Source organism: Taurulus bubalis, assembly GCF_910589615.1.
Source record: "Taurulus bubalis genome assembly, chromosome: 10".
NCBI classification, from domain to species: Eukaryota; Metazoa; Chordata; class Actinopteri; order Perciformes; family Cottidae; genus Taurulus; species Taurulus bubalis.
In genome coordinates, this window is record NC_136598.1 from 13,812,974 (window position 1) to 13,884,414 (window position 71,441).

Below are 71,441 nucleotides of genomic sequence, written 5' to 3' on the forward strand. Positions count from 1 at the left end.
CCGCAAACAGGTAAAGGATTTTTAAATCAAGAATGAACCAGCAGAAACAAGCAGGGAAACCTCGCTCTGATTTATATCCAGCTGCAGCTGCAGTTGAATATAAATCCCTTTCTAGGCTGAGTTGCACCAAAGGCTGCCTGAAATGTAAACTAGTAGAGAATAAGTCTATTCAAAACAGACTCATAAAAACCAAGCAAACACTGCCAAACCAAATACTTACACGAAAGACTAATTGGATGACATTTCTTCCTGAGCTCTTCTTGTGAAACAAGCCAATACTGACCAAGGTGTCCGTCTCAGGGAAACTTAACCCTTTCAGTGTATTGTCTGTGTTTTGTTACTTTCAGTCTCTATGCCAGTGGTTCGCAACCTTGTTTCAGTGATGTACCCCCTGTAAAATATTTTTTCAGCCAAGAACCTCTTAATCAGCGCAAAGCATTATTGAAAAATATACATAATACACAGAGTTTATGAATTTACACTTATATTTTAATGAATATTTATTAAATAATAATTTTCAATGGATGTTACTTTTACGTATACATTCTTTTAATCTCACGTACCCCCAGGGTACACATTCACCCATTTGAGAACCACTAAACTAGTTAACTTGAGGGGAAACAATTGATGTGGGCTATTACGAGTGCTCATGTAATGCACGAGCACAACACCTTGAAACAAGAAAGGAAATAACAGTTCATTCTGATTGATCAGCATAAAGAAGTTAATTCTTTAAGATTTTCAACTTTATTTATCTTCAATGTCCTTTTGAATAATGTCTGTCAGCGTCTTTCTGCGCACCGGCTCAGTGGGTGGGACTTCACATCGATCCGAAACAGATTGGGAGGCGCGGAGAGAGACAGAAGGAGAAAGTAAGAGGAGGAACAGCGGATCTTATTTAGTCTTACCCTCTGTGCTGTGAGTTCAGGACCGCCAACATGTTACCGCCAGCGGCACTTTTAAACTCCGGATCTGCTAAACATTGTACAAAGTAGGAGCCTGAGAAGAAGAAGAAGAAGGAAGAGGAGGCTAGTTACTTTGAAACGCTTTTGTATTGCTTCTCTCCGCCAGAGCAGGTGAAAGGTAAGTGATCCGTTTTCTCTAAAACTATGATAAGAACATTGTTAAGAAGAATTCAGCTGTAAAATAATAATAAAAAAGATGTTAACATGTTGCCACCCTGGTGGATTGAAAGAAAGCACTAAGCCACTTTCTTTTCTTGTGTTATTTGTTTCACAGAACGATTGCAAAACTGTGCAATAAAAGACAGAGACAGACAGAGAACCACGTCTTTAGTCAACGCATCATTATGGGACTTACCATACACCCCTGCCTTCTGTGTTGCCAAATGATGGTGTCAAGGGGTCAAGATCTCCATTTGTTGTGTGGGAATTCCTTATTTATTCCACACTGAGCAGGCATATTTCTTTGCTGTGAGTTAAACATGAACACAAGCATGATTTCAAACGAATCATGTCACAATGCCACCTGCAATGACACTCTCATGGTGAATGGAGATGGCAAGCCAGCAACAAGCATCATCATGTTTTTGGCTGGCGTGGTTGGAAACCTGCTGGCTCTCTTCATCCTCGGGGTGCACCAGAAGGAGCATCGCGCCCAGTCTTCAATCTTCTGCATCCTGGTGACTGGACTGGCCCTCACCGACCTGCTGGGCACTTGCCTCCTCAGCCCGCCCGTGTTCATCTGCTACGCCCACAACATATCCCTGATAAGTCTGGGCGACGAGACCCTGTGCAACCTCTTTGGCTTTGCCATGAGCTTCTTCGGCCTGGCGCCCACGCTCATCCTGTGTGCCATGGCCGTGGAGCGCTGCCTGGCCATCAGCCACCCTTACTTTTACTCTGTACACATCCGCCGCAGGTTTGCCAAATTAACTCTTTTCTTTATTTACCTCTTTTCTTTGGCCTTCTGTCTACTGCCATACGTCGGCTACGGCAAATTCAGACAGTACTGTCCTGGCACGTGGTGCTTCATCGACATGGATGCAGCAGGGGATGAACATGCCAGTTTGGTGCTGGCCTTCTCTCTCTCCTACTCCTCCCTCATGGCACTGCTGATCTTCGCTGTGTTTGTGTGCAACGGCTCAGTGATTGTCAGCTTGTGCCAGATGCACCGGAGCCAGTTGATGCGGCGTGGCTCGGGTGTGTCGATGGGAAGGAGAAGGAGGCTGAGCCTGGCCTGGTTCGCACAGGGAGAAGAAGAGATGGACCACCTCGTGCTGCTGGCGCTCATCACTGTCATCTTTGTGGTCTGCTCGCTGCCACTAACCGTGAGTTTCCATTTGACCTTCTCTTAGTGTGTATTTGTGTGTCACAATGATTGATACCCACTCCCTCTCACTCAGAACACATTTTGGGCTTCGTTGAAAAGGAAGAAAGAGCTGACCGCTTGATGTATCATTTATGCAGTTTTCAAAACATGAATCAAAACTCCTCAGCGAAATAAAAAAGAAGAAAGTTTGAATAGAAATGGAAACTGAGAAAGGGAGTTTTCATTATTGTTTACATTAACACTTTTCCCTGACTGGATGTACACACTGACAGTAAAGGATTTCCAGTATAAAGAGTTTCTCCTAAAATATATTCCCTCATACTGTAATCTGTATGTCCATTGAAAGCTCAGCAGGCATATCCTTAATGTTTTTGTTGCAGTGGTATGGGTTTGCCTGCCCTGTTGGTGTCTCCCAAACAGTTGTGCTTTGCTGTGCTAGCTGGTCCCACTCGTAAAAGGTGTGCCTGAGAGTGCCGCCTTTGCCACACAAGGCATGTGTGTCTACTTAGCTCCATATCTGTCGCTGTTTGAGAGGAGTGTGCCAAACCTGACAACCCTGGAGGACTGGTCTGGCCTTGCCTTTCCCAGAGGCCTTTTCCTCTGGGAGGAGCCCGATGTTAACCAGCCTCCCCTCTGTGTGTGTGCCCACGAGCGTGAGGCAGAGGTACTGAGGAAAGTCAAGTTTGGGAGATAAAAACCAGCTGGAGGAAGTGATTAATGGGGGTTTTATTATAAAGGTATCCCTGCTTTCATGTTAGCCTGGTACCAGCGGTGGTCTGATGATCAGGTAGTTTACAGGAAGCAGTAAAATGTGTTCACCAACTACTCACCGTCTGCATCTGGATGGTTTGTGGCAACACTTGGCCTGAAGGTTTGACTAACCCACGGTTCATGCTGTGGCATTCGCCCAGAGTTGTGGAAAAGAGGGCCCTGAGGAATGAACAGTATGACGGAACACACTTGTCAACACTTTGAGTCAGACTTCAAGAAACTGAAACCTTGACTTTACCCCTTGCAAAGTGTACTGTATGTTTTCACCATGCAGGACCTGTGTTTCCTCAATACTCCTCCTTTGTCCCACTGTTCTCTTCTAAAATTAACCTTTTGTTCTCTAAATTGATTCGATTACTTTACAACTCTAATTTTAGATTTACTCATCAATATTCAAACGTCAAACGTCTCGACCAAAATAATCTGGAGTCACAAGCATGATCAGTAGTATGTCATTCTGAGTAATACAATACACTGTTATTAAGTAATTAGTGATTCATGCGTCATCTCAGCAGACCTGCGTGTGTGCTTGTGTGCCCTTGTGCATGTACATCGTGTGGTGGAAACCGAAACAGCTGGGATGGTGGTGACGATGTATGTGCAGCTCTGCACGCTGGTAGATGTGGGTGAGATGGAAAACAGCTGCTTGAAAATGAATGCTTCCTTTTCATAATGCATGTTTGGCAGAGGAGGGGAAATATGGTAGAATCAGAGAACTTAATCATGTTGCAGACTTTGCATTTACAGATCAAGTTGCGAGATCTTAAATTTGCTGAGTTGGACAAAAAAACAGCAAGGTTATTAATAATTCAATAGGGAAGAGTTCATATGCTGTAGTTGTGATTAGGGAAGTTGCGATGAGCAGATGTTTGTTTCTCAGAAAAGAGAAAATTATTTTTTTGGATGTGGTGTGGTGGGCTGACATCATTCTCAGGAGTTGTTGTAAATGTTTGTCCTGTTCACTGTTACCTGTATCTCACCAGCTTCCCAGGCTTGTCAGTCCACAGCACAGTCTGGCCTTAAGTCATATCACTTCCCACTAATTTAAAGCACACACTGGGCAATTGCAGTAGACAGCAGAAGCAGACAAGGTGCCATTAACCAATGAAACGTGATGTGATGAATGTTATCGCTGCTGCTGTGAAAGAACGTTTGATTTGTTTGATGTAGCGTGAAACATGAGGTCCTCCATGGTTGGTTCTAAGGACTATTGACACATTGTGAGTGAGATGTACTGCCATAAAGAAAATCCATCTCCAGCTGTAGGCTGGGATTCAAAGCCTCCGCTCCCAGTGTAGTTAAATACTGTTAGAGCTACACTGTGTAAGGTGACACCACCAAATTGACAATCAACATCACTTAAAGCAAGAATATAACACAGTTTATGACATTCACCTCTATTATTAAAATCCCATGGCACGTCCATCACTACTTACGTCAGTGCACCTGCATAGTTTTGTGCGTTGATATAGACGTAACTGATTGTGTTAAATGGGCACAAGATATTGTCTTTTGTCTTTCAGTCGCAGGCCTCTGAATGGAATCAAATCAAGCCGATGAAAATGTCTAATTGAAACCCCTAGTAAATAGTGCTGGAGGCGTATATTGATTAAAAATAAAGTTAGTCATTTATTTGTCAAGCACAAATACAAATCCTTTGATAATTTCAGCTTTTCAAATATGAGAATTTGCTGCTGATTGTAGTAAATTAAATATATTTGTGTTTTGGACTGCACTAAGTGGTTGTGATGGAAATCTTTCACAATTTTCTGAAAATGTATTGACTAAGACAATCAATCCATCAAACAATCAATAAAATATAAGATAATAAAAAATGGATTAGCGTTAAAGCTGATCATGCTGTCATGCATGATTCAAGTGATTCCTGTGTACTTCAGAAAGTCTTGACAGAAGCTTTTCCTCTGAAAGGGAAATCAACTCTCCTCCAATTGGCATTTCTTCCCTCTTTGTCTTGTCATCTTTAGTTTATAAATGATCAAAGCTGTGTCCTGCAGGCGACAGGTACAGACTAATAGCTTGACAATCACCAATACCCCCCTGCTGTTCCCATGGGAACCATACAGGCTTCCTGGGGTCCATATGCTGTAGTCAATAACTGGATCAATAGAGTGCTGCTCTCGTATTACAAACTATTTGCCAGTAGTTTGAGCTGAAAATGTTGCTATGGTGATGTCGGGTGAGTCTGCCTGTGCAACAAACAGCACAACATGTGGAAATAATGGGGGAACTATTTGTGACGGCAGCATAATGTACACCATGACCTTTGCATAATTTTACAGTCGGAGATGTAGAGACACACATGGAGATACGAGCCAGCTTTGTGCTCCAGGTGCTGCTGGGAGATACATCTCATTGTGAGCTATCCTATAATGAAAGATGATGCTCTGCAATCAGCAGCTGCCTTTGTGGGCTAAACAATGAGGATTCCCTTTCTTAGTAGATGTACGCTTAAACCTCCATTTAGCATGAACACAACATACGCCCACTTCATATACGAGCACACATGGGCTCCTATTACAGTAGTCACAAGGCTGCAGGCTTGCTAATCCGGCCTGTTTTATCCTGGTTTGTTGTCATGTTTTTTACGGGTTTGAGCCACACAGGAGAAAGTGGCCAACAAATATAATAAAGATCCCAGAGGTAAATAGGTTGAACCCCTTTTAATGTGTCAAAATGTGTGTTTAATGAAGAACATGGCCTGAAGAACATGACCTTAGGTTTCAGTCGGACAATGAGAGGTGGGAGCAGGTGCTGAAGAGATTTGTAATGGCTGAGGCACACTGATGAAAAGAGAGGAAAGACAGATGTGGAGAGGAGATCGGAGTGTCACGGTTTGGGTTTTCTATGTTCTTGTTTCATTCTGAAGTCCTGTCTCGTGTGTCCTCTGTTCCTCTGCACTTCCTGTCTGTTGATTGTCTGCTGATTGTTTCCTCCTGTGTCTAATCACCCACACCTTCCCCTTGTACTTAAGCTCTGTGTGTCTTCTGTTCCCTTGTCTGATTGTACTGTGTAAAACTGTGCGTGTGCCGCTGTTCCTGCTTTTTGTTCCGTTCTGCCAGAACCCTGTTGGTGTTTTTGAGAATCCTGTCGGTTTTTGGAAGGAATAAAATTACTTTTCTTTCACTGCACATCTGCATTTGGGTCCTCTCTCCAAGTCCCCCGTGACACGGAGATAGACAACAGAACAGTAGAGGTGCTATATAGTTTATAGTTATGAAAACATATTCATGAGTTACTGGCCTAGTTATGTGCTTGACTGAACCTGGCAGAATCATTTGCATTTTAATATCTTTAGTGGATATTTTGACTTAAACTTGTGTTAAGTGATTCATTTTCTTCACTTTGTTGTCAGTAAAAAAACAGCTGTAAGTACTTACACATCAGCTTTACTGTTCAGACTTCAGACAGTAACTCAACAGAATGTGGAAATAAACACTTTCACCGCAACTATGAACCATATCCTGTTTGGGGCTTCATGTGTTTTTGCATAATGCCGTCTTACTCTGTGTCCCTTGAATGATCTCAGTCTTCCAGTCAGACTGCTTGCCACATATGTTCATCACGACTAAAAGCGAGAGAATATAGAGCGAGAAAATACCATGAAATGCTTATTATTCCCTCGGAATGCTTAACTCTCAATATCCCTTTAAATAACAGGCCCTTGAAAGAAAATATCAATATTGGGCATATTGCATGTAGTCTGATTTTTTTTTTTTAAATGGAAAATAGAAAAACTGGCCTCAAATATTTCTTTGATGTGCATTCACACTTTGACAAACATCTTTAAACAAGAGACAAGAAGTGTTGGCAACAAATGTGCAATTTGCAACATGTGTGGAAACATGTTTTCATAATTTGTGCTATTCAGAAGTGTACAGACATTCTGCTTAACTATTGCATCAACAAATGAAAAAAAAAATGTTGTGTAAATTAGTAAATACCCATTTTCACCAGTCATGACCGCTTCTTAATGAACAGAACAATGATTTTAACAGGGATCTGAAACACGGAAAGAAAATACACATTTTCACTAAGCTGTGTGCATATGTGCAATCTGGTTTTAGGGAATTAAAGAGTACTGATATAAACACATCTACTTAAGGCAAACGGAGAATCTGCTCACATTTGGCTGAAGACAGTGTCATTGTGCCGTGGACACGTGTTTCTGATTGTCCCTTTTTGTTAAGTTTTTCATTGTGTGTTTCTTGAAGCTTTCTGTGCCTGATAAAAATCCGTGGTCGGTCCCGGTCGGAGCAACAGATGGTTTAAGTTGATATAGGAGCATGAAACACATGAATACATTCTACCTGTAGGATCTACTTCTCCAATCTTTTTAGTGCCCTCATCTAACCTTGTATTACATTGACCAAATAATAAAATGTGTTGATCTTAGCAAATGTTATTAGTTGTGGGCCCAATTTGCTTCTTCAGGAGATGAAGAGTGGTCAGGCCAGAGTAAATCTTCTCCAATCGTTAGCTGTCTCCAGACTCAATGTTTAGTTACTCACGCTCTAACTGAATAGTGGGCAAGCAACCGTGGTTGAGGAGTCACTGTTATTGGAGATAGGTCTCCCTTTTGCATATGGCTATTTCAGTTATTTACCTGACCCAGCACTTCTTTATGACCTGATTGAGATCGTGGTTTTTATACCACATTTCAATCAAAACTAATTTAATATTTGGATCGTTTTGTAAGCATGAGAGGGAACATTATAGTTCCCGGTTTTCACTCTGATGACACATGCTATCACTGAGGATGCGAGTAGTTGTGCGGTTGATGACTGCTGTCAATATTACTGAGTTAAAATGTTGAGTGAACACTGAGATGAGATAACGATGGATAAAAGTACATAAACTCGGTCTCAGAACAAGGTATATTTGTCATCATCAGCATCATCATTGTTTATGTTTTTTTAATTGTATGTTTATATGCAATATAGACCGTCAAAACCAGGATTTTGTATCATGTCACGAGCATCCCAGAAATGCTCCTCTTCTGATTTCCTCTTTCCCTGCTGGCTCTGGTTGAGGAAGACCGAGCTAGAAATGTGTTTTCCTACAGATCTGCTTTTGTTTTGATTTTTGTGCATCAGAAACTTCAATGGATGTTTTCTGTCTTTGCAAGCAAGGCATACCTAAGCGTTTACTCGGTGGTGTTTGAGAGAGATGGCAACAGAGGGATGATTTCCCTTTGATGCACTGGTGTGCAAAGTAGTAGTTTGGCAGCTTAGCAGGTTGCATGCATCTTCTCAATAGGTTAATTAGACAGAAATTAGATTAGGTTGAAATATTCAAAGATGTTGCCAAGACATACAGAAATTATCAGTAGATTTTCACACAGCCGTTTACCGTATTTACAAAGACATTATTTAGTGTTCTCCATATTTTCCTTTTTAGGTTATCGCCATGCCATGTGTGGCCACAGTTATTTGTCCATCCATCCCTACACCTTCATTGTTACCCCAGCATCGCGTGCAGTGAGCTCCACACCCAAGTGTAGAGTTTCTCAATCTTAGGGTTGGGATCTCTTGTGGGGTCATTTGATATGCAGAGACTTACAGTAAATTGATATTTGTTTCTTCCCAGCATACTCCCAGTATACATTTTTATGATTACAATAATTCATGTTTTAACAAGTTTTAAAAACAGTTATGGACTCTAAAATATATTTGGAGCTCCTGTCATGCTTTTGAAAATATAATATAAAAGTAAACATACTAAAATGTAACACGCCAGCTTCAGAGATAAATCATCACCAGAGGGCCGGGTTGATGTGAGGTGGGCAGATAGATAATTTCTCTAAAGAAGAGTCACCACTCTGTCGGTCCCTGTTGAACCACAAAAGATCCAGTCCACCAGTGGCCACACAGTGTGAGATGTCCTTCCACCCACAAATCATCTTTGGCCTTAACCTAATTAGTGTTAATTTGGTACAGCTGATCTAATCTGTTTGACAAAATGAAAGCTGACTGTCATATGTTAGTTTTTTTTTTTTTTTTTTTTTACAAATGCTGCTCTTTCCAAATAAAATAAGTGGAGAGAGATTAAGGGGTTGATGTGGAATGTGTTAATGTCCAAACAAATCCAGGTATGTTGTCAACTGCAAACCGGATCGAAAATATAACCGGCTAAACCTGGTGTTAACTTATTAATTACATCTTTAAAAAAAATGTTGGTACACAGAGAACAAAACAATTCTTGTTTCATGCTCCACCCTGCCTGCAGTCTCACGAGATATATGGCCTAATAAAACTTGGGTGAGCAGTGAAATACAACACCCTCACATCAAATAAACCCTAAGTGAGACGGAATGCTGTGATCTTCTGTTGTTGTGCTGAGGGACGTGTGAATTTGAACCAAAATGGCAAATATCCAGATTAAAGCCTGATGTAACAAAACACTGGAGAATCAGCTTGATTAAGATGACACGTTTCAGTTCATGTCAAGAGAGAAAACACACAACATAGGAATTCACCCATGTGATTTCATGCAAACAATTAAATCTTTTAGCGCAAAGAGGTCACCGATATAAAGGAAGTACAGATGTTATTGGGGGTACAGTCCAGTCATCCAATATATCAGTCAGTCATTTCTGGGAACAGGCGCCATTAGCTTTTGTGCCGTCTGCCCAAAATGTTTTTGTGCTGCCCATAAAACAATTCCTCCCTTCCCTATGAGCACTTGGACAATTGTGACTAAACAAATTCAACAAGATAATTGAAACCAGGCAGCCAGTGCAGACTTTGGTCGGGATATTAGTCCCTAGTGAACATGAAATATACTGTGTATGATGGGAATCAATTCTCCCCACTTGTGCAAAAGCTTGATCATTGGCAGATGATTGGATGATAATACAATGATGCTGAGAAAGGGTTAAGTCCCCAGATGAGTTATTTTAAGTCAATTTATATTTGTTTATATTTAAAGTTCTGTTATGGAATATGATGTGGAAGAAAGCAGGCTGAGTAGAAATGTGTTTATTTGGGGAAAAACAAACCAATTGGTAAAGTATGTGCTTGGTGAGATATTCTGGCTTGGTGAAAATGAAAAGATAATTTTTCAGAAAGAGAAACAGTGTTTGCCGATTTTAAAGAACACTTGTATATTGAAACTGGATGCATCTGTGCAATAAAAAAAAAACGTTTTTTATCGTATTTCTTTACTGGGAGCTAGTTTTTGTTAAGTAAGATCACATCTGAAGTTAACCGAGACAGCTGTGTGTGAGTCGTCTACTTGATGTTGTGTCTTGTAATCTGATGTGAGAATAGGTAAATGTTTGGAAGGACGACGCCATACCACTGTTCCTGCAGTCCATTATTATGAAAAATGTCCCATTGGACCCAAGGCCTGTAAGTGACCAAATGCCGGTGACATCATTATGCAGAAGGATGTCACCAGACCTTCCAGGGTCACAACATTTACGCCTTCAGGGGGGTATATTTTAACCCAAACCATGATATTTTCTAAAACTTAAAAAAAGAAGATTTCTGGTGTGCTTGTGTTTGATGCAGAGAGAGTTTCTATTTTCGGAGCAAAGCGCCTTCGGAAAAATGAGTGCTGGTTTTTGGAATAGTATGCCGTCAGATTAATTAGCACTCAATAATGATCTTTGAGCGCTCATATTGAGTATTTGGGGATGGCGAGGGGGGAGCATCAATGAGCCAGGCAGAGCAGATAACCACCTGAATTAGAATGCGAATGAAGATAATGGCTCTCTGCTGTTTAGGCCCCAGCCACTTCATGATGTCATCCCCTGGCCTGGTGGCACTGAAAGCAGCCAACACCACCAGGGTCTCAGAATAATGTGCTGTCTGAACAATAGGCAGTCCCTGAAAAGACATGGAAATAAAACACATTGTATTTTCATGGAAGTGCTTTTGGGGTTGTCCTTAATTCACATTAGCAGCATGAAGAGGAAAATCCTTTGTAGTTGTCCGGTTACAGTCTGTATTCAGTTAGCTTTGCTTAAATGCCAAAGAAAATGATCTGAAGTACAATTAAACTAAATAGTAAACAGCGAGTAGAGCCACAGTAAAAGTGCCAGTTTTATTATATAACACTCCACCCCTGAGACGACATGAAATTACCCTGTTTCAACCCAAAGAGCTAAATGTTTTTTTAATATATGTTAGAGTACATTCACCTTTGTTTTCACTTCTCTTATCATATATTGACACATATAATCAGCCCACCTCATATTTTATTTCACTAAATGTTGAGTTGGGTTTTCACAGTTGCTTCCACTTCCTCTTTGGTGTTGCTACATTTAAAAAAAAAAAAAAATGGTCAGTTTTTTTTTCAGTTGTCAAGCAGTACCGCAACTAAATTCTTCCTCTTATATTACTCAAGAGAAAGTAAGGGTGATACTTGTAGACTCTGAAGACATAAAGGCTGTATAATATATTTATTATACTTTCTTTTCCCAAACTGAAGAAGAGAAAGATGCATAGAACAACATGCATGATTTATGGCAGAATGCAACTCTATGTGTGCACGTAAACATTTGTATATCTTGCACTGTGGTCACTTTTCTCTTAGATATTTGACTGGTTTGAGTGTCAGAGTACCAGCTAGATATAGTTGGGCTCACCTCCATGGGCTCTGGAACCAAGCTCCTGGAGAAGGGTTGGACTTTGTCCTTTTCTGGAGTTGCCCAGGGTGAGAGGCGCCGGGCGGGAGTGGGGATACTCACGAGCCCTCGGCTGAGCGCCGCTATGTTGGCGTTTTCCCCGGAGAACGAGAGGGTTGCCTCCCTGCGCCTACGGGTTGCAGGGAGTAAAGCTCTGACTGTTGTTTGTGCTTATGCACCGAACAGCAGTTCGGAGTATCCGGCCTTCTTGGAGTCGGTGGGAGGGGTCCTGGAAAGGGCGCCGCCTGCCGACTCCATAGTTCTCCTGGGAGACTTCAACGCTCATGTGGGCAATGACAGAGAAACCTGGCGGGGCGTGATTGGGAGGAACGGCTTGCCCGATCTGAACCCGAATGGTGTTTTGTTGTTGGACTTCTGTGCTAGCCACAGTTTGTCCATAACGAACACCATGTTCGAGCATAAGGTGGCTCATAAGTGTACCTGGTACCAGAACACCTTAGGTCGGAGATCAATGATCGACTTTGTAGTCGTATCATCTGATCTGCGGCCGTATGTCTTGGACACTCGGGTGAAGAGAGGAGCAGAGCTGTCAACTGATCACCACCTGGTAGTGAGTTGGATCAGATGGCGGGGGAGTCGGCTAGAAAGACCTGGCAAGCCCAAACGTGTAGTGAGGGTGAACTGGGAACGTCTGGCGGAGGATCCTGTCCGGGAGGTCTTCAACTCCCACCTCCGGAAGAACTTCTCACAAATCCCGAGGGAGGCTGGGGACATGGAACCCGAGTGGACCATGTTCAAAGCCTCTATTGTGGACGCGGCTGCTCGGAGCTGTGGCCGGAAGGTCATCGGTGCCTGTCGTGGCGGCAACCCGAGAACCCGGTGGTGGACACGGGGGGTGAGGGAAGCCGTCAAACTGAAGAAGGAGGCCTTTCAGGCCTGGCTGGCCCAAGGGTCTCCTGAAGCAGCTGACGGGTACCGGCAGGCCAGAAGGGCTGCAGCTGCGATGGTCGCGGATGCTAAAACTCGGGCATGGGAGGAGTTCGGGGAGGCCATGGAGAAGGACTTTCGGTTGGCCTCAAGGAAGTTCTGGCAAACCATCCGACGGCTCAGGAAGGGAAAGCAGGGCCTACCCCAGGCTGTTCTCAGCAGGGGGGGACTGCTGACCCGGACTGGGGACATCGTCGGGCGGTGGAAAGAGCACTTTGAGGAACTCCTAAACCCGGCCAACATGTCCCCCGGAGAAGGGGCAGCGCCGGATGTCTTTGGGGTGGTTTCTCCCATATCCCTGGCAGAGGTCGCTAAGGTAGTCAAAAAGCTCCTTGGTGGCAAGGCGCCAGGGGTGGATGAGATCCGCCCTGAGATACTGAAAGTGCTGGACATTGTTGGGCTGTCTTGGTTGACACGCCTTTTCAGTGTCGCATGGGGGTCAGGAACAGTGCCCATGGACTGGCAGACCGGGGTGGTGGTTCCCATCTTCAAGAAGGGGGACCAGAGAGTGTGCTCAAACTATCGTGGCATCACACTGCTCAGCCTCCCGGGAAAAGCTTATGCCAGGGTGCTGGAAAGGAGGCTCCAACCGCTTGTCGAACCTCAGATTCAAGACGAGCAGTGCGGATTCCGTCCCGGTCGTGGAACAGTGGACCAGCTCTTTATCCTTGCAAGACTACTGGAGGGGTCCTGGGAGTTTGCCCAACCAGTCTACATGTGCTTTGTGGACTTGGAGAAGGCTTTCGACCGGGTCCCTCGGGGGTTTTTGTGGGGGGTGCTGCGGGAGTATGGGGTGCCGGACCCGTTTGCACGAGCTATCTGGTCTTTGTACGCCTGCAGTAGGAGCTGTGTTCGTATCCTCGGTAATAAGTCAGACACGTTCCCGGTGTGTGTTGGCCTCCGCCAGGGCTGCCCTTTATCACCGGTCCTGTTCGTGACCTTCATAGACAGGATATCTAGGCGCAGCCAGGGGGCGGAGAGGATCCGGTTCGGGAGTCTCGGGATCGCCTCTCTGCTGTTCGCGGATGATGTGGTCCTGTTTGCCTCCTCGGACTGCGACCTCCAGCATTCACTGGGGCGTTTTGCAGCCGAGTGTGAAGCGGCAGGGATGAGAGTTAGCACCTCCAAATCTGAGGCCATGGTGCTCTGCCGGAAACCGGTGGATTGCTCCCTCCAGGTGGGAACAAACTGCCTACCCCAAGCGAAGGAGTTCAAGTATCTCGGGGTCTTGTTCATGAGTGAGGGTTAGGTGGAGCGGGAGATCGACAGACGGATCGGTGCGGCTGCAGTAATAAAACAGGCGCTGTACCGGTCCGTCCTGGTGAAGAGGGAGCTGAGCCGGAAGGCGAAGCTCTCCATTTACTGGTCGGTCTATGTTCCAACCCTCACCTATGGTCACGAACTCTGGGTCGTGACCGAAAGAACGAGATCTCGAATACAAGCGGCCGAAATGAGCTTCCTCCGCAGGGTAGCCGGGCTCACCCTTAGAGATAGGGTAAGGAGCTCGGACATCAGGAGGGAGCTTGGAGTCGAGTCGCTGCTTCTTCGTGTCGAAAGGAGTCAGCTGAGGTGGTTCGGGCATCTAGTCAGGATGCCTCCTGGACGCCTACCATTAGAGGTTTTCCAGGCACGTCCAACTGGTAGGAGACCCCGGGGAAGACCGAGGATACGCTGGAGGGATTATATCTCCCGGCTGGCCTTGGAACGCCTCGGGATCCCCCAGAATGAGCTGGAAAGTGTTGCGGGTGAGAGGGAAGCCTGGGTCGGCCTGCTGAACCTGCTGCCACCGCGACCCGACCCCGGATAAGCGGCTGATAATGGATGGATGGATGGAGTGTCAGTGCTGGTGAAAGGCCTAATGGCTCCATGTAACTCGATGCAGCCTCGGGCACTTTTTCAAGAGGAAACTCATGAATGGAGGTTCAAACTAAATTATTGCCCGGATGAAACTGCTCTGAAGACCAACAGAAGCTGACTTTCATTAACATTTGATTTGATTTCTTGCTCCTGAAACAGAACACATGTATATGACTCCTGTGATGTGTCCTAGGTGAACACCGTAATACTGAAAAACGTCAATGTGTTGGAGTTAGAGATTTGTTTCTGTGTTGTAAAAGTAACTACACAAAGCGACAATGAGGAAAAAAAATGAGGAGACATTGACATCATGGACAAATTGTTTATTTACACTTTTTTTCTTCCTCTCTGTATCTTTTTTCTGTGTCTTAGGCGACACAAGCCACTTCCTCACAGTAGATTGTGGAGCAGTGAAATCCCCCTTCAGTGTAGAAACACCAGTGCTGCAATCCAGACAACAAACCAAATTGCCAACTTCTGATCTCCAATCGTTCCTGGTGCACAACGTCAAACGTAAACAAAAAACATGGCTGACCGTGACAAATGATGTTCCTTTGGCAAGTGCACATACTGTTGAACTATCAGCAATGTCGTCTCCACATTTCTGGGTGACTGCGCACAAATGACTTGAGATTTTTTTACCGTGACCAGCTCGAACACTGGTGACATATTTAATAAATGTCAATGCAGAACAGGTTTTATTTTATGATTTTATGTATTATTTTAATTAAATACAGATACATATACTTACAATGTAGTGATGGATTTGCACCGAGTTGACAAGTAGTAACTCAGACTTTGAGTGGTGCCCATTGTACTTTTTCTCCAATCAACTCCAGTGCACTGTATTAGACAACTGTGTCAAGCAGGAACAAAATGCCAAACAGATATGTGTTCAAAGATTTTTGAATCTGTGTGGACTTTCTCTGATCTGTACCGTCTGTAACTTTGAATGAACTTTGCTGAGGTTTGAAATGAGGAGTGAGAACTCTGTCTGTCACCTCACTGATCGCCAGGCTCAAAACTGAAATACTAGTTGGTTTCACACACCTTTGGTAAACTGTGCTGCTGTCTCATACTTATTTGCCTTTTTCCCAAGAATTAAATGAAAACATTGATGTGAATCTCATGCCTTTTAAATTAAGAAGAGGATGTGTGAAACCTTCTTAAGGCTTTCAGCAAGAGGAAACAGTTCCTCCAACCACTGTTCAAGCTTAATAGTTAATATGCTGTACGTTGTTTGTTTAACCCACACATAAAACAGAACTCTAACTAATGATGTGGTTTTAGGACAAATTACATACTGTAACTATTTCCTCCAGCTGTGTGCAGCGAATGTACGCACCTCTTGAAGTCTTGTGATGGCAAGGGCGTAGATTTAGTTTTAGAAGACAAATTATGCCTTATGAATGCCCTAACCCTATAATCACCTATATGTCCTCGAAAGGTACAGCAAAGACAAAAATGTTTGTGACTGAATCCACCTGAAACAGTGAGGAGGACACATGTAAGTGGTAAAGAGTCGACACATTGTGTTTACAGAATGTTTCCACTGGCTCCTGGTGGACAATCAATCTTCTCCTCTTACTCTCGGACGGATCAAGCATGTTTTCCAAAATGTACTACTCCTTTAAAGACTAGCGCTGTAGCATTTCTCTCTCTCCCTTCTGGCTCACTGCTGTAAACAGTCCGCTCTGGAAGGCCTGTAATCTCTGTGCTGCCTCCTCTCATCCCAGTGTAATGATCCTGCAGTGAAACAGGATCAGGAAGAAGGAGTTGGGAAGAGTCCTCCAGGACCATGAGTCCATTATGTGGTTTCGTGAAAGACAAATCAATCGTTAACCCCAACTAACATCATATGATGTGACTCTCCCAGGATGTACCCATTTACACCAACTGGGTCAAGGAGCTTGAAAATCCTCCGTCATCTGAACATCCCAGTACGAAGTAAAACGAGATATCTTCAGGACCAAAATAGCATTCCATCTTTGACATAGATGATCTTTGACATTGAGATATAGGTTGAGGTACAAATTGCAGATCAGTGGATGGTGGTGATAAATTAATGTGTTTGCGTGTGTACAAAACCCAGTGCACATGCAGCTGTCTGCAAATGTAGTGTATGCATCTGTAGACATGTAAATATTCAAGGGAATTTGCTTTTGCATGATTTATATGTCTATGAGCACGCTCACGGTATGTTCCGTTCTGTATTGTCATGGTTCTCTGTTCTCCTAAATAATTACCCTGGCCCTGGGCAGCTGTATACCGTTTCTTGGCCGCTTTTTAACCAGAGACTGATGCATTAATGTGCTCCTGTTTAAGGAGAGCATGACATCTCATCAGTTTTGGGCCCCACATCTTGCAGTGCATGGAGAGGACAGTTTGTGATTTGTGGCTTTGATGTGTGGTTTGTCGGGAGGACCATAAGAGGCAGGGTGTCATGCAGCAATGGAAGCAAGGGTGAGGGTGGTCATGCGGAGCGAGAGGGCAAGGAAAATGGCAGAGTGTATGAGGATGCATGTCTGTTTGAAATATTTCTGGCAACACCGCATGATGAAGTAAGTGTACGATAACGGCGCGTTGAGCACAAGAGGCATTTGTCATCGTGTTTGTTAGTGTGTTTTATGCCAGTAGGCCTAAGAATAATATTTACTTCAACTATTAATTCAAATAACAAATTGTTGCCAGCATTAAGTCTCCGTCTTGGTGCATGACCAAAACAGTTAATGGTGTGATTCTAATTGTAAAAGAGGTTAAGGTCCAATATGGACATATTTCACTATTATTTCTGATACTTTTAAAACATGTATTTGTATCCACTGCCTCCTATATTGTGCTGATATCCTGGCAAATACATCTGTTCTAAGAACTGAACTCACAAACTTAATGAAGTAATGGATTTATTGAATAGATGGTGCCACCCAAACCTGGAGATATTCATTACATAGCTTGATCATGAGTGATTTTCAATTTACTGCCAATCATTAATTAGATGAATACAGTAACTGAGGAAAAACTGATTAACCGTCTGATTGTGAAATGTTTTTTTTGGTCTCCAGGAAACATTATCCTGTGAAAGGAAACTGAGGCCATACTGTCTTAATCTTTGTCTGTTTGAGTACTAATATAATACATACATACTTTTTCCTTAACGTAATGAGCCTAATCAATCACTGAGAATCTGACAGTATTCGTGACTACATCAGTTGTGCAACTGCAAAAGACATTTCGCGGTGGAACCTCAAAGACTTCCTAAAAAAGTCAAGAACAGCTGGTCGTTATGTTACATTTACCCATTCTGACACATCCAAGTGGACAACCCTTTTCCAGGGTGTTGGTTTGAAATGATTATGCCTTTTTAAGCTCAACATCTTCTGAGAGGTATCGTGAGATGATTGCTGTTGTTTTGCGTTTTCAGTCACACAGTCAGCCTCTTAGGGCCTCTCTCCCTATCGGTTAGATCAATATGTGAGCGACCACATCCGTGTGAGTGCAGCCCATAAATGAGCGTGGGGATGGCATAGTCAGCCCAGGGTCTGGCCCCTCTGGTAGTCTGGTTTGGCCTCTGCTCCCTTTGGGCCCTCTCACTCTGTCTCTAGCTTATTAGTTTTCCGTCCAGGCCTTAGCAACAGGGAAACATTAAAACCAATGCATAAAATCACTCAATCAGCACAGGCCATTAATTAGGCCACTGTTTGTTGGGTATCTCATGGAGGAAATTGAGAATTGTTGATCGAGAAGAGGAGTGGGGTGACAAACCAGCTTCCTAGGCCAGCTCCTGCTTCTCCCTCAGCCCAGGATGAGAGAGAAGCAGATAAGCAGCCAGCTGCTGTCGTCTGGGCGGCCTTAAAGGTCTGTACAGTTATGGTTTTGTCACGTAACTTGTTCTGCATCTATATTCAGGACACTTCTGAAAATGAAAGGTTTGCTCACTCAAACAGTTCGTGTTCTATTGGTATAAAGAGAGCAACGTTGAAGTTTGGTAAATCCCAGCATGACAAGATGAACCACACCCCCAACTGACACCGATACTAAACACACAGTCATGGGCTCTCATCTGGTTTTAAAACTAAAGTGCCGACAACTCCATTGTGTAATTACGTATTGTCTTGGTGATCCTGTAATGGCAGCAGTATAAAGAAACACACCCAAGACACCAAAGAACACCGGCTCCAAGTGTGACAACACCAAGATGTAATGTCATCTTGTAGCGTAATATGCAAATCCTATTTCACTCATTACCTTTTTATTTTTTTTACTATTACCTATTCTGAGTAATACATCACCAACATTTTAAAAGTGTCAAAGCCAGACAATATTCCTGAGAACACAAATGGATAGTTAACTTGAAAAACACACCAGCAAAATCTTTTGCTTTTAAAGAAAGCAGAAGGGTGGTGTTTAGAAGAAATTAAGATCTCCCCTTCCCCTCATAGATGGTAAGGAGAGAGAGCAAGAATGTTGAGATTGTGGATGAAATTGCATGCTTCTAGACAGGTAATTCGAAGCAGGTCCCTGCATGTAGCCTACATTCACCAGAGCTGAACAAGGCTGCAACATGATTGACCGATAGCCCTACTGGTTGTCATACAAGACTGTTTCTAACTTGTCTCTTTCTTCAGATTGCAGGCTTTATCAACGCCATTCAGCCATTTTGTGGCGACACAGAGAACCTGACGGCCTTCCGCTTCTACGCACTGAACCCCATCGTGGATCCCTGGGTCTTCATCATCTGCCGCAAGTCTGTGTTTAACCACCTTTGCTCTCTGCTGAGCTGCCGTTTCAGCAGAAAAGCTGTGAAGACGACAGCACACTGTGCTCTGTCTTTACCTCTTGACAATCACATGCAGCGCAACAACCCGGACGTGACCGTTCCACAGACTAACATGTTCTCCAGTATTCCTCTGTGACACAACAGGAGCCCTCGGTTGCACGGGGTGATAGGAACCTAGGAGGAGTCTATGTCTGATCAAACAATTATGAAATGACATTTTAACATTTGCATACCGGATACATGCACTCATTATCTTAAGGTACAAAGACTTTTGAAATTTTGGGGGGAAAACAACAATTGCACTCGGTCTTAAACTTCCAATAACTAATAGAAACTGTTTCAAAGTTGCAGGAAGCTTTGTGCCATAAAACAAACAGCACTGTAACTTAGCGCTAAGGAACACATCAAATCATGTCATGCCTATGAATAATATACTGTAGGATCTGAATATGTGCACTCGGGTAAAAGCTTTATGGGTCAACAATATGCATGTGTATATACTCTCTTCTTTTTCTCTCGGCCTTTTCTATAAAACACAGCCAGGTAACTCTACTAATGGATGGATCATAGCTAGATCTATAACGTGTCGTTACAGGCCACACTAAACATGAAAATGATGGTTTATTTCCAAGTCGTTGCTGGACGACATGTTAATCCATTTCCCCTAACCACAATTATAATGTATCTGTCATCAGTGACAGGTTGAGTGTGATCCAAAAAAGACATATTTTATTCAAGCAAGGAGACATCATTTGGTTTCCCAGGTCAGGTCCCATATGAATATGAACCATTAGCAGGCTTTAATCTTAAGTAGTCTATCATGTCACAAGAGTTAAAGGCGACAGCAATGCTTTTAAAGCTTCACTTTGGCACACAGGTTGCTTTGAGCTAAATGCATGTTGATGTTTAGCAGGTATCATGTTCAACATCTTAGTTTAGCATGTTTCCTTGTTAACATTAGCTAATTTGAACAAAACACAAAGTACAGCTTGGGTTGACGGTAATGCCATTAGTTTTGCGGGTATTTTGTCATGAACCAAAGTATTGAACACATTAAAATGTTGACTTGATTATGGCGCTAATTGTAAAGTTAAAGAGCGACCAAATGTATCACAACGATAGTCTGCATATATAGTGCATACTCTGTGGTCCATCTTTGTTACATTGTACCGGTGATGGTCTTGGAAATGTGTCTTGCACAGACTACTATGAATATGACCTTGTGATATATGTATTAATATTACAGAATAGGTCCGGTTATTGTGAGGAAGAATCATTCCTAAAATGCAATCAACTAAATAATATGATATGTCACTTTATTGCATGAACGTGTGCTTCCCTCCTTAACATTCTCACTGATTTCCAAACTACCTATGATGCTCGTCTGTAAATGATAAACTCTGCTGCTGCAAGAAAGCTCTGTGAGATTTAGCTTTATGTTGTTGTGACTTTAACTGCATGTATGATGTTGTGGTTACAGTTGTGCTAGTTTGGTTTATGCAGTAAATTGCAGAAATTTAGGGACACCAATTCTATAGTTCATTTATATTTTGATTTTTTTGCTGTGTTGTACAGTACCTTTTTGCTGTGGTCTTTAAATACTCATGCATGACCCGAGGTAGGACACATTACCACTTGGTCTTTTAGGATATTTACATTGTACGTCCATCAAAATGAATGAAAAAATACATAAAAGAAATAGTGTTTGTTATAGTGTACACATTTTGTTCATGTGAAATCAAATATTAATATAAGATAAAAACAGTTACACAACTTATGTCTGTTCCCAAAGAGAAATGTTTATGCTGATTTGATGTTTAACAGTCCTAGTTTTTGTCTTGTTATCACCCCTAACATTAACATTGAAGACAGGGGAACATTTATTGGACATGCAGAGCTCCGTTTAAGACTGTTGTCATTTAGAGAGATTTTACTGTATGAAACCATTCTAAACGAAGCATCGTTAAGTTACATGACAATGAAATGTTCCAGATTATCAAGGTCAGATGGAAGTAAAAGCGGTCAGAATGAAAGAAAGTCAGGTCATGTCATTGATTGCCGACTTTACATTGTACTCGTAAATGTGAAAGTGATATTCAGATTGTTGAAGAACATTTAGCATGACATTTGAGGGCATAGTCTGAAAGATCTTGTTTTGTGGGCACATTGGTGTTTTGAATAAATGTGAGGTTTTAAATTTAAATCTGGTTTTGATTGCATCAAATTGTAAAATGATGCATAACTTCTTAGGTTTTTCTTTAAAAGTAAAAGAGTGTACATTTCTAAAATGTGACCATTTCACAGACATGAAAGTCAGTGTAAAATAAAGCTTAAGTGTTAATATTTTCATTTGGAACTGCTGGTTTGAGTGGGAAATAAAGATAGCTCATACCGTTAACAATACTACAAGAACTGAATGATGACTTATGTAAACACTCATTTTTATGTATCAATATAGATGTTCCATATAGTGTCTTTAGAAATAAAAAACGATTTAGTTAACCACTGACCTGAAAGTCTCATGCAACATTTATAGTTGGAAGAGCAGTGGCTGGTGCTGCAGCGCCACTGTGTGGTTATCGAGTACACATTTCCAGAACTGGATGTGCATTGCTAATCATTACTCCTCAGGCAACTACTCATTAGTGACAAAAAGGATTAAGTCAGTAAGTCAATCAAAGCAGTTGCAAACCTTAATTTGCTTCGTTACTATACTCGAGTGGCTCAAAAGAGCACATGTGGGTTTGAGAGAATAATCGACATACAAGAGTAATTACGATGCAGCTCACAATGTGGTTTGTTTCATCAGTTCAGACAATTGTCTTCATAACGAACGCCAATTAAAAATAAACCATGCCATGTCAAATGATTTATTTGATGTAAAAGAATAAATCTGTCTGTTTTCAATACTATTGGGGAAGAAGTAAACTCTTGAGTTCATTTTGGTCTTCGTTTAAACAGTCCTTGACCCACACGCATATGTTCAGTGACTAGAGTACATCACACCATTAAAAATAAACAATTGTCAGACATTTTTCCCTGAGAGGAAAACAAATCCAGATAGCCAAATCTCTTCACAATTGACCGCTCTGAGCTCTACGAGTAGCTTCCTGGTTCGAATAGTTTGATGACGATGGCTTCATGGGGCCGCAGTTCCAATGTGTCCAGAGTTGTCGACCCAAAGCGGTCCATTCTTGAGTTGGTCACAAAGACTCCAGCTTTGGGCAGGCTCGGGGCCCGAGCAGGATCCAGGGCTTGAGGCTCAGGCCCGACGTTGAGCAGAATGAGGAAGTGGACACAACCCCAGGAGCGCAAGAAGGCCAGGATCGGGGGGGATGGAGAGGAAAGCGTGGAGTTAGATGAGGAAGAGTCGGTGGAAGAATTGAAGGGGAGGAAAGTAAAGTTGCCAAAGAGAAGAGCTTCTTCTCTGGCTCTGGAGTGACTGAGGGTAGAGAAGAGAGCTGCAACTGAACACTTCTTCTCCCCATCCTGAGGGAAGGAAGGTAGAGAGACTTGTCAGACAGTAACCTACCCAACTAAGGCTTTGTGTCTTTAACATTACTTGAATGGACAAAGGAAATACTCTAGTTTAAGAGGGACATCTGTCTTTATTGCTTACTGTGTGGGTTTCTGATGATTGGTTCGTGTTTCTATGCGACGAGCCGACTTTCAAAGACGCATTCTGAGACAGAAAAGCTTTATTTGGTAATGTGAATCTAAGAACAAATTTATGGAATCAAAAAAAGATCTGTGGCAGGACTTCACCTGTGCTTGGACGATGTCTTCGTCATACCGTACTGCAGGTGACCCTGGCAGAGTCATCACCAATACCAGGAGTAATTCCTTCAAGTCAAGGGATGTTTTACCTCCAACCTGCAGAAAATAGTAAATGTATGTCATTCAGTTAGTGCTGAAACCATAAGTCGATCAACCGAAAATGGATCTGCAACCATTTTAAATATTGATAACACGCCTTACTGTCCAGCTGGGCCATACATCTTTTACATTTGTTTTCAGGTGCGTCTCTATGGCATCAGCAACTTCTTTAGCAGACAGGAGGTGTTGTGAAGACGGAAGAATTGAGCTCATGACCACATCCACCAGCGTGACATTGCCCTGGATGAAGGATTTTAGAGGCAGCAAAACGTCTTTCGTCTGTTTTACCACCAAAATCCTGAAGAGACGGGAACATCGAGCTTCATATTATACTTTGTTTTTTTTTATAATGTTTTATTCAAATTGCGTGTATAATAATACCTTTCCTTCTCCTCACTGCTGAATTCTTTGAAGACACCTTTCCACTCCAGGAGTGTCTGGAATATACACACATATATATATATATATATATATATATATATATATATATATATATATATATATATATATATATATATATATATATATATATATATATATATATATATATATTTGCTGAATTTGTGGAAACTTGGCTCGTTAGAAATCAAAATGTGTGCGAGCAACATTTTACCTCTCCTGAATACACTGCATCTGTGTCACAGATTACAAAGCCTGCCGCATCCTGCTCCAACCAGAACCGAAGTGCATGCTGTGGAAAAGTATAGTCATATTTTTCTAAATCTAGCATCACTGAAAACTTACTTTGTTTAATTAGCATGCCCAGAGAATATTTTACATGTTCTCTAGCTGCGAGTTTCAATGTGTTGTCTGCGTATCCCGCTACATCCTTAGGCCCCAATAGATCCACTTCACAAACGTCCAACACCACTTTGAGATCTGCAGGCCCAATAAAAAGTTAATCAAGTCCACATGTGCTGGCTGTTTGACAAAAGGAAGACCACTCACCTGCTTTGTTGCTCTCTGCAAGCAGATGCTGAATCTGAGACAAAGTCCCAAATATTTCACCAGTGGCATTGAGGTTCAAAGGAGAGGCCTTCTTGTCAAACAGACCCTCCAGGATTAGAGCTCCTATACCCAGAGACCTGAGGTAGGGCAGCTGCTCACACAGCACTAGAGAGAAATTAAACATCAGACTTAGTAACTTTAAAAAAAAAATATATATATATATATATCCGTATGTTTAGTTTTGCAAGCTTCAAGTTGTATGTATATATTTTCCAAGGCTACCTATTTGCACAACTGTTCTTAACATCTTTTAGGTGGTACATTTCCCCGAGAGGGTTAAAAACAACCAAAAACCAGGGTTCTCTAATGACTTTTCTTAAGTTGCAAGCATGTGGTAGCCTGCAATATTAATGCTGTGATGTCTACACAGTGTTAGATAGTGGTTTTCCACCCTTTTTAATGCAAAGTATGACATTTGAGTCAGATAAGTATTCTCAGTAATCAAGGAATTTTACATGAGTTTGTCAAAGGTTGTTAAAGAATGTCTCATACAGTGTCAACATAGCTAGGATTAATATCAGCCAGCCGCTATTAACTGGAATAACTGGATCTCCACCAATAAACAATCTGAGCAAGCAAGCTGTAACCAGGCAATTAAGTGGGCAATTTATCTGGAGCCCAGACAGCTCAAACTAGATTGCGTTCACTTAATTGAAATACGTTTGGGAATAAGCATAATTAAAGCCGTAGCATCATCCGCATTAATTAAAGTCCCTGAGGATATGCGTCAAAAACATTTAAGTTCTGCACTTACATTTGACGCATTTCTTTAAATCAATGGATTTAATCAAATTGTCACAAAGTAAATCAAAAACTAGTTGGTATTAGAGCATATCAAACTGTATAAATAACATAGAAAGTGGGAAGAACTAATAGGGGCCCAGCAGCTCATATTTGGCATAGGGCTCCCAAGACAATTAATCCCGCTCTTGACAAGACATTCAGGCTCATAAAGGTCACCATAAAAACTCTTTTTTTTCTAATTTTTCCTTTTGATATGCAAAATATAAAAAGCAAACCTTAGTGGCCACCAGAAAGCAGATGTATTTCCCTAATGATAGCGGTATACTCACCATTGACGCCCCCTGACCCGCCGGCTCGCTTCTCCGTGAGCAGGTCCGGCTGCAGCTGGTAGAACAGAGTCTTCTGCCACCACTGGAGCGGAGCCGCCAACGGCCGCGGGCTCATGACTATGATGGCAATGGCGACGGCGAGCATGGCCAGCCAGGCGACCCAGAAGAGCAGCACCAGGTAAGAACGCGCCTTCCTCCACCCAGGACCCCCCGCGGCGACCTCCAGCTCCTCCTTGGTTAGGGGCTGCCACGGCTGGAAAGGCTCGGGGTCAAGCTGCGGGATGAGCAGCGGGGCCGACTCCGAGCCGCCCCCGCTGGCCGACAGCCCGGGGCCCGCCACGCTGCCGTATCCGGTGGCTCCTGCGTTCAGAGGCATCCTGCCCGGCTGCAGGAGGGTTACGCACAGTTAGATTACAGGGCTTCATTCCAGCGCGGGTAAGCATGAAAACACTGCAGTTTTAGAGAGTTGGCCAACTGTTGCTGTGCTGAAGTTTAGTTTGGTCTATATACCTCCTCAGTTTCATCCATGTTGACGACAGATGGAAACGCTGCTGCAGGATTCAACGTTTCTACACTGAAGTGCACACACACACTCCGCATGCAGCTCTGCCATTACCTACCTGCACACAACTTCTCTCCTGATACTACCTGTTTTGCACAGGTGTTTCAATCAATGCAATTAACTGCTTTGCCATGTAAAGATCAGGTGAGGGCATCGCAGACGTCTGATTGGCCAGGAAACACTCTCTTTGGTAGTTTTTTTGTTTCATTTTAGTATAATCTTATATTAGTTTCTGCATAACATTAGAATGCATCACAGGGATAACGAAAATCCTTACACACGCACACACACACACACACACACACACACACACACACACACACACACACACACACACACACACACACACAGGCAATCTTAAATACTCCAGAAGCCAACCAAAGAATTTTTGTTTCCCAAAGCAAATTACATAAATTAATCAAAAAAATGATTTAACGACATAAAATGAACCTCTTACTTTACTTCTTATGACACTGTACCAAACATAGAACAATGTATAATTTTATATATATAGATAAATAAACAAAGAAAAACCTTGTATCTGTAATTTGGATTATTCTGCTTAATTCTATGGAAAATGAGTTTTCCACATTTTTCACATAACTGTTTTGATATTTCTCAATACTGTTTTAGTAAAAAAAAAAAATGGATTGAGACCATTTAATATCTATTAGGCTCATAAAACCATTTGAAAACTCCTTAAATAAAAATACAAGGACATTTCTGTTAGTTCCTGAAATACTGATCTTGTAGATAAGCTTTACCTGATACCATTTGCTGGTTTAAGAGCCCTCTGGTGGCTATTATAGTGTAAAATGCTGCCACTAGCATGTCTTTGGATGCCAGCACCATCATGTTGTGTTGCAACACCAACCTCTCTGTCCCCATGTTTATCTAAATATCACTCAAACGCAGTCAGTTATTACTCACATTGTCTGTCCGAGCTTTCCCGTCCTTTTCTTCTCTTCAACCTCTTCTTCCTCTTATCTTTATCCACGAGTGTTCCCAGCTGGACAGGGCTGTCCGGAGTTGAATATTTTAGTGACTTGTCAGGAGTGAAGAGGTGAGAAGGACTCTGTCCAATAAAAGCTTCGCTCAGTCAATTCATACAGAGGTGCTGAGCCTCACCACACCCTCGCAACACATTGTGAAGAACACATGACTGCTCCAGAGGGCCAGTCCCTCGTAGTCTTGACTTTGACTTGAACCATCTCGTTTTTATTCTTAATACTTTAGACAGACCAAGGGAGAAATGTTGTTGTGATTTATTTGTCTCTTGTACAGTTTTCCATCTGTGTGCTGAATGTCCAACACACCTTTATTTGGGTTTATATGTGTGAATGGAATGCAGGGTTGTATATTCAAACCAAGTATCCACATTCCAAGACATTATATGATCTTAACTTTATTCGGATATTAGGTTTCAGACCAACGGCGACCATGTTTTCCATTTTCCGTGTGAGCGTGAGGATTAATTGAGAACTATCTTGATAACCGATTATTCATTTGACAATTTTTTTAACAAAACAATGTATAAAAAGAAACATTGTATAGCTTTTTTTGTCTTTCATATGGTCTAATAACTAAGCGTCTTTGCAAATTGGACTGTAAATCTCTATAAAATCCTCTGTTCAAAATAAGTGAGAGATCTTGAACGTAAAATGGTCAAATTAAAAATGTATCAAAAACACAGTGCACAGCATCAGCACATGAAGTTGACCTGTCATTTTATATCATCCATCATTTTAGATGATTAATATTGAAGCACACTAACCTATTAGTGTGTTCTGTACAAATCTGTTTCCAAGAGAACAACTTTTAAATGACACAGTGACGCAGTCACACATGCTCTCTAAACAGCCACGTTTAATGAGGTATGTGTGCTAATTCCTGGAACATCTCATCCTCTTTACTGAGTATGGCCCTCCAAACCCCCCATCTCTTCTCCAGCTTTCTCCTCGATCCTCCTCCTTTTGTCTCTTCTCTTGTGGCATACTTTCATGTTCTTGTGACAAGTCATTGCTATCCATATCACCCTTGCTCCTTGACAGCATTGTGCAAACTTAAGATGATTTACTGAGAGATACTGCGTTCCATTGTGAAACTCTCTGATACACATGCAGTCCATGTGCAAAGCACATACATTAAATACATTCAAGTTGTTCTTTTGAAGAGTGAAATATTATTTTAGTTTTTGTGTGATTTGTTGCATTAGAAGTCAGGTGGTTCGTTTTTTGCGCATATACAGTAGTTTGTTTACAGTATCAGACACATAGTCATGAAGTTAGCTGCGTTAAATAGAAGCTTGTGTCGACAGATCAGTGTCTCCCCAGGCACCATGTGGTTGCATACAATGGTTATTGGATTTGAATTCCACTTTAACTGGCCTGAAAGCAAATGATCAAAGAGAATATATTACACACAAAAGCTGGTTAGTTTAATGTTCATCTCAGTTAAACTGGTCTCCATGGAGATGGTGAAGCTGGTGCTTATTCTGTTTCCATGGTAACGGTTTAGTTTGAGTCCTCCTCCGATCCTTCAACGTCCTGAAAGGTGACACGACAGTGATGTCAGCAACAATATATATCTACATACATGCATCTTATAGTTAAGTTTATTTAAAACATATTTATATTTTAATTTAGTTTTTACCATTATAATCATTATTAAATAATGAATTGATTTAATTATTTATAATTAAAATTGTCTGTTTTATAGACAAAACTATTCGATAGTTTACTGACAAAATCAATAACCAAAAAAATATTTAGTGCAGCCATAGAAAACTGTAAATTAGGCACATTATTTTGAGATGATGGCTGATATTGTTTTAATTGCTTTCATCTGATGAAATGTAAAGTCATGTTACTCATGTCTTACCATAGGCTCCTGAGATTTGACAGCCATGATGTGTTTCTGATATGAAGAGATGATACAATCTCGCCTGCAAAGAGACAAAACAGTGGCATTACGTCAAAAGGATTTGTGTTTTGAGTCTCTAAAAAAAGTGAATGTTCTGTTTTTGGGGGGACGGCAGGACTGACTTGCTGGTGATGCCTCCTCCTGGTGGGAGCCCAGGTATCTCTTCAGCAGCCAGGAATTTGATTATATACAAAAGGTCTGGGTCCTCATCTCTGGACCTCATCCTCTGAATAATTTCTGTGAAGGGAGATTGTCAAAACACAGTTACAAACAAATAGAGTTACAAATAAGGGAGCTATTGGCAGTTTAAAGGGTTGAGTGTTTTGTTTTGGGGTTTTTGAGTGACTCACCTTCCACTTTCATATCAATCTGTTGCTCCAGCTCTGCTTCCCGCTGCAGTGCCTCTTGTGACACCTGGGGGGCGCTGGGGAAGCAGACGATGACGATGCTCATGTTATCCAAGCTCCCCTGCAGAGGGAGACAGAAATATGAGAGAAGTTTGATAGGAAGCGCTGCGACGCAGTTTTAATTAAAGTTGAACGGAAGTAGTCAGAGGTGGAAGGTAACATTCTGAGGTATTTAACAGCTATTGTTACTGAATTACTATTTATGATTTGACCTCAACTAGTGTTAAATGATGTAACTGCTTCAAACATGTTAAGTCAGCAATTTTAACCCAACAATATTATGATTATGTTTCACAGGGCCTTCTATCTGCACAGTGACTTCTTTTATTGTTGATACTTCAAGTCAATTATACTGATAATGCTTCTGCAAACGTTTGAATGCAGTACAGTCTTCCACCACTTGAAATCACTTGAAATAGACCTGTTGATAGGTGAAATAGCAGGTGACTGATATATGGAGATATATTTTGGTTTGGACAAGATATCAATTTCCTTTGATGTCTCAGTTACGTAGTTATAGAAGATGACGATATTTCTGAATTGCAAACACATTACTTTAGTCTGTGGCAAAAAAAAGTATCAGTGTATATGTAACAGACAATTGCAATGCAGAAAAAACAAACTACGCCAAACTTGCTGTGGAATTTTATAACCACCAGCCTGTCGTTATGACGTCAGGGATACGAGGAGTGAGGCTCAGTGTCTACTGGAACATGCACGGTACTGTAAGCCTTTTGAGGTGTAATAAGTGGCAGCCCAATCAGGATAACACCTCTGAGCCCGTGTGTATAAAGCCGTAACACAGAGCTGCCGTCATCACAGTCAGGCCCTAATCCGAGCCATGTGTGGCATTTCTTCCCTCCCATGCCATGTCCCAGAATGCTTTAATACAGCTATTTATAGGGCAGGCTAAGGGCTCATCAGTGTTCAGACCTGCCGTTACGAACAAGTGTTAAGAAGACCTGCAGGAGAAGTCTACTTGCATAACAAGATCTCCTCACAGAGACCCTGCCCGCAACACCCCCCTCCTTAATGTAAAGCTTCTCATTCATACAGCCACCCGCTGTAAGCCAAGGAGCTGATTCTGGAGGGGAAATAATGGCAGGGCACTTTTCATCCTTATCAATTCGAAATAGAGCAGACTGACACAGAATGTATAATTCACATGGACGTTTAAGATGTATATTGTAGAATGGCTTGGTTAATTCACCCTGCCACCACCTGTGTCATGTTTAGGGCTGGCTATTGAACCTCAATACCTGTGAAACTGGCCGTTTCATATTTATTCTTTGATTAGATAGTAGTAATTAGATGGTTTTTATCCAATCTTATTTTAAATTCTGGCTTCTTCGATGGCATTTTAACAAGGATTTTGGTACAAGACATGTTTATACTTCAAACAATCCCACCACAAAATCTCTATCTGGAGCTTTTCATCATATGATGATTGTAATGGGTTCAATCAAAGACTTCTTCCCAGGTCAAGAATGAGCTTTCGTTCTCAAAGTTTATACTTGTCGAAGTAAAAAAAAAAAGTTTAATTTTGCTATTGACACTGAAACCCAGGTGTCAAATCAATAAAATGTATTAAAAAAAAATTACAAATCATACCTATCCCTATGGCCATGACAGATCAATGACTTCTTCCTCACTTTATTTTTTAACATTATATTAGAAAAATATTACCATTGCATTGATTCTTCTTTTCTGGAACCTGAATCTAAAGTTAGTTAATTTTCTTGTCTTTTTGTGTCATGCTCCTGCTATGGTGTCTCACCTTATACAGACAGAGGTCAATGACTTGGGTGCAAATCTCCCTCAGGTCATCGCACACCTGCAGACGGCTGCGCACAAAGGCACACAGTTCCTCATTACCAATGGCGTCCCACACACCGTCACATGCTAGAATTAGGAACTCGTCTTCGGGCGTCCTCTCCAGCTCATACACCTCTGGCTCTGGCGACACTAGCTGCTCTGTCTGCGGCCTCCAGTCCACCTCCTTGAAGTCAAAGTCCCCCAGTGCTCTTGAAACGGCCAGCGAGCCGTTGACCCTCTGGAGGGTCACCGAGCCTCCGGCATTCTGGATGCGCTCCTTTTCTCTGGGATTGAACGGCTTGTGGTCCTCTGTGTAGAAGACGACCTGGCCTTTGTGGCAAAGCAGCGTTCGGGAGTCCCCACAGTTGATAAAGTAAATGTAGCGTGGTGACATCATGATAGCTGCTGCTGTGGTGCCACTACGGTCCCAGTTGTCCTGGCGAGCCAGTTTGTGCATGTGGCGATCGATTTCCAGGAAGCCTTCACGAATCCCCTCCTTCACCTGCTCGGGATCCTCAGCTGCTTTCACCCCACCTGTGGGAAATGAGGGGGACCCATTTGGTTTCAAGATACATTCACACCATACACTGTCATGTTGTTTGTTGAGAGGCCAACACAGCAGAGAAGACATCATCTGTGCTATTGTGCAATGACACAACGGTGCTGACAGTTAAAATACTATTTTAAGTCAGAACCTCAACGTTCCATTTTAAGTTACCTAAAAATATCTTTGCTTTGTCATCATAGTTAACAATATGAAGAACCATAGAGCCTTTCATGTAATGATGACTTTATTTTATCTTATACGGCTAACTAAGTAGTTTACAGCGCTAAAAGTACAAAACGTGACATCTGAAAGAAAGTCAAAGCTCTGTTTTGTTTTGATCCCTGAATCTGCTTCTATATTTTTCTCGATAATGTAAAGAAAAATACCACAATATCCAGAATTCCTGTTTTGAAAATGTACGCACATGATTTTATTAGCTTTTAGTACTGTATATACATTGTGACATATTTGATTTCCTTTTATTAATCTGCTCTTAATCATCTACTGTCATGGACTTTGTGTTAGGACCAACATTCGGACCAACAATTTCTATGCTTAGTTATTCAGTATAGTACTTCATTTTGAGTGCAATACAGAGAAGTCTTGTTTGTTTTCAGTTTATTAGACGACTTTGTTCAAACGCACGCCACACTGGTTCTTCCTCTAGATTAATCTAATTAATCACTAATTGTGCTGTACCTGTTGCCAGGATGTAATCCAGCAGGTTTCTGGAACAGTACTGTGCCACTGTGCTTCCTGCATGTCCATCAAAAATGGCAAAGTATCCCCAGTCTTTCAGTTCTTCTCTGAGCTGGGGCATGCAGGTGTGGGCATCCTCCATCTGAGCCCTCCAGCCCTGCATGCTCGCCTCCGCGTAGTTCACCCCCGACTGAGAACCCCCCTCCGACACATGCTTCTCCAAGATGGGACGATCTAGGTACGGGCTCGGCATCGAGTCGTCTTCATCAGAATTGTCCTCCTCCTCACATCCATTTTCCTTGTGCCCCCCTTTAAAAAAGAAGGTGACCATCTTTTCCGTCTCTTTGACCAGCTGGCGGAGGAAAGAGGGTACCTCCACGTTGCTGGCCCGCCTGGCTGTCTTCATCACTCCGCGGAGCCTGTGCTCAAGCTTCTTACTCGACGTGCCAGCGGCCCGTTTCTTCCTGGTGCCCCTCCTCCGGCCCTGAGTTTTCCGCAGCAGGTCCAGCGCAGCAGTCGAGCTGTGGCCCCCCCAAGCAGGTAAACAAAAAGTGACTTCAAATAAGAATAATTGTTAAATAAAAAACGTGAAAACCATCCTTTAGCCTGCAGGTAGATACTCCTTCTTCTGTCCTTTTACTATTTGACAATAGAACCATCCGCTGTCTTCCTCGCTCTGTCCCACTGTTTCTTTTTTACCCGTCCTGTATCAGCCCTGCTCTTCTATTGGCCTATCTCTTTCTATTTCTGTCCGTGTACTGCTGCTGGGTAATCACCTGGCCTTCAAGGCAGCTCAGTTGACCTGTATCTGCACATAGTATTACATGGATCACTCTAACCAACAGCACAGAGGGATCCCAGAGGTGCATGTCTGTATGGGGATTGTATGTCCTGATACACAAATGTATCAATCCAAATAACTTTATTTGTCTAATTGGTCTTAGTGATGGACAATGACAGTAGACTAACTAAACAATACCACTCATTTGTTTCTGTTACAGAGGTTTGGAACTTTTTGACTGGCAGAACTCTGGATATATCGATATGAATATATATATATATATATATATAAATATATATATATATATATAATGATAATAATAATAATAATAATAATAATATAGATACAATATGCAGTAATACTTTAGATTCAAACTTCATTCTTAATTTTGACCAGTGTTCCCAATGTCAAGAGATACACTTTGAAATGCAACTTTTAAGCCAATGTGGACAATAAGTCGTGAAATTGCACCTTTCCATGACAACTGAGATTAGTGGGTTTAACCAGGTTTGATATATCTTTGGGTTCAACTTTGGTTTTCGGGTATAAAACCTTAATCAGGGGTAGATCAAAGATTTTTCAAAATGATTGAACACAAGGCAATATTAAAAATACACATTTAAATACATGCCCAAATGTAATAAAATAGAATAAAGACATTATACAAAGTTACATTGCAGTTACTTCTCCAAGTTAAATGACAATCTTTCTGAATGTGTGTTGTATGTTTACACACCTACTTAAGTCCTTCCCTGTCCTGGATGTAACTTGCTGATTCCATGTTGTCACTATGACAGCTATGTGTCTTAATCTCATTAACTGCTTTGTATTTGGAGCTCCTGGCCTGGTTTACGCGAAGGAACGCATGAGTTTTAATAGTGTTAAGGTCTATATGTGACCTACTTTGTTCTTATCCAGCTTATGAAAAGCTTTTATGAGTTGATGTTCTCTTCTGGAAGTGTTTTAGGTGATGGGTGTTTGTTTATCTTTACTTAAACGAGAAGCAGATTGCTCACATTAAAGCTGTGCATGATAATCTTGAGAGACTAGCAATATTTTACACTAGTTACAAAAGATTATCCAACCAATAAACCAAACATGTGTTGTTAAGTCTTTTCCAATGAAAATAGTTCTCAGAACTAGTTCCCAAAGTCGACCACACTTTTTCTTATTATTTTTGTCAGAGCGTTTGATTCATTTATTGCTGTCAGGATGCAATGAGAATTTGAACCAAACTATCAAAGATGTTTTTAAAGAAGATTACCAACCCTGCCTTTAACCATAAAGAGCTGCAGGTCCTACCGGACCAAGTAAAGCTGAGCAGTGAAACCTCTTGAAATGCATTGAACGGAGCAAAGATGAATGTCTGTTATCGTTGTTTTGCTGGCTCAGATTGAAATAGATTTTACATACTCTACATGCTTTTACGTGTTGTGCTTCTGATAGACTGTTTCTAAAAGTCTACCTTCTGTCCTGAATTATGTTTTAACTCAATGAATATGCTCTCTTCTTTTATTGTTTCTGCATGCTTTGTAAAAGGTAAATAATGCAACTTTGAGATTTTTAATTTATATTGTTTTTAGGTTGATTTTGTAGCATCTGTGTTGGGATTACAGATGAAAAATAGCCTCTTGGTTAACTCTGGCGCATTTACAGGAATGTTTTATTAATGTGTAAAATAAATAGCTTGTGAATTCAACTACTGATTTGTAAAAGTTACATTATCAATGTCTTTAATGCCTTACCAAAAAGAAATGATATATAAATCATATCAAAGATGCCACACATACACATTTTCTGGCAACGCTTTTATTTGCTACTCTAACCTCTTTCCATGAATCATGGTCCAAGCAGTGTGTAGCAGCATCCGTCACAGCTACGCACTGCTGCCCCCTACATCTCACTATAGCATAGGCTTCTCTTCCCATTTAAAAAAAAGCTTTTACTGTAGTGGAGTCTGTATATTATTTATACTCCCGCTTTTATGATATAATTTAGATGTGGGTGGCAATTTTTGATTTGTTTTGAGAAACAATATTTCTCATATGTGAAATTGGAGTATGATACATATTAATAAAGCTAATACACCTTATATGTTGGTAAGCTATGAATCTGACTGGGGTTTTATCCTGTCCTGCCCATCTTCAAATGCATCCCTCCCTTTTACTTTTTGTATGCATGCTATACATTATTAATGCTTTATATTGCAGTCTGCCCCTATAAGATGCTGAGATGAAATCACATGATCAGGGAGAGAGGCGCAAGGAAGCTATGAATGGGTGGCGATAGCAGCCTGTGACAGAAGGGACACACTCTTGCTTCTCCCTCTTTGCTGTAGCACACATTATAGCTGCAGTCATAGCGATGCAAGAGGAGACGAAGAGAGGATGATGGAGTGAGGCAGGCAGGCAAGCAGGCAGGCAGGGCGGGGCTGCTGAGTGACAGAGGGAGGCAAGAGAGGGAGGCAGCTGCTCACAGAAGACCAAGAAACAGAGGGAGGAGAAGGAGAGGCAGAGTATATCCACAGGACGTGAGTGCCGGCAGGAAGGGGAGGAGGGGGCTTCCAGACTGGATGGGCCCAGCGATGCCTTGATGGAGTATGGGCCAGGTTTTAGGATTCTCCCACTGCCGTAAGTCTGCTTTTGTTCTGCTGGTTCCTTCTGTGTTGCTGTGTGGGAGGTCTGAGTGTTTATCTCACTGTGTCATCGTTATATTTATTCCAGTGCAGCATCTTTTTTTGCTAACTGCTGTCAGCATCGCATGTGTTAGCTCAGCCCCCCTCCTCTCCTCTCCTCGCCCTGCCTGCTTTCCATTCCTCTCTCATGCTTTTAATAAACACATGGCTGGATGGGTGGATGCAGTGCAGAGGGTGACCTATTCTGTCGTTGTTGCCTTCCATTGATATGCAGATGTTTGTGTAGTTGTTTACAAGAAGCCTATGCAGGCAGGAAGAATGAAATAATCATAATGATTTATCCCCACAAAGCCTCTGTTGTGCTTTCATATGTGCTTTTTATTGTATCTTTTTTTCACAATATTCAACTGACTTTTTCTGCAAATATATTAATGTGTTTTATGATTATTTGTGTTCATACATGTGCGAAGAGAATATGCTGCATTTTTGTGCCTTAAATCAGCCTTGGCTGATTTATTAATGTCATGCTGGCTATCTAATGTAGTGAAGGCCTTGCTGCCAGTTAATCAGTAACAGAATGCTTCAGTATGAGGAGTGAACGATTGTCTGTGACTTCTTCAATCACGTAAAGCACAGTTTGCTGTTATTACATTGAAAAAGGGCTCAAAACAAGGTACCGCAGTGTTGCTCAGGGCCTTGATGTTATTTATCATTTAACGTTAGTACACCTGCGTTAAATGTTTTGAGATGCAGACCAGTAAGATGAATATAAGATGGAGAAAAAATGGGTTTAAAGCCTGTAGGAGCAGCAACAACACATTCATATTTCTGCCAATGTTTTGCTATGGTTTGTTAGTAGTTTTATGTAAAATTGTGTCTGTTTTCTTCCAGAGGAATATGGCTCTGTGGCATCCACTCCAGACTCAACGCCTCCATGCACCGATGGTACGGAGCAGACATGTGAACCAAACACTCACAATACTTAGAAAAAGAAGAGATCCCGGCTTATTGAAGACTTTCTTTTGAACCTAACATGAGAGGAATACATCTCTCACCTTTAAAACACTAGCACGGGTAAACAAAGGAGGACAATTTTGATCACAGCTACATTTTGAGAGGAGGGATATTCATGCCCTTATCAAAGAGGGTTTCATTCACTTTAGATGTCACACCTTTTTCCCTGGCTGCTTTCATATTTATTAAAAGCTAAATCTCTTTCCGTGTATGACAACGGACCTCACAGTGTTAGCAGCAGCCTCTACACTTGAATAAACAGGTGTGACCACATTAATGCATTTTTGTCTCCATTCAGGCGGAAATGAGGAGTCTGAGATGTGTGAGCTGCAAACAGCCAGGGAGTGGTCTGACGATGAGGAGGAGGAGGAGGGAGATCCAGATGATGATGATGAGGGACTGGCTTCATCCCCGTCCATCTGGGGCACGCCGCGCCAGAACTCCTCCGAGCTGACTTTCTCATACATCGCCATCGCAGAGGCCGAAGCAGTCGGATCCTCGCGACAACTCCGGGACCGACGCAGGGGAAGCTCTCGGGGAAGTCGCACTTCTTTGATCCACACGGACACCCTGGAAACACTATTGGACTCCCCCGATGAAGACTGGGACCCTCAAGCCTTCTGCAGTCGAGATGAAGAATCAGAAAGGAGAGAGCAGGAGAGGGTGGAGGAGACAACGGCAACTGCAGCTGTGAGGAGGGAGCAGCACAGGCAAACGGAGACCGTTACAATCCAGCCCTTGCCCCATAATCTGGACCCAGACACTCAGGGGAGAGTCACAGGAATCCAAAGAGAGGAGTCTCTGAGAAGTCTGATCCAGGTTACCCAGCATCCCTCACAGATACTTCAGGGTGAGAAACAGGAGGAATGTGTGAAGAGGTTGTTTTATTCTGTATGGTGGAATACTTAAAAATGCTCCTAATGGCTCAACACAAAGATGCATTTTTATCATCCGCATATATAGTTTTCACCTTGTGAGTCTTTGTGTGGTCATCATTGAGGTGGTTTTGACTAAATTGCCTGGTGTTCATAGTATATGTTTGTCTGTCTGTCTGTAGTGAGATTTTGTCAACGTGATAGTGTCACAACTGTGTAAGATGCAGTCACGAAACTTTACGAATGTATAGTTCAGATAAAAATGTAGGCTTCGTTGTGAAAATGGGTATGGTCAAAGCAGGGGCAGCAGAAGGCGGGGGTAGGAAGTGGGGAAGGGAACATTGGCAGCCCCATTTTTTTGTCCTGGGCCAATCGTGGTGTCATGTTGTCATCACATTCCTAGATGGTCTCTAGTTACTCCTAATTCTGCCTAATTCTGCAGATTCTATAGTTTTATTGTGAATGTCCTTTCTTAAAGTGGATTAGATGTGATGCGGCATGACGACACATGATGAATGGTGAATAGTGGCATCTGAAAAGGACCTCGATGCATTTTATGATCTTTCTGTGTTAAATGCTGTCAATGTTTAGGTCTCGTGTCATCAGTATTTTCCAATTTGTAGCCTGTTTCACACCAGGCAAAACGGACCATTGAAACAGTGGCAAAGCATGCAAATAAAATGTGATTTTTGGAAATGTATAACCAGGCCACTTTAGTTAGTTTGGTTAGTTTCCTTTTTAAATTAATCCACAGCCATATCTAGATCAACACAATTATAAACCAGATTTAAATTTAGTTTAAGCTCTTGTACAGCAAGTCAGCTCTGATGTCATCACGATAGTGACATCATCTTTTGTTTCTCAGCAGCAGCCTCTCCGACCCCCGAGCCAGAGTCTCCCGTCACCAGGGAAACCATTTCCGTCAAGCTGCTCACATCTGTGCGACCCAGAGGCCCGGCATCCTCGTCGCCAGCTGCCATCGGTCGAAACTCTCAGGGACAGCTGGTCAGCGATCACTGGTTTTCAGCACTTGACCTATCGAAGGACCCGACAGTATGCACTCACATAGCAGGTAGCGGATCCACATCTGTATCTTTAAATGTTCTCATTCCTCTGACCGCCTCTCGGCCTGTGTCTTGTTGCTCTGCGAGATCCAGTTCGTTCATCAATACTTTAAAAAAGGAAAATATCCTATTTCACTTTCAGCATGGGCCATCGGGAGAGCAGGCAGACAAAGATATCCCCCCTCTCTTGTGACTTCAGGAATGATTTGCTAATTGTGGGGAAACATTCTTTGCATTGGTTCACTTTTTGGACTCGCACACGCTGATGTCGGAATGTATCACTGTTTGACACAGAAAGAGAAACGGGTGTATGTGTGTGCAGTTTCTTTATCTGCAGGTTTGTGGGAGTTTGATGGCACTTCAGTGTTTGAGGCACAGAAAGGAAGAAAGAGTGAGCAGGAGATAACATTCTGTCTTCCAGCTTGAAGGCATTTTAAGTGGAGAGTCAGTCTGAGGAGCGCTCAGTGTTATTTTGGTGGATGTGGGGGTTCAGTAAATCCTCAAGCCGTTGATGAATGTGTTGTCTAGCTGATGACAGAGTTTAGGGTTTCCTAAAAAATAGCATGCATGATGCATCTATTGGAACATTACGTCTATTCTGGTTTTATTACTTGTTTTAGGGGCTGCATACTTAAATGTTTTTTGGGAAAATGTGTTGTAGCACCAAGTAATTTTAGAGTAATTTTAGAAAGCGTCTTATTTATCTTGCCAAGCTGATTGCATTTTTAACATTTAACATCTTCTTCTTCTAAATGCAAGAAAGATGTTTTGTCGAACATAATGTAATATGGAAAGCCTGGTATCATATCGACACTCATCACTTACACATTTTAAATAATAGCAAACTCTACTTCACAGTGATTCTGTTCGATTATCAGGGTATTTGTTGCCAAGCATACAGATAGAGACTAACACGTTGGAGCTATTTTACAATGAAACAGCATTTACAGCTCTTAACTAGGAAAAGTAAACTCCTCATCAATTTATTACCAGTAGTGGTGACACAGAAAGGTTTGGCTTGGTGACATAACAGAAAATAAACCCTGGTTCTCCAATTTCAGGTGTTAGATGGCACATGGATATAAGCACAAGTCTATATAACTTTATCAGGGTTAGAAGGAAAATCTTGAATTTGGTTTGCTTCAGAAAGACTGTTTGCATAAAGGAAAAGGATCAGGGATTCATCTGATTTATTACAGTATTGTGTGATTGTCGTGAATCATCTCTTTATGTGTGAAGCTTTGAGAGTCTTGATGAGAGGTAGGCGGTACTGCGAACAAGATTATTTTGGGCTGTCAGGCCTTTGGACTGCTGAGCGAGCAGGGGGTGGCCAAAAACAGCTCAGAGGAGCGAGGGGAGAATAGTCGGACGGAGAGAAGGACAGAGGGTGTGAGGGGAAACACTGGAGCGGCAACAAAAATGGCCAGTAAAGGTGAGGATGTGAAGTGAACAGAGGATACTTTAGGATGCCTGTAGACAATTTGAAGGTATGCGCGTTGAGCTGACAGTCAGCTATTGCAAAGAGCCGTGTTTGATTTCAGAGTGAAGGCAGAGGATAGCTACAGATTCAAGTGTGGAAGGGGTGGAAAGTACCACTTCTAGTCTTTTGAAGTGGACTGTTTTTCTTTGTAACTTTGGTGTTGTGGTGAGAAGGCCGGACCATCAGGCGACTGAAGGTGGGAATGGAGCGTACTTCACACTTCTCTTTGATAATTTTACAAGCAGAGTCTCTGGAGATGGCAGCATCCATCAACGAGAGGTGTGTTTGGCTTTGAATTGATGAGCTGGTCGTCTCCGTATTAGTAGCACACACATTTAAATTCACTACAGTAATTCAAACGAGTGTGAACTGGCCTGTTGTGGTATGCTTTTGGCAGAAAGTAAACTTTGCCAGCTGGATTCTCTTACGTTTTAGTGTTTCCATTGAAGAGCTGAAGAGCTGGCATAGGAAGAGGCTTTGCACACTACGGGACATCCTGGACACATGTGATTTAGCTGACATGAACTGGGTCAAATGAAATAGATGTTGATGTGAAAATGAGAAAAGACAGTATACATGGGCCATGTGATTTATGTTCTTCATGGTTGATTGTCTTGTTGATTGATTGATTGATGGATTATTTGATTGGATTATTAATTCCACCATGCAATTAGTCCCATAATGCTCATTTATATAATAAGCAATTTATTGAATGATTAGCATACTAAGGTAAATTCTGCATGTTTGGATTGTGTTATTGTAGAACGGTGAAGGTCCTGATTGGAGGTAATTACATCTTGCTGATTACTAAGTGTGTGAGTAATTTGATGTATTATTGTATCTGCTGATATGAGCTGTACATTTAAGAATTACATTCATATTAGCACAACAGGTTTATGTGATGTATTAATGTCAATATAAATAAACAGGAACTCTGAAGTCCCTCTTAAGGGTACAATGCAAAAGTGTTAAGGAAGTTGTAGACAACTTAAGTTTATGATAGAGATGCACCAATCAAATGTATTCAGTCTCGATACCTGGGCTTTGGCTATCAGCTGATACTAAGTATTGATCTAATACCCGTGTTAATAAGCTTATTATAATAATAGTAAAAGATTGGAGTATTGTCACCGATACCCAATCCAGCTGTTTGAGTCAGTATTGGACCAATATCTGATATCAGTATCCGTACCAATAGCTAACTAACTGTTTCTAGTCTTCATGCTATGCTTAGCTAACCGGCGGCTCTCTGTCGCTGTATATTTAACAAACCATTATGAGAGTGGTAGCGATTTTCTCATCTAAATACTCGCAAGAAAGCTAATCTATGGATCCCATGTTTTATAATATAGCAGAGTTCCATGTCCCCTATTTTATTAGCGTCAATACTTACCATAGTTTACATGCTCTCAGTATTCCGTTGTTGGTTTCTTTCTACTGTTCTTATGAGCATGTGCTGAGAAACCATGTCCCAGAATGACAACGGCACAAACAAACAAGTTGGACAGGTGTGTGCCATTGGCGGCGTCATGGGTATGAATTGTTTGCAGTATCTCACCTGCTGTCAGTGCACTCTATTCAAAAAGGCTTCCTGTCATTCTAATGTTGAGGCTTAGCATTTTGCTGAATGATTAGCATAACGAGCAATGCCAGTCTGACAGTGCTGCTCCATAAAACGTACCCAGTATACACTGGAAAAAACGTTTTTGTAATGAATCATGGTCCTTCATAAAGGTTCATGAGATTATTTTACGTAAACAGGAAAATGGGGTGAAGTCACGTACTCCACTGTACTGAATCTTGTGAAGCACGACTCTATGGACGCCTCGGTCACCAAGGCAGCTGTTTCCGGGTGACAGAGGGACACCAACAGCGTGTGGAAAGAAAAGGCGCTGCTGACGGCCTGACGTCTGTCAGCAGGTGCTGTTAAAAGCTGCATTTAAACTCCCCTCAACCGCTTGCTTCCCTCTTTCATCTGAAGGCTAAATTTAGCCCGAGCCAGAGCCTGACGTGTCCCCGTAGCTGCTGAGCGTGTTCTCTCATGCTTGAGGCTGGAAATCCCTCTCTGCCTCATGCTCCCCCTTCCACTACTCTGGCCTCTCTTCCTCTCCTTATGTCAGAACTACTATTCCTCCTCCCCAAAAGATGAAAGACCTCTTGGTGGGCCTGAGGGCTGGAGGCCAGCTGATGTTACTGCAGCTCCTCTGTTAGCACCAGGAGGGATTCAGTAACTTAAGTTTGGTGATTGATAAAGTACCAACAGTACACAGATCATTCTATCACCTTAAAACATTTAAATTCAGTAATTCAAAATCAAATGTCTATTCTGTCAGCCACCTTTAAACTTCTCCCTGGTTTTTCTTCTCTATACTTTTTCTTCATCCTAACCCTGTTTTGCCGACATCACTATGACTCTCTATTTTCAGAATCTTTCTTTTCTCTTCCTCCTTCTATTCCTCACCTTGTCTTCCAGTGATGGACCTGATCTACTGGAAGGACACGGAGCGAACAGGCATGATCCTAACAGGGTTAGTGGTCGGCCTGCTGTCCCTGTTCCAGCTCAGCATCATCACGGTGATGTCCACCGTCTCCCTGGCTGTCATTTGCTTCACCATCTCAGTGCGCATCTACTATCAAGTCCTCTACATCCTCAACTGGGGCGATGGAGAACATCCCTTCAAGTGAGATGCTTTGCTCTCTTTACCGACAGTAAATTGATTATAAAAGACTTGCGGTGAACCAGCTAATTACAAGCTACACAGTAGAGGGAGGATGGCGTTTATATTTATCGTCAGTACTTCTATCTTTTTACTTTCCTCTTGTTGTCTCGTTTTCTCTCAGGTCATACTTGGACCTGGACATCAGTTTCAGTGGAGAGGAGGCTGACCTCTATACTCAGAAAGCCATCGTCATGGCTCTGTCTGCTGTCGACTCTCTGAAGGGACTCTTTTTTGTTACAAACCTCTTGAAGTCTGTCAAGGTGAGCTTGGCGAGCAAATACAGTTAATCATCAGCATACAAAGATGTGCTTCATCCCGTCTAGAACTTCTCCCGCTCATTAACCCAGGCATCAGTTCCCTCTCTGCATTTTTTCATTTTGCTCCATCTTTCATCTTCCTTCCTCCTCCATCATTTCAGCGCCTCTCCATCACTGGAAATGACATCATTGCCATGCCAACCGTCTGTCTCATTATGCTAGCTTAGAGTTGATGACTCCTAAATTGGGGCTGATGTAAACTGTCAGCCCCAATGACATATTTTTGCTGATCATGTGGAAAGCAATCGGTCCCTTTTGTAATACAAACTTTCAAATGTATTTGAATTGGTACTAACAGCATAAGAGGAGGCAGTCGGCCTCACCTGATTCCTTTTGCTTTGTATCCAGCCTCAGGGTTCACTCAGTGTCACTTGACAGCCCCTGAAGTATGCTGCCATAGTCTAAATGCATTCTACGCTTCTTTGCTTTGTATCAATGGGATGTACATGTACGCATTGTTGCATGTTTTTAAACAGTGCTTAAATGACTGTAGGTGAAAGTGTGACGGCCGTTGATCGCCATATTGCTCGTTCCATCTCTGGTCCCTCGTGTCCGCATGCTGACGCCGACCAACTCCACCCCAAATTGGACAAAAGCATCTGCGAAATGAATGTGTTGCTATTACACATATGCTATTTTATTATATTGCTTTTCATTATTGCAAAGTAATATTATGGTAAAAGGACATGCCAGGGCTATTAAAAGGCATAGTATATGTGTCCATACATTACACATAAATAATGTTTCCTTTAAGTGAAAAGATAATAGTATGTATGTGCAAATTAGTAAAGTTACATTTATTTACTGTAAAGTCCTCATAAAGGTATACAAATAATGTTGTGTAAATTCATAGCAGTCATCATGTCAATATTAGATTCAATAGAAACCAAATCTCTTCACACGAAGCCACATAAAAGGTCAGCACCAGTGTCAAATTTCCAATCAGTGTACTGTATTCATTGGTATAGTATGTCAAGTCGCATTTAAGAAATGTGATCTAAATGCCAGCTCTGTAATATATAAGGTTTCTATAACTTTCTGAACAGTTCTAAAAATTAAATCTAAAGATTTTTCTCCTTTTTAATAATTATACAAACAATTTTTTAAGTTGACGGTGCAAGTGCAAATATATTCCAGGAAAACTTCTTCTATGGCCAAAAAACCCTGCAAAAACAATAACACCATAATAAATACATGTTATATTAAAGTACATTTGAAAATAAATTAGTAAATGTGACAAATTAGGACAGATGCTACTGATGAAGCATTTACTGCACATCATATAGTTATTAAACTTCACTGGTGGTGAAAGCATTGCATTTGTAAAAAAAATGGTGAGTCAGTGTGAGCTGACTGAGCCCCCTAAAGCCCAGCACCTCCCACTCTCAACCCTGACCTGGCCGGTATGCGACATGACACACGGGAGGAGGTTCTCTTTCCATCTGAGACAGGGTGTCCCATATCAGGGCAGCATGGATCCCGTACACGTACTGTGACACTGTGAGACGTAAGGGGGAACACATATACACCCATATTGGGAGTCTCGTACTTGAAGCTCTTTCATTTTTTCATCAAGGAGAAATTTATGTCAATTTTCAGGGGAATTATGTCATACTGCAGCATGATTTACTGCTTTCTGCAGACATGCACATAGCGTTGATGATAGTTAAACTAACTTCTCTTCATCTTGGTCTTAGTTCCTGGTTCTGATGTACCTTGTGACGTACCTGGGAGAGCTGTGCAATGGCCTTACTCTGTTCATCATCAGTAAGAAACTGCTCGAAATATAAAATCAATTAACACACTAATTGGCTGCAAAGTTAACTTTTCTTTCTTCCTTCTTCTCCAGGTGTGATCGCACTTTTTTCTCTGCCACTTTTCTACAGACAACACCAGGTAATATCGCTCTTAATTAAATATATGTACTGTTACTTTAACAGGTCCTTTCTTTCCATAACCCTGAACATGTATTTTTCTTTGTTCTGTTATTTCACAGGAGCAGGTGGACATCTACATTGCAAAAATCCAGGCCCAAATTGACAGCGTCAAGGACACGTGAGTATTGGCGCCACCTTCTGGCACAATGTTCCAATTAATACTGCTATTTTGCCACTGAGGCAGTTATTGCGCAGCAGTTGCTAAGGGTCTGTCAATACCCACACAACATTTTTCTCCACATCATCGTTATAAGGATGATTTAATACTTATATTGCAACTCTAGATATGCAATTGTAATCAAGCAGTTCACCTAAACACATATTTGTATTTTGTAAATTGTTTATGCTGTTCATCATATGTCATGCATGTTATGATTTTATTCAATTAATACATTTTTATTTTGAATAGTTTATTACAGGTTATGTTTCCATTTGTTATTATTCTGTATTTAAGTATTTAAACTAGAATACAGGTGCATACGTTTTTATTATTTAAAGCAGGTGATGATGCGTCAGGACGTTTTAAGTTTTACATGGGTAAAAACTGTTGGTATTAGCTCCTACTCGGGGACACAAACCACAATGCAGGTGTTGAGGGACCTACATGTGTTGTCCTAACTACTCTTCTATTTATCTTCCACAGCTTTCAAAGACTTGCCCAGGGTGGTGGCCCTGCTCCTGACCCAACTCCTGGTGGCGCTAAACCCACAATCCAGTAAACACTGATGGACAAGAACTTAAAGAAAAGCTCCCAGAGATGCAGGCTGTCACTCAGATGTCTTACCCAGCAGTCTGTGCTCAGAGCTCCAAAGACTTGGGAAGGGAAGGGAGGTTACTTAAACAAACAATGATGAGAATCACACATTTATACTCCCACTGTATCTAAGGGATGGGGGTTGGAGGGATGGGTTCGGGTTATAAGGTAATCAACGCATATGACTCCTGGATGAGACTCTTGCTGCTGACGTCAGAAATGGACACCGCTTGTCATATGTGACCATCCTTGGAAATATTCACTGTTTTTATTATGTACAAAGGACTCAAGAAGTGTCTTCGATGGTTGAGAGCTGTAGTCCAAATGAGGTACTAAGACCAGGAAGGGGAAGTTCCCACACGGCTACTCACCTGAGGAAAGGGAAGCGAGTTGTTAAGGTGATAAACAGGGGTCATCATTATTCATGGCAGCATAAAACTGGCAATTAAAGATGCATGTGTCAGCACATGTACATTTTCTGAATGCATATTCATTATCATGACTGTTTCTCTGTGTGTATGCAAATATGAGTGTGTGTGTGTGTGTGTGTGTGTGTGTGTGTGTGTGTGTGTGTGTGTGTGCGTGCGTGCGTGCATGTGTAATTCCTGACATATACAGCTTGCTGAAATGAAAATGTTATTAATTAAAGTCACATTTCTTCTTAAGCTTATTCTCTAAGCTTTTTGTGTTCCCTCTCACCAGCACGGCCATTCACCTTCATTCACACGATCATTCATGACTTTTATTTTCCACCTGTCATGTTTTCTCATGTTTCTTGCTTACACCACTGGGAAGTAGTAACAAAATATTCAGAGGGATAGATATAGATTATTCTGCTCGAAATTCAATAATTAAGATGTATTATAGCGCTTGAGAGGAAGTTGCCCATTGACAGAGCATCAGAAGAACCTATGTGTTGATTTTAGGGTTGGATGGATTGATGATACAAGAAGCACTCACAATTCAGACAGATGTCCTCTCTGAGCTCTTAATGTGATTATGTCCAGCCGTGTGAAGGAATGTGGGAATGAAATACAGCAGGTGCCTTTTTCTAACTGCAGGTTATTGTGCATGATCTAATTCACAGTACTTACTGCTAACAACATCTTACAGAGACTTCTCCTCCCAAACAAACCACTTCTCATCACCTGACCATTGCCTTCCTGAGAATGATGTTTTCTATGTGTACAATACTTGTGTGATGTGCACCATGCCAAGGTATCTTATACAGAATTGTGAGTAGATCCATTTTAGGAATAATAAAATTAATCAAGATACTCTGCAGCTCCACATTTCTCTTGTGGTTGATTTTAATGTTGTCACCCACCATGTGTCTGTTCTTATGCCTTATTATTGCATAATGTCTTTATGTGCTCCAGTAAATGCGTTGTCATGTTAACATAAATGATCCCTTAAATCCAAACAGCCTTAGACATCATGACATCATGTCCTGCTTAGTAGTGGACCTACTCTATTTGCTTACACTCTGGCCTCCTGCAGCATTTGTCTATATACAAATACAAATGACATGTTTTGTCTAGCATTTCTTCGCCAGACAATGGAGGTAACAGTGACATTTCAAAGGCACTTGTGTTGTTATCTATCCACACAGCCTGGCATTTACAAAATAGATTAATTATATGAAATCTGTCTTCTGAAACTAGTATATTAGAACAAAATTTAGTCAAACTAACTAATAATTTTTCCACAACTGTCTCACTAAGGTATGACTACCAGATGCCCACATTTTTATGATTGCGGTTTGGAAGAAAGATCAGTCAGAATCAGCTATTACATGCATCATAGTAATCCACCGATTGTTTTGTATTTTGTAATGAAACTTTTTCTGGTCCAGGTTTCTTAATTCATGCAAACGTACCTGCGAGGCTAATCTTATGTAAAGGTAAGATGTGGCATGTGTATTTACATGTTAGAAAAATGTGAACCTGTTGCTTTAAGGCCTTTTTATATGCTCACTGCTCTGAGAATCAGTTTTGCTTAAATTTCTGAAACCAACCACAAGGAGGCGACACAAGTCAAGACATTACTTATTTACTTCAGTCGTCTTCAATTTTTCCCAAGTGTCCAGTTTGTCCGTCAGTTTAGGACAAGGGGCAAGTATCACTTCTGCCACTGATAGTTTGAAATGTTACTCAACCAGAGGGTCAGTGACCTTTGGGTTTATCTTTTTCTTTTACAAATGTTCCTTGATTGAGTTATATGTTGGTCATTCTCCAGTAGATAACAGTTTGAGGCCACTGGCTGTTCCTTCTAGGATCTGGTGCTGGCTACAAATTAAAGTAGGTCAGGTTTCTGAAATGTCAGTACACCATAAGTCATGTTCCGATAGGACATTAAGGTTGTCCTCCGCCTTTTCACTGGTGAGGACAAGTCTGGACAAGTCTGGACTTGCCCTCACAGGTTCAAACTTAATGATCTTATGACAACTTCACAGGTAGTTGGCCAAAAGAAAAAAGTACTGTGAAGTATTAACTGGTTAAAAAAAAAAAATATATATATATATATATATATATATATATATATATATATATATATATATATATATATATATATATATATATAAAAATTATTTTCTCTTTAATTTCCCCTAACAACACAGTACCAGCAACATCCAAATGTTACCCTTTGATTGAATCCAGGCTTCTCTTCTCGACCTCAACCTGTCTGTCCGGTCCTCGCTGTTGGGAGGTGAAGTGGGCGGGATTTGAAGATATACCGCCTTAGACCCGCCCCCGCATCGTAAACTACACAGTCCCAGGCTGTAGTGCTGATGCTGATCTGCCACAGTGGATTTGGCAGCGCGCAGGGCAGGAGGAGACTTTTTACGTACGAGTCCCATTCGCGATTTTAAGCAGTTGGTAAATTCGTAGTAGAGAGGGGATCCTGCTCTCATGGTCCTTCATCTTCCCGTCGAGGAGAGCGCGGTGAAGTGCAAGCTGATTGAATGGTACCCCTAGTCACCATGGATTACGGACGGACCATGGCCCCTCCGGTACCCCCGCACAATCCCACACAAACCCGGCCGGGGCAGGCGCAGGAGCGGCTGCTGAAGTGTGTCCTGCTGGGCGACGGAGCGGTGGGCAAAACCAGTCTGGTAGTCAGCTACACAACTAATGGCTACCCAACCAAATACGTCCCTACTGCATTTGATGACTTCTCAGGTAAACCCAAGATATTGCTGTGTCAGTTTTTCTAATAATCTGCTTTATGTATTAAGCGTTCACAAGGAACAGCACCCCCATTCCTGGATCAGGGATTAGCATCGACCCTGCTAGAGTTGCAAAAAAAAAAAAATATGATTGTATAACTGAAGTCTAGTGGAGATTGTTGTGTTTAGATTAAAGCCAGGGTAAAATTAAGATACATTTTGTCGAATAAAACAGTGGTAAAAATGTTTTCGACTTTATAGAAATCAATCAAGTCAATTTGTTTCCACCTCCTTTTTACTGAATTCGTCTTCAACTTTCCATGCTTTGACAGCACCCGTTCACTCTGGTATTTCTCCTATTATTCCATTGTTATGATAGATGTGTTTCTTATTATTCACCTTCCATCAGCATTAACACAAATGAGTCATCATCCCTGATGTAGCCAGGTTTCCATTTGGCACGGTTCCACTTTTCAAACTGTCTCACTTGTCCCAGGAAGCTTTGTTTACTACAAAATAAGAGGACAGAACAAAATACGTCAAAACTGGAAACTTGTTTCAAACTGATCAGTGTCGGCATGAAAACACCCACCTGTGACCTGTGGATCACCTTTACGATCACGTCTCCAGACCCTCCTTAGCTTTTCTTCAGAAACTCTGAAAACCTTATTTTGTTATGACTATCAGCTTTTATGTCCACAGCTTCACACAAGAACATAAAGTGACCATATTAATAAATGGAAAATCACACATCGACACATTTCAGGCGTATTTAGAAGTTACGACTTGATACTTGACATTGTGTCCTGAAAAACTGACTCTTAAACTTTTTTGTCATTTATCTTAGTTAATAATCAGACATTACAGTGATGAGCAGTAAAACTAACAACTTGGCCGACACACATCCCACAAAACACTCTCTGAGAACACACACCGCCCTCAGATGAGCGCTGCTTTTACCCTCACATACAGAACAGAGCGTCACAGAGCGTCTCTGGTTCAGGGGTTTTGGATTGCACAACTCTGCCTATTGTTGTCAGCCTTGACCCGCGAGCCCTCTCCTCTATACTGGAATGGGCACATCTGTTGCAGTGGCTCAGAGGCAGAGATTGTCTTACGCCTCGGCCTGACAGAGGGTGATTGTGCTGTTGGGGCCCTGAATGGTGATGTCATTTCTCGTTGCCCTGAAATCAGAGCGTCCTCTTGAAAGCTGATTTATGAGCAGTTACGCAATGCCACAGGTGGCAGAGACGCAGATAAGCGAGAGGCTGAGAGACGGGACGATAAGAGACGGAGTTTTGATCTAGAAAATCAAAGGGAGTATCATATGTCAAGGATTAGGAAATGATTCCACAATGGCTGCTCCCTCTCACTTTCCTTTCATTCCCTCTCCACCCGCTTTTTCTCCCTGCTTTTGAAATGGTATGATGCCTGTCCTACTACATGAATAGTTCCAGCGAACTCTTTGATCAGGTGGTATGACCGACCACACACTCCAGGCGTATCGTAAATGTTTCCATGTGCCTACTGCTCTGCATTGTGCTCACTCTTCTGAAAATAATAAATGGCCCCATAATGAAACTGTAAGATGACTCATCCACTTTTCCAATCTGGAAATGAGGCCAATTGGAAGAGAGTCACCGAACAAACCCACCATTAGACAACCTTGGAATGGCCTCTGTTAAAACACAGCAGAGAACAAAGCTCACAGAGTGGTCCGAGCGACAGTAAAGTGTTATGGTCTCAACAGTAACCGGCAGAGTGGGTGGGCGAGACGGAGCGGGCTGTCTGTGAGCGGGAAGAGCTGAGCAGGGGGTCTTTGTGTTTTCAACTGGCAGGCTTTTGTTTATTCCAGAGAAAATTCTGCTGGCTAGTGTGCGCGCGCGTGTGTGTGTGTGTGTGTGTGTGTGTGTGTGTGTGTGTGTGTGTGTGTGTGTGTGTGTGTGTGTGTGTGTGTGTGTGTGTGCGCGTGTTAAGTGTCAGGTGGGCACTTTATTACACAGACGTAATGTCATGTTGACAGCTGTAACTTATTATCTGTGGCTGTCTGTTTCTCTGTCTACAGCTGTGGTTCAGGTGGATGGAAACCCAGTTAGACTACAGTTGTGTGACACTGCAGGACAGGTGAGTTTTGGTGACACACAAACACACATTGCATTACATATTTGGGACCCAATGTATGCTCTGCATGCCTCTCAACCTTTGCTGCACCCAGACGTCACATTTTAGCCATGCTAGTGGCGGGGCTCTGTGGATGGTAATGTCAGTTGGTCGGCCGTCCACCACGAAATATCACAACTGTTGAAAAGATTCCCATAACATTTTGTAGAGACATTCATGCTCCCCAGAGGATGAAGCCTTATGACTTTATACATTCACATTTTTGTTTTTAGTAAAATGTCTCCATGACTCTTTTTTTTTAAGAAGTTTCGTACAGATGTTTGTATTGGTGATCACTTAACTTTACATTTAGTGGCAGATACTTTGGTTCAACTATCTGCAAAACTAGTGACCCTCCCATCAGCTTCAGCCAAACTTTGTTTTAAGTGCTAATTAGCAAACAAAAACATATTGAAAAATCAATCCAATAGTTTGATTAGTTGCAGATCTCCTGTTTTTGTGGTCGACCCAGATTGCCTTTACTTCACATATTTCAGGTAGCTCATCTGTATTAAAATGGGAAAATTCCTGAACTCTGCTGTCAATCTTCATCTTGAATGAAAACAACAACGCTCCATAGAATAAGTGGTGGTGCACTGACAGGGTGCTGAAGGAGAGGGAAAAGCCTGCAGGTTAGATTGAAGGTGATCATGCCAAAAATACCTTAAATATATGTCTCTCCGTCTCTCTGTCGTTATGGACAACATGGTGCAGCGCGCTTGCCAGACAAAAGTTATTGACTCTTATTATTATTATGTTGGTGCTCAAGAGTAATCTTGGAAATAAATGGTTGTGAAAGAGTGATTTTATTACCCTGAAGCATGGGTGGATGTTTCATAATTCAACTCTAAAGAACCTGCCCTCTGGGCGCAGCATATTTGACAATCACAAATGCTCCGAGGGCACTGCCAGTTCTACAAACAATCAAAGACAACTTGGCCGTAAAGAGGAACACAGTATTTGAACAAGCCCCTGATACAACCTCACAGCATGTTGCAAGCTGCACACGGTGTTAAAACTTACATACATGCACATTGACGCACACAAGCAGACAGGCAGGGGCAAATTAGTGTAGATAAAAGTCGGCAATACCAACTGTACTTATGCAATTTCATAAGAGAGAGAGAGAGAGAGAGAGCAACCAGAGAGAGACCAGAGAAAAAATGATAACAGCTGCCGCCAAAGCTGATAAACAAAGTTGCTCCTTCCTCAGAGATGTTGATGTCTGTATGTTCTGCAGATGGACCTACGTCATCAGATCGGAAAGCACAGCCAAAGCTTGTGTGGGAATTGCACAAGTTGAAAAGTGTCCACTGTAGTTGTTGAGCTTTGGATGTTAGCTGTTTGAATTACTGACTGTGTGAAGATTCGGTTGTGCTTTAAAGCCAGGAGGAGCCGACAGAGTATTGTTTAGGTGAAAAGGGATTAGGAGATAGGTGCTGGAAAGGAGCGGGTTAAGTGAAAGAAGGAGAGGTTTGTCAAGTTTCTGCCAACCTTAATCTGTGTACTCAAGGGTGTGGAAGGCCCATGTTAGTCAAAGCTGTGTGACTCTAAAGTGTGAATTTTCGAGATATGCTGTAGAGTCTATAGGTGGGTGGACATTGTGTCACTATATGTATGAGCACAATAAAAACATTATTTGGACAGTTGTTTTATTGATTGATTATTGGCACAATTCCCTTTCCTGTTGCAAGTGCATTGGTGTGTGGTCAGCCTGGGTGAGAATTGAAGGGAGATTAGTGATCACAAAATAAAGGTTTGGAGCTAAATGTTCAGGTGAATGTGTCTGATATTTATAAATCATGGACATCACGACATTGCTAACCATCTGTTTCTGTCTCCATTAGGATGAGTTTGACAAACTCCGCCACTTCTGCTACAGCCGGACCGACGCCTTGCTGCTCTGCTTCAGCGTGGTCAGCCCGGCATCCTTTCAAAACGTCTGGGAGAAGTGGGTCCCCGAAATCCGCCGCCGTTGCCCGCTCACGCCCATCCTCCTTGTAGGCACGCAGTGCGACCTGCGGCAGGATGTCAAAGTGCTGATCGAGCTGGCGAGGCGGAGGGAGAGTCCGGTGCTGGAGGAAGACGCTAGGGCGCTGTCGGAAAAAATTGGGGCCGTGACGTACGTTGAGTGCTCAGCGCTGACACAAAAGAATCTAAAGGAGGTGTTTGATGCGGCCATCGCTGTTGGTCTGAGGCAGTTTGACAGGAGAGCGAGGCGGGAGAGAAAGGTCCGCAGCACAGCCGATAAGATGAGGATGCTATCCAAGTCCTGGTGGAAGAAGTATGTGTGCGTCCAGTAGGGAGTGAGGAGACCCTGTGACTGATGATCAAACTGGAACTGCTGACCTGTTGGTGGGGACTGGATGTAAGAACTACTTTTTCATTCACCTGGACGACCCCAGGTGTGGTAGCCAGAAAACCTTTAATTCGGTGGAGCAGTAGGACAACAGAAGCAAAGTGTGCCTACCGGAGCTGGAGAGTTTTTGCAGAAGTCCTCTTCGTTGATGCCTAAAAGTCAAAGAGCATGAGGCGGTAAACATTGTCTGCCCCTCAGAGCCAGTCTGAACTGTTAAATATGACAGCATTCAACCAAAATAAATGGAGCTAATAAAGTTTAATGGCACACATCATACTAGACGTGTCGAAAGGAAACATAATCTGACTTGGAAGAGGAGCTGTCCAGACGGTGATGTCATGTACTCAAAGTGTCCTCCTCCTATGTGTCTGATCTGATGACCTTCTTTAACAAAGTATATTATTTCCTGTGTTCTACACTGTAATTCCCCAACACTTTTTTTACATTAATTTCCCTAAAATCAGAACATGAAGTTAATATAAACTTGCTTCAATCTCCAATCAAAGATGCAATAATACTACTGTTGAGAGCCAAAGCCAATCATGCACCCTGTTTCCTAAATCAGAAGCAACTCCAGTGACCACATGTTAAGTCTGGTCTGTAACTGTGTGCATTTATTTTCACTCATTATCTTTTGGATTACATTCAAATGTAAAAAGTATAAATTATTTTGAAATCTGATTTATTGGGGAGTGCTGTCGTCTTGTGTTGGGACTTCTCTACACCAGCTTTATGTCTGTGCCACATGTTGAAGTGTTACTACAGCTGTAACACTGCTAGTCAACGCTACAGTTAGAGGTCTGTAAACTCCTCACTAATACACACTTTCTACAGTAGATTGATGCCACCAAACATTAACAGAGGAAACCTACTGATGCCTATTAATGTTGTTTACCCAATCTATTCTAGATAGCACATGCCTGCTATTCAGCTTTACCTGAACTGTTAAACAAAAATCTTGTTCCTTTCAGAACTTTAATGTTACAAGGTTGCAGCAATATGTTGTGTGGTGCCACTGGACATTGCACTTTTCATACACAGTCCAAACACACCACTGAAGTCTTGCCATGCAATGGCCTTTGGAGCAGTGGTGTGGATTAGATATAGAGCAGGTGAACGCATCTGTGGTGCTTGAGATGTAGGTTTACTCAGTGTCACTGAAACAGAAGTGTCTGTTCTGCATGTTCCCTCTACCACCCACCGGTTTGGATGATCATAGGGTCTTTCTTTGTCATTGCAGCCATGGCCTTAAACAGATAATTATCCGTCTTCCTCAGTCAGTAAATTGGAGCGCTTTCCTCTTTTGAAATTATACAGTAAATGAGGTGAAATCACCAAAGAGACTGATTCTATGTTTGCTTCTTATTTTTCAGAAGCCTGTCATTCAGCTCTGTCTATTTATCTGTTTCTTCTGGGCCAATAACTGATCAGCAGCAATACAGAGCAGATATATGTCATTATGTATGTTACATAGTAATCATTTATGATGTTTGTAATGTCATCAGGATAAATCTGTGTGTACATATATAAGTGACTCAGTCATTGGCTGTGCTGTCCAACTCTAAATGGTACTTACAGTATGAGTGTTTCACTAAATGTCTGATTTTTGGCAGGAGAGCAGTTTGTTGAGCTGAATAAGCGGAACAAAATAAAATGTGAAATATTTAACCTGTTTTAACTCTTGACTCTTCCATGGAAATATGTTAAGTCGGCTGTCACACTGAAGAGAAAATTAGGTGATGATAAGAGTGGAGAAGAGTGTTTAACATGTTTATTTTGACATTAATTCTGACACTACAATAATATTAAGGCACACTTATTTGGATTGTGGTCCTTGTTAAAGATAACACATTCACCATATAATCCACTATATAGCATGCTCGGTATGTTTGTTGTCCTAACCTCTATGAGGAATTATTTTACCCTGCATAGTCATAGGCTCATATTATCCCATAATGCGATCACAAAATGACCTACATGTGATGGCCACTAACCATGAGCTAAGACTATATATAGTGTGTAGTGACTAAGTAAACAATGTCAGCCACAGCCAGTCTCTAAAATAACTGAAAGCTATATTTTTACAATGTTGGGAAAGAGTTAAATGTGACTTCAAAGATTTAGCCGCAGAGGTTTTGTCGGCACCAAGACTTCTAACTATGCAGGATCAGATGATTATATTTGCCTGAAATAGGCTTTTCCTCCTATTCATAGCTATGTGTCTACACCACAGAGTACAACAATGGGCAGAGAAGGACCGTTAGCTAGGTATCTTTTACTTGTTTGGGAGTGCTAATGATAGGGTAGGCAGCAAAAAGAGAGTGTGTGTTGTCTGGCAGACTGCAGATGAGTATGTTGTCCAGCCTCAGAGTGGGTACAGCTGAGCTAGAAGTGGTGCCAAGTGGTCTAATTATGATAGTCAGGATGGCTCCGCTTTCCACCAATATTTTAGCAGGAAACCACTGTTGTATCCTATGGCAGCCATCCTGAGAAACATCCTGTAATTTAGGATTGTGGTTTGTGTGTTTGACTGTAATTTCTAGCTGTCTGAAAGATTTTGTGTTTGGTAGAAATATTCAGCTGTCAATCATGAAACTACCAGACAAAAAACATACTAGTGGTGAAGTCTATGGGCCTAGAGACTGTGTCCATGTGTGAGTGTCTCTGTTCACATAGACTGCTCTGCTGAATATAAATACCCCAAATGAAAATACATTTTGGGAAATATGCCTAGTCTCTGTACTAAACATTAGATTCCACTTTCATATCTGTTAAATTCAACATGAATATATAACCAGCAGCCAGCTAGCTTAGCTTTGACCAAAGGATGGGAGAAATGGCTAGCTTGTTACACTTGTTTTTTTGTATGTATTTAACAAACAACATGTTAATCCAGGAGCTTTAGAGATGCTTTTAGGCCGATTTCTTTACCTTTATGCTAAATTTAGCTAACAGGCTGCTGGCTCAATTTCATATTGAAATCCAATATGCCGCACAATGGAATTGGTCTTCTGGTCCACATTGGCAAGAAAAGGGATAAGCATACTATTTTAAATGTTTAACTATTCCTTGAAGATATAGTTTTAAAAATATGACATTACACAACCTGCATGTGTAATGTGCGTAATCACAGAATCTAAACTCTTCTTCAAGTAATCGAATCCCAGAAATTCCTGGAATTCTTCCAGGAATGTTACGGGAAGCTTTGGCATTGGATGGAAGTTGCTTTCAAATAAATGTTTGAGGAGATTGGTGGCCCAGTCAACTGTAAAAAAATCAGATGATCATTGAACTTTTCAGTCCTGTAAACCTGATTCCTTACGTAACTTCTGAGAATCATCTCGGTAACGCGTGAACTCTGACTCTGCATGAAAGAGCAGCTCTTTAATCAGTTTCGATGTCTTAAAGTTGGTGAAGGATTTCTCCGGCACCCCCTAGATAATTGCCAGCATAATGACTGGAGCTCAGCCCATGGGGCGGGATTACTAAGAGACATTAACGATGTCAATCAGGTCTGTGGAGTGGGAAGGTATCCAACCAGTAGACTGTGGTCCACTTTGTACATTGTCTGTAGGATTAACTGTTGCCCAAGCTCTTGTAATGCGATGCAATATGTCTGGGGCCCTGATTAAAAGACACTCACACGTAGACTTAACCAACGATTGAGTACAGTTCATTATTCTTGACAGAAATCTGCTTTCAAAGACCCCAGTCCAAGGCAATTCATGATTACATTGAAAATATGAATATTAAATATAAAATGTGGTCGACCAAACTTCCATTTACATTTTTAATTGTATTACTTATCGTATTTTCTTTTAGCAATCATATCTTCAAAAGGCACAAAAGGCACATCATGCAGCACTCACCTAAGTAGTATATATGCATGTGTGGACTCTGAAACACAAAATAAGAGCCAGACAACAACCCGTCCAGTGGGATGGATCGGGAAGCCTTTGGTCTCCAGGCACATCCCTCTTCCCCAGGCTCCTTCTTTGCCATTTTTCTTCCATCCATCCACCAGATTTACAAAAAAAACTAATAAGTGAATATCTTCACTCATAAGACCTTTTCACTCTTAAATATATCTTATTTGTGGTCTTGTCAGAAAGCAGTGTTCTACGGTGTAAGACAGTAAAAGGCACAGCAAAAAATGGATGTCAAACAAATTAATTTAAAGTCAATATAGAAATAGAAATCAGCTGTTAAGTTAAAAGAGATTACTGGAGAGAGAAATTAAGTTAGCTCAGAGTTGATTTATGGATACAAATATTTTTGCTTAAGCTCTCTTTTCATTTCTTCTTTGGTCTAAAGCCATCAACCTGCTGTTAGCGAACTCTCTGGTTGCGGGAGTGGCCTGCCTGGCTTGCTACAGTATGGCGTTGCTCGCAGGATTATGTTTTAATAAGCTTATATAAACACCCCCCACAGTGTGGTCTCATTATGGGAAGCTAATTGAGTCACTCCATCCCGGGGTCAGCAGGGCCTCTTTGAACAGCTCAGTGTTTTGCTATGAAGAGGCCCATCTCTGCCTCCAGAACATCTGTCCTGTGGTCTGTGGAACATGTGTCTTTTCCTGAGGCCAACTGTTTGGACATGCACATTTTTGTATCTTTGCACTTACACATGTACAGCGTATTTATCTAAAGTTGTTTCAACTGTAGCCTCCAGATTCATCCATATAAAAGTGTCTCCATGATGCTGTGGTCAAGCTAATTCTTTGCTGTATTGTTATATAAAGAGGTAAACACAGGAGAAGGTGGTGTAATTTCATTTGGTTTATGGTTGAGCAAATAGCTGAAAAGATAATTAACCTGTTTTGAGATGACAGAAGCGGCTCCCTATCTGTTCCATATCAGCAGCAATGCTACACAATGGAAACTTCTCTCCATTGAAGATTGTAGTTAATAATTGATTTGAGTTATGTCTGAATTTCACATGTTGTCTTGAAGATTAGGCTGTAAACATTATAGATTTCTATTCTCTGGTGTTCCGACACTAACCAGATGCTATGTGCTTCTTGATAAAGAGAGCATCTGCTGTCTCAAGTTGCCTGAACTGTACTTGGTTTCGGTGTTTATTGCCAAATTGTATCTCGGTCTTTCCCTGACTCTAGAATCTAATGTTGCTGATGAAACTGTAGCACATGAGTAGAGGCTTCAGGGTCTAATTCAATAAGGCTTGGATTTCCAAGAGGAACCACTCTTTTAAGTTTTTCTTTCCTCAGTATGAGTATAATAGTGCTAATGTGGCAAATGTACATAAGTTAAAGTTCCAGCAAACGTCTAATTTAACGAATAGTCAGCTGTCGTTTTGACGGAATGGCGTCGGCCGTGACCACTGCAGGTATGATCTGGACGAATGGAAGCAAAACTCCCGATAGAAAATCATACAATGTAAAAAGTCCCAAACATTAACTGGTACCAGGAGACACTCCGCCGCAAGAAAAGATGTTCAACGGAGGTCCAGATGCCTCGTATTTTAAGTAGTGTAAGCTATTAAATTGTGTACTTAAACAGCTCTCTAGGAAGCAGTGTTCTGGTTTATGTTTTGGGGGCTTTTATTGTGAAGGGAAAAACGGAAAGAGAGGAAATGTTCTGGTGAAATGTGTGACAAGAATTAAAATGGTTACCATTTTGTGCAAATTACGGTGCATCGTGTTGTTTTCTTAATAATGTGAAGTATAGGTGCAAGATAAATCCTCGGCTACATTGGTGGCAGCAATGGGATTATCTTGCGCCTAAAAAAAACATTGGGTGAAAATCTAGATAAGTGTAGAAAGCAGTTTGCCGAAGTTAGCTAACGTTAGCCACTGCTAATACGCACTTAGCTTAACTTTGGACAGTGTGCAGCTAGTACGAGTCGGAGATTCTGTGCTGCGTCTGCGTGGAGACATCTCATATGTCACCACCTTAGTTTTTACAGAAAAGAGAAGAAATAAAAAACAAAAAGACAGAATGTGGAAGCACGACGAAGAACCGCTGGTTTACAATGTGCGGCAAGAGAGTGGCCATTTGCCTGCAATACCAGGATCGACCTGCCGCCGCCCTTTGCCGGGGAGGAAAAACAAAGCTTCCCCTGCTGGGCCAGATGGTATAAAGGAGCTGTGAAGGCTTTTTCTTTAAAAAAAAAAAAAAAAAGTACTTTCTCTTTGACACACACTTCATTGTCTTCTTAAAAAAACGTTACTTTCTCACACATACTGTCTTCTTAAAAAAAAAAAAACCTTTCTCTCACACACACACACACACGCACACACACGCACACACACACACACACACACACACACACACACACACACACACACACACACACACACACACACACACACACACACACACACACACTTTTCACTTTCTTCTTAAAACACTTTACCTTCACACACACAAACTTCTTAAAAAAAAGTATACTTTCATCCTCTCACACACACTTCATTGTCTTCTTAAAAATAAACTTTACTTTCTCACACACAAACACTTTTCACTTTCTTCTTAAAACACTTTAACTTTTACACACACACTACACTGTCTTCTTAAAAAAAACTTTACTTTCTCACACACACACACACACACACACACACACACACACACACACACACACACACACACACACACACACACACACACACACACACACACTTCATTGTCTTCTTAAAAAAAACTTGACTTTCCCATACACACACTTTACTGTCTTCTTAAAAGAAAAAAGAAAAAAAAACTTTACTTTCTCTCACACACACACTTTACCGTCTGTCTGTCTGGCTGGCTGGCATGCAGTCTGTCTGTCTGTCTTACTGGCTGGCTGTCTGGCTGTCTGGTTGGCTGTCTGGCTAGTTGGCTGCCTGGCTGTCTGGCTGGCTGTCTGACTGGCTAGCTGTCTGGCTGTCTGGCTGGCTGGCTGTCTGGCTGTCTGGTTGGCTGTCTGGCTAGTTGGCTGTCTGTCTGGCTGTCTGTCTGGCTGTCTGGCTGGCTGGCTGTCTGGCTAGCTGTCTGGCTGTCTGTCTGGCTGTCTGGCTGTCTGTCTGTCTGTCAGTCTGTCTTGTTGGCTAGTTGTCTGTCTGTCTGGCTGTCTGTCTGGTTGGCTGTCTGGCTAGTTGGCTGTCTGGCTGTCTGGCTGTCTAGCTGTCTGGCTGGCTAGCTGTCTGGCTAGCTGTCTGGCTTTCTAGCTGTCTGGCTGGCAGACTGTCTGTCTGTCTGTCTGTCTGTCTGGCTGGCTGGCTGTCTGGCTGGTTGTCTGTCTTGTTGGCTAGTTGGCTGTCTGGCTGTCTGGTTGGCTGTCTGGCTAGTTGGCTGTCTGGCTGGCTGTCTGGCTGTCTGGCTGTCTAGCTGTCTGGCTGGCTAACTGTCTGGCTGTCTGGCTGGCTTGCTGGCTGGCTGGCTGGCTGGCTAGCTGGCTGTCTGGCTGCCTGTCTTGCTGGCTGTCTGGCTGGCTAGCTGTCTGGCTGTCTGGCTGTCTGGTTGGCTGTCTGGCTGTCTGGTTAGCTGTCTGGCTGGCGATCTGTCTGACTGTCTGTCTGTCTGTCTGGCTGGCTATCTGTCTGTCTGGCTGTCTGGCTGTCTGGCTGGCTAGCTGTCTGGCTGTCTGGCAGACTGTCTGGCTGGCTGTCTCGCTGGCTGGCTAGCTGTCTGGCTGGCTGTCTGGCTGGCTGGCTAGCTGTCTGGCTAGCTGTCTGGCTGTCTGTCTGTCTGTCTGGCTGTCTGGCTGGTTGTCTGTCTTGTTGGCTAGTTGGCTGTCTATCTGGCTGGCTGGCTGTCTGGCTGTCTGGTTGGCTGTCTGGCTAGTTGGCTGTCTGGCTGGCTGTCTGTCTGTCTGGCTGGCTAGCTGTCTGTCTGGCTGGCTAGCTGTCTGGCTGTCTGGCTGTCTGGCTGGCTTGCTGGCTGTCTGGCTGGCTAGCTGGCTGTCTGGCTGTCTGGCTGTCTGGCTGCCTGTCTGGCTGGCTAGCTGTCTGGCTGGCTAGCTGTCTGGCTGTCTGGCTGGCTGTCTGGCTGGCTGTCTGGCTGGTTAGCTGTCTGGCTGTCTGGCTGTCTGGTTGTCTGTCTGGCTGTCTGGCTGTCTGGCTGTCTGTCTGGCTGTCTGTCTGGCTGTCTGGCTGGCTGTCTGGCTGTCTTGTTGGCTAGTTGGCTGTCTGGCTGGCTGTCTGGCTGTCTTGTTGGCTAGTTGGCTGTCTGGCTGGCTGGCTAGTTGGCTGTCTGTCTGTCTGGCTGTCTGGCTGGCTGGCTGTCTTGTTGGCTAGTTGGCTGCTGTCTGGCTGGCTGCCTGGCTGTCTGTCTGGCTGTCTGTCTGGCTGGCTGTCTGTCTGGCTAGCTGTCTGTCTGTCTGTCTGTCTGTCTGTCTGTCTTGTTGGCTAGTTGTCTGTCTGTCTGGCTGTCGGTCTGTCTGTCTTGTTGGCTAGTTGGCTGTCTGGCTGTCTGGCTAGTTGGCTGTCTGGCTGTTTGGCTGGCTGTCTGTCTGGCTAGCTGTCTGGCTGTCTGGCTGGCTGGTTGTCTGTCTTGTTGGCTAGTTGGCTGTCTGTCTGTCTGGCTGGCTGTCTGGCTGTCTGGTTGGCTGTCTGGCTAGTTGGCTGTCTGTCTGGCTGTCTGTCTGGCTGTCTGTCTGGCTGTCTGGCTGGCTGGCTGTCTGGCTAGCTGCCTGGCTGTCTGTCTGGCTGTCTGGCTGTCTGTCTGTCTGTCTGTCTGTCTTGTTGGCTAGTTGTCTGTCTGTCTGGCTGTCTGTCTGGTTCGCTGTCTGGCTAGTTGGCTGTCTGGCTGTCTGGCTGTCTAGCTGTCTGGCTGGCTAGCTGTCTGGCTAGCTGTCTGGCTTTCTGGCTGTCTGGCTGGCAGACTGTCTGTCTGTCTGTCTGTCTGGCTGGCTGTCTGGCTGGCTGTCTGGCTGTCTGGCTGGCTGTCTGGCTGGCTGTCTTGTTGGCTAGTTGGCTAGTTGGCTGTCTGTCTGTCTGTCTGGCTGTCTGGCTAGTTGGCTGTCTGGCTAGTTGGCTGTCTGGCTGTCTGGCTGTCTGGCTGTCTAGCAGTCTGGCTAGCTGTCTGGCTGGCTGTCTGGTTGGCTGTCTGGCTAGTTGGCTGTCTGGCTGTCTGGCTGTCTGGCTGTCTGGTTGGCTGTCTGGCTAGTTGGCTGTCTGGCTGTCTGGCTGTCTAGTTGGCTGTCTGTCTGGCTGTCTGGCTGTCTGGCTGTCTTGTTGGCTAGTTGGCTGTCTGGCTGGCTGGCTAGTTGCCTGGCTGTCTGGCTTGCTGGCTGGCTGGCTGGCTGTCTGGCTGGCTGGCTGTATGACTGGCTGGCTGTCTGGCTGTCTTGTTGGCTAGTTGGCTGCTGTCTGGCTGACTGCCTGGCTGTCTGGCTGGCTGTCTGGCTGTCTGGCCGGCTAGCTGTCTGGCTGTCTGGCTGTCTGGCTGTCTGGCTTGTTGGCTAGTTGGCTGTCTGGCTGTCTAGCTAGTTGGCTGTCTGGCTGGCTGACTGGTTGTCTGTCTTGTTGGCTAGTTGGCTGTCTGTCTGTCTGTCTGTCTGGCTGTCTGGTTGGCTGTCTGGCTAGTTAGCTGTCTGGCTGTCTGGCTGGCTTTCTGGCTGGCTAGCTGTCTGGCTGTCTGGCTGGATGTCTGGCTGTCTGGCTGGCTGTCTGGCTGGCTGTCTGGCTGGCTGTCTTGTTGGCTAGTTGGCTAGTTGTCTGTCTGTCTGTCTGGCTGGCTAGTTGGCTGTCTGTCTGGCTGTCTGTCTGGCTGTCTGGTTGGCTGTCTGGCTAGTTGGCTGTCTGGCTGTCTGGCTGTCTGGCTGGCTTTCTGGCTGGCTAGCTGTCTGGCTGTCTGGCTGGCTGTCTGGCTGTCTGGCTGGCTGTCTGGCTGGCTGTCTGGCTGGCTGTCTTGTTGGCTAGTTGGCTAGTTGGCTGTCTGTCTGTCTGTCTGGCTAGTTGGCTGTCTGACTGGCTGGCTGTCTGTCTGTCTGTCTGTCTGGTTGGCTGTCTGGCTAGTTGGCTGTCTGGCTGTCTGGCTGTCTAGCAGTCTAGCTAGCTGTCTGGCTGTCTGGCTGGCTGGCTGGCTGTCTGGCTATCTGGCAGTCTGGCTGGCTGGCTGGCTGTTTGGCTGGCTGTCTGGCAGACTGTCTGTCTGTATGTCTGTCTGGCTGGCTGTCTGGCTGGCTGGCTGGCTGTTTGGCTGGTTGGCTGTCTGTCTGTCTGGCTGTCTGTCTGGCTGTCTGTCTGGCTGGCTGTCTGGTTGGCTGTCTGGCTGGCTAGCTGTCTGGCTGTCTGTCTAGCTGTCTGGCTGTCTGTCTGGCTGTCTGGCTGTCTGGTTGGCTGTCTGGTTAGCTGTCTGGTTAGCTGTCTGGCTGTCTGTCTGGCTGTCTGGCTGGCTAGCTGTCTGGCTGGCTGGCTGGCTGGCTGGCTGTCAGGCTGTCTGGCTGGCTAGCTGTCTGGCTGGCTAGCTGGCTAGCTGTCTGGCTGTCTGGCAGACTGTCTGGCTGGCTGTCTCGCTGTCTGGCTAGCTGTCTGGCTGGCTGTCTGGCTGTCTGGCTGTCTGGCTGTCTGGATGGCTGTCTGGCTGTCTGGATGGCTGTCTGGCTGGCTGTCTGGCTGTCTGGCTGTCTGGCTGGCTGTCTGGCTGGCTAGCTTTCTGGCTGTCTGGCTGGTTGTCTGGCTGGCTAGCTGTCTGGCTGTCTGGCTGGCTGGCTATCTTGCTGGCTAGCTGTCTGGCTGTCTGTCTGTCTGGCTGGCTGGCTGGCTGTCTGGCTGTCTGGCTGGTTGGCTGTCTGGCTGGCTGTATGGCTGTCTGTCTGGCTCTCTGTCTGTCTCGCTGGCTGTCTGGCTGTCTGGCTGGTTGGCTGTCTGGCTGGCTGGCTGGCTGTCTGGCTGTCTGGCTGGTTGGTTGTCTGGCTGGCTGTATGGCTGTCTGTCTGGCTCTCTGTCTGTCTCGCTGGCTGTCTGGCTGTCTGGCTGTCTGGCTGGTTGGCTGTCTGGCTGGCTGGCTAAATAAAATATTCCCTTTCGGCTAATTAGAAACTCTAAATTATCAACTTCAATCGTTCATGAAAGGGTTTCTCCTGGTGTCTCCCTTTCATACATGAATTAAACTGAATTTAAAATCAAATAAATGTTTCTGTCTCCGATATCAATATTAATACAATTGCATGACATGGTGGTGACTATAAAGAAGTATCTGATTGGTTGTGATTTTAACTAAACTGAAGCTGATCAATAAAATGATCAATGTTACGTAATAAAATAAATTCCAAATGGTATTTTAGATTAACGACAGGAGCAGGTTCTGTAATAAACAATTATATTCTACAGTAAAAAACTTCAAACTAAAAAATCTTCATCACTGGGGGGGTTTAAGGATAGTTTTAATATTAGCATTATTCACCAGTAATGTCTCTTTCCCTCATTGTGTGAGTTGACTGATAACGAGTTCATCACTCGTCCTTTTCTATTACTTCAGTTGTCTCACTGACAGCTAAGTTAATGAAACTCAGTAAACAGAATATATGTATCAACACTTTTAAAATGCAAAGTGTCTCTAAATAACTGCAGGCTTTATTAATGTGGAAAGATTCCAGACTTATGAAAAAACTGAAATAATACATCCTGTCTGAATAGGCTCAAATATGAATTTAAGTTTAGGACCATTTTTAAGACCATTTCTTATCTATTTGTATACATAATTAACACGATATTAAAAGTAAATTAAATGTAAATGAATTATGTAGAGCAGCTCATATCCAACATAAATAACCTGCAAGTTAACACTATTAAGAAGCATTCAGAGAAATACTTGATCAAAGTCATCTCTACGGCTCACTAATTAAAAAGCTGCAAACATGAATTCATGGTGAGATTTATTCATGAGACTTTAAAGGTCAAAGGTCAAACTCTGGTTTGAACTTGCGCCATCTCAGGTATTTTTTAACAATATAGTGACAGAAGTCTGCTTACGAAATGTAACGAGCAGGAAATGAACAGCAGTGTTCACTTCAGATCATATTATCATTCTTAAAATAAATGAAACCAGTTTGGATCAAATCGTGTCAGTGAGTGAATTCGTCTCAGCGTCACTTTCATGTCTCCATGTTGTTCCTTTAGAATCTCTCTAAGAATCTTAAGAATTCCTGTCCCATCAATGAACATCACTAACTCTGCTTCTTCACCGCAGTCTTTGAGCTTTCTCGCCTCACAAGTTTCCATGGCTCGTGGTTATATCTGGACTCTGGTCCTGCCAGACACCTTTGAACGCCACGTCAAGCACATCACAAAAAAATGCCTTCTTTCATCTTAAACATCGCCCGTCTACGCCCCTCCCTTTCCTCTTCTGGCCGCTGAAACACTTATCCTCGTCTTCATCACCTCTCGACTGGACCACTGCAGCAGCATCCTGTACGGCACATCCACCAAACTACACATCCAGTCTCCTCTCCCACTCCAGCACCAGAGATCACATGACCCCAGTCCTCCACTGGCTCCCCATACAGCACAGAATCCAGTTCAAGATTCTCGCCCTTCACAACCCTAAACCCCTACCACAGACACAGTCTCATTCATTGAAATCTGCTTTTAACCTGTGATGCTACTCAACTATGTTTTTGTCTAGTTTATTATTGTTATGTCATCTCTGTCTTGTTTCTGTTGTTTGTTTTTACCTTGTAAAGTGCCTTGAGTATCTTGTAAAATAAATTGAGAATACAATGTCCAAACTTTGAGTTTCCCTTGTTTCTCTTATTAAGTTCCATCTTCCTTGAGAACACATCTGGAGTTATAGTGTTAATCTCAGTTAAAGATCAGTTCAGTGACACTTGGTAACAATTACAATCAACTCTAACTTTGAATATTAAGAAATAGGTTTGTGATTTTAAATCATGAGTCTGATAAAATGTTTCACTCTCATCCATTTATATTTAGCTAAAGTTTAAAGATTTAAATAAAAAAAAAATGCTTTTAATACATTTGTTTCAATGAAGTCTGAAGTCTTTTTATTTTGACCTGTGACTCGTCACGGTGCATTTATGAGCTGGTCTCATATTCCCTGGTTTGAATGCAACTGTACGTCTGATGTCACTGAGAGCGATTGTGATTGGCTCACAGCTGCAGCCCACTTGGTTGATGTTATCTGATTGGCCTCCAGAGACATACATTGTTCTCTGTGTTGAAATGGCTCATGGGTGTAGTGACCTCATTTACTTTGAGACATATGTGAATATTTTCTTACCCTTTCTTCCTTGTCTCACTCTCTCCTTTGCTCATGTTTGTATCTCGTCATCATGTGCTTCCCCTTTCGTATCACTTGCTCTCTCTATCAGTTTGCTTTGTTGGCGTTCCCTCATTCTCTGTTTGATTGCTGACAGACTGTGTGCTTTGATCTCTCATATGGGACAGATAAGGATACTGTGTGTGTGTGTGTGTGTGTGTGTGTGTGTGTGTGTGTGTGTGTGTGTGTGTGTGTGTGTGTGTGTGTGTGTGTGTGTGTGTGTGTGTTCGGTCTTGTATCCATATGCACACACATTAATGCCCTGTTTTTCCTGGCCTTGATGCTGTCCTTTGGTTTACCACTGTTTGGACTACAAATCCGATAGCCTTCGGTTTGACTGATTTACACGGGACAAAGACACCACAGATAACATATGGATGACTCACTGGTTTGAATATTGAATACACACCCTGACTGAGTGTTTTCAAAGATCCATTCAGAATTTGCATTTTCAACAAAAGTGCAATTTTATTCCGAGAGTAAACCGATGCCAATGAACTCAGTCCACGGGTTTAGTGGTCACTGATAATGTCAGAGGTGGAAGCTGATTATTTACCCACCCATGTGACTCATTAGTGGCCTGACCAGCTCAACAGTACTAATGGGCCAAAGTGTGCCTTGTTTGGTTGTCAATTCTAAAGAGCAATTTGAGACTATCCCTCCAAGAAAAATAGACAGCATCAGTCGATTCAGCAAATTGATTAATTGACAAAGTCATCTAGCAGCTGTAATCTAACTCTTGTCCACGCGGAGCAAAGGAGGACATAGTGTGACATTATTATGGAGCCACAGAGTCCGCAGAGGGAAGTCAGGTCGATAGAGGGGTCAACAAAACGTCTGTATTTGACGTGGTAGACCATGTGAGAACAATCAGCATTATTTTCATCCATGTTCCTTTAACTTTACCTAGTAGGCATTTTTAGCCATGCTCTAGACAATATAGTTGGACTTTTTGAAATATTTGTGGTTAAAACGTATTTGTTTTTTATAACATAGTACCTAATTAATTAATCTGCGGTGTACACATGTGGTTTAATTACACAGATTTGTGATCCGATCCATTGCACCACTTTAAATATAGCAGGTTTGGTGAAATGATGTTTTCTTCCTCCAGTTTTCCTCACATCTTCATTTCATCGCCTGTTATTGAATAGATACACTTTGTTTCATGTTGATACATTTTAATAGATTGAGTGCCTGAAGCTGGGATATGTTGCATTGCCTCTCATCGTGTGTTTGAAACTGAACTGAAACAGTTTGAAATGAATAAGTGGATCAGTGTATTAAAGTGACTGCGTGACCTCTTTCTCAGTTCTTGGCACTGGATCAACACATATGCTCTCCTGCTTAGATTGAGGAGATGCATCCTGACGGAAAACAGAACCTTTCATGGCCAGGGACTCTCTGTTCTTCTCTCAGCATGTACTTACTGATGGACACATGAAATCTGGATCTGGATCTGTATAGAGGCTTTAGCGCTGCAAGCCCAGACCAAGCCAGCTGTTGGCAGTTACGAGGCCAGTTATGTAAGTGTGTCCCTCTCTCCCTATGAGACTCGGCTCCTCGCCTCATGCCACACTGTGCATAAAGCTCTTTATCGGTAACTGAGATAACACCTGCAGAAGTGCTCCACCTCCCTGTCCCTACAGTGGAGCAATTTTACATCTCGCTGGAAAACAACAGGGTTCAACTTGTACCTCTGACATACTTTCAGTTCTTCACTGCTTTTTCTTTTGCACATTTTGTTACAAGTGATTTGTGCTCCAATGTGCTCTCCCTCACCCTCTTTATCATCCTCACTCTTGGCAGTCGTTCTCTTGTGGTCTTTTGTTTCTTCCACACCCACACTCACTCCCGCTTTCACCGCCACCCCGCTCAGTTTCTAGAGTTGCCCTTTATCCCACTTCTGAATATCTGCATTCACTTTCCTAAACGAATACCAAAAACAATGACTTATTCTTTAGGTCCTGGTCAGCAGAATTACCTTTACCGTTTCCTCTCTTTCTTTTATATCTTTTTTTAGTATATTTTTCCATTCATCGTAACACTTTCCTCCTTTTTTTATCCTAAAATACTTCATAGTCCCTCTCTGTTGTCTTGTACTTCCTCGACACACTCTGCTATAAACCACAGGATTATTTACCAGTCCATCCGCTATCACCACCACAAAGACCACTAACACACACATGCACACACTCCTGAATCTGCCAAGCCTAGTAGTCTTTCATCCCCAACAGTGAGCTCACACTGAGGCTGTGTTTGTCCACTGAAGTCAAAAGCAGAGCTGCCCTCAATGATTGATTACTCAGTAATCCCTCAGTAACGACACAACACTCATTAAAATCACTGTTGCAGCGTGTGCTCCAGCGTACATAAGGTAACAAGACAGATCACATAATTGGCCAAAACAGCCTGATCATCACCGTCCCCCCCCTTTCACAAGAGGATACAAATGCTTCCATTTTTAGTGTTTAATTGCGGAAGCCATTACTGTGATCCACAAAAACACAGCGGCCCTAACTAGAGTCGAACTGTGAGCCGTGACCCTGCGACCTCAGCCCCCAGCTAGCTTTGAAACCTGAGAAAGCAGTCCTAACCTCTGACCTTTTGCCATCCACCTCCCACGGTAAGAGGAGTCCCCTCTTTCTCCCCCTTCGGACAGGATGTGACCTATAAGAGGAGCTCTGTAGGAGGGCCTTGACCCCAGACACTGTCCAGACTGAGTGTCTGGACCAACCTGATCTGAGCAGACAACACAATGCAAGAGGTTCATATAAGTGTTAAAATAACAATCAGTATTTTTATTATCCCATAGTGTATTTACTATCAATTATGTATCAATGCTGATCATCACTGATCATCACTCGGCTTCTCACTGGTTTTAACAGATGACATCACATCGCCCCAATCCTGGCTTTTCTTGACTGGAATTAATTTTAAGATTTTACTGGTCACTTTTACAGCACGTATGAGTCTGGTCCCAATATATATATATATATATATATATATATATATATATATATATATATATATATATATATATATATATATATATATATATATAGAGGACATGTTGAGCCCTTATGAGCCAGCTCGCAGCCTTGGGTCCTCAGGGCCCTTTTGGCTGTTCCAGAGTCGAGGCTGAAAACTAAAGGTGGCCGGGCTCTTGCCTTCAGGGCCCCTCGACTTTGGAACGACCTGCCTGAGCAGATAAAGGTTTACAGTCTAAATCACATCTTAAAACCTATTTATACAGACTGGCTTTTATATGATGTCGTCGCTTTACTGCTTTATTTTATTGTTGATTTTACTCAATTATTTAATTGTATTTATTTTTTTGTTTATTTTAATTGAATCGATTGTTTTTTTAAATAGTTTTTATCTATTGAACTGTTTTATCAGAGTTTCTGTTGTTTTATTGGCTTTTTTTTGGGGGGTCAATCACTTTCAACTCTTAACAATGTTATTGTAACATCGTTAAGAGTTGAACGTGATTGATCTGAAATATCTGCAATGTACTACCAGTCAATTTAGACATGGCGTTAACTGATCTCAAACAAGTGACTGCAAGTAGAGTTTTTTAAACATAATGAAATGAATGAAAACAAATGGCTGCCTTGCATGGAGGAGAAATTCAGCAAGACATCTGGAGAAATTATGTAATTTTTGGTGAAGATTATTTAAACTATGTTTCCAGCAATGATTCACTCAAGTCAGTATACCAGTACTGTTTTACAAAATATTAGAATAAATGTCTTGATGTAACATTTCTCCAGGTGCTTCTTCTTTTTCCTACAAACTTGTATACTGTTTGTGTATTAAAACATTAACTCACACCCTTACATTATTGTTTTCTATTCTTTTTTGTGTCCATTCTACGCCCTTTCCGATCCACCACTTGACATTATGAATGTATGCAGTCACTTCCTGTAAAGTTTATAAAAGCAAAATCTCTTTGTGATGTCACTGGGCCACTGACATGAATCCACATCATCTATTTGCCTTTATCTCAGTATTTAACTAAGGCTTATCTCAGAGTGCACCACTGAAAGGTAGTCAAACCACCATCCGAGCTTCGCTATTTAATTCAGAAAACAACTTTGATGCTTTTGTCTGAGATGTTTTTGTCCAATTTCTATTCAGTTTAGACCGTTAATTCTTTTCTTTGTTGGTCTATAGAGCTTCAGCCAACAAAATATCAGTGAGAGTTGAGTCGCTAAGAACAGGGAGAGGGTTTGGACATGCTGGGATCGGGGTCATGACGTCTGGTGTGTGTCAGCAAAGCTGCTTTCACAACCAGAAGAATGAGAACAAAGACTCAGGAGGCTGCAGGAGTTTACTGAGTCTAAATACTTACAGTTTAATACTACGATGTGTTGTTCTGGTAAATACCAAATGACCAGTTCAGTGCATCAGAACCCAGTAAAATCATTCATGGTTGAGAGGTGGCTTCTCTGTGTGATGATGAAGTAGGATAACAGTTGTCTTTCTGATTGAACTTGCACTAACAGCTTCATTATTACTTTTTTGGTTTGGGTTATTGTGTTCTACGGTGTTTCCACTGTTCCTACATTTAATCTAATGTTAAACATTTACCAATTCACAAGTTATGTTGAGTGCAAGATCTCTGGCATTTTCTCTGATGTGAATGCATTGCTGGTTTATTGTTTACGGTCACCCTGTTGCTGCCATTAAAGCCAATTGTTCAAGTTGAACTTTTCTCTACACTGTGTCTATACAAATTAAACTTGT

The 71,441-nt window shown here is 42.5% G+C and overlaps 5 protein-coding genes across 5 annotated transcripts; 3 read left to right on the forward strand and 2 right to left on the reverse strand.

The window, feature by feature from the left end:
* Nucleotides 1-1,444: 1,444 nt before the first annotated feature.
* On the forward strand, nt 1,445-19,431 carry ptgir (prostaglandin I2 receptor; the record flags this gene model as incomplete). Its single annotated transcript, XM_079224531.1, has 2 exons — nt 1,445-2,290; nt 19,144-19,431. 2 exons carry the CDS (start codon nt 1,445-1,447, stop codon nt 19,429-19,431), a joined length of 1,134 nt encoding a protein of 377 aa, XP_079080657.1.
* Nucleotides 19,432-22,151: 2,720 nt separating this feature from the next.
* Nucleotides 22,152-26,814, reverse strand: LOC306742983 (amino acid transporter heavy chain SLC3A2). The gene is made up of 9 exons (XM_079225449.1): nt 26,745-26,814; nt 25,253-25,637; nt 24,120-24,284; nt 23,785-24,050; nt 23,553-23,608; nt 23,274-23,469; nt 23,061-23,168; nt 22,915-22,977; nt 22,152-22,784 (listed from the first exon to the last, which is right to left on the reverse strand). Exons 2-9 carry the CDS (start codon nt 25,626-25,628, stop codon nt 22,392-22,394), a joined length of 1,623 nt encoding a protein of 540 aa, XP_079081575.1. The 5' UTR covers nt 25,629-25,637; nt 26,745-26,814; the 3' UTR covers nt 22,152-22,391.
* An 884-nt stretch (nt 26,815-27,698) lies between these two features.
* On the reverse strand, nt 27,699-32,610 carry ppm1na (protein phosphatase, Mg2+/Mn2+ dependent, 1Na (putative); the record flags this gene model as incomplete). Its single annotated transcript, XM_079225095.1, has 6 exons — nt 27,699-28,360; nt 28,695-28,758; nt 28,859-28,973; nt 29,087-29,204; nt 30,921-31,492; nt 32,205-32,610. The coding sequence occupies 6 exons, from the start codon at nt 32,608-32,610 to the stop codon at nt 28,328-28,330; spliced, it is 1,308 nt and encodes a 435-aa protein (XP_079081221.1). The 3' UTR covers nt 27,699-28,327.
* Nucleotides 32,611-35,584: 2,974 nt separating this feature from the next.
* rtn2a (reticulon 2a) lies at nt 35,585-47,050 on the forward strand (the record flags this gene model as incomplete). The annotated part of the gene is made up of 10 exons (XM_079225378.1): nt 35,585-35,615; nt 36,512-36,565; nt 36,933-37,484; nt 38,375-38,581; nt 42,527-42,734; nt 42,895-43,033; nt 44,788-44,857; nt 44,940-44,986; nt 45,087-45,145; nt 45,671-47,050. The coding sequence occupies 10 exons, from the start codon at nt 35,585-35,587 to the stop codon at nt 45,744-45,746; spliced, it is 1,443 nt and encodes a 480-aa protein (XP_079081504.1). The 3' UTR covers nt 45,747-47,050.
* Nucleotides 47,051-48,627: 1,577 nt separating this feature from the next.
* On the forward strand, nt 48,628-55,126 carry rhoub (ras homolog family member Ub). Its single transcript, XM_079225087.1, has 3 exons — nt 48,628-48,963; nt 51,016-51,074; nt 52,958-55,126. The coding sequence occupies exons 1-3, from the start codon at nt 48,747-48,749 to the stop codon at nt 53,411-53,413; spliced, it is 732 nt and encodes a 243-aa protein (XP_079081213.1). The 5' UTR covers nt 48,628-48,746; the 3' UTR covers nt 53,414-55,126.
* Nucleotides 55,127-71,441: the final 16,315 nt, after the last annotated feature.

What these genes read in the sequence shown, in the direction of transcription:
- rhoub (XM_079225087.1), top strand. Translation starts at nt 48,747, where the DNA reads ATGGTACCCCTAGTCACCATGGATTACGGACGGACCATGGCCCCTCCG. An exon ending in TGCATTTGATGACTTCTCAG is followed by an intron (nt 48,964 to 51,015) that starts GTAAACCCAAGA and finishes CTCTGTCTACAG; the next exon opens with CTGTGGTTCAGGTGGATGGA. An exon ending in TGTGTGACACTGCAGGACAG is followed by an intron (nt 51,075 to 52,957) that starts GTGAGTTTTGGT and finishes TGTCTCCATTAG; the next exon opens with GATGAGTTTGACAAACTCCG.
- LOC306742983 (XM_079225449.1), bottom strand. Translation starts at nt 25,628, where the DNA reads ATGCCTCTGAACGCAGGAGCCACCGGATACGGCAGCGTGGCGGGCCCC. An exon ending in TGCAGAGAGCAACAAAGCAG is followed by an intron (nt 24,051 to 24,119) that starts GTGAGTGGTCTT and finishes TTGGGCCTGCAG; the next exon opens with ATCTCAAAGTGGTGTTGGAC. An exon ending in ATGTATGGCCCAGCTGGACA is followed by an intron (nt 23,169 to 23,273) that starts GTAAGGCGTGTT and finishes TATTTTCTGCAG; the next exon opens with GTTGGAGGTAAAACATCCCT.